The sequence below is a fragment of the Cebidichthys violaceus genome, unplaced genomic scaffold, assembly GCF_023349555.1.
Source record: "Cebidichthys violaceus isolate CVI_PGR_0920_01 unplaced genomic scaffold, fCebVio1.0.p SCAF_27, whole genome shotgun sequence".
NCBI classification, from domain to species: Eukaryota; Metazoa; Chordata; class Actinopteri; order Perciformes; family Stichaeidae; genus Cebidichthys; species Cebidichthys violaceus.
This window is the reverse complement of record NW_027176450.1, coordinates 5486947-5559035: the sequence shown is the minus strand read 5'-3', so window position 1 is coordinate 5559035 and position 72089 is coordinate 5486947. Positions and strand designations below refer to the sequence as shown.

The 72089-nt window shown below is 40.5% G+C and overlaps 2 protein-coding genes across 2 annotated transcripts; one reads left to right on the top strand and one right to left on the bottom strand.

Annotated features, from left to right (window-relative positions):
- Positions 1–47587: 47587 nt before the first annotated feature.
- Positions 47588–60765, bottom strand: st8sia1 (ST8 alpha-N-acetyl-neuraminide alpha-2,8-sialyltransferase 1). The gene is made up of 5 exons (XM_068721311.1): positions 59972–60765; positions 58872–59016; positions 54907–55016; positions 52744–52836; positions 47588–52093 (listed from the first exon to the last, which is right to left on the bottom strand). Exons 1-5 carry the CDS (start codon positions 60148–60150, stop codon positions 51613–51615), a joined length of 1008 nt encoding a protein of 335 aa, XP_068577412.1. The 5' UTR covers positions 60151–60765; the 3' UTR covers positions 47588–51612.
- A 6389-nt stretch (positions 60766–67154) lies between these two features.
- LOC137880089 (troponin I, slow skeletal muscle-like) lies at positions 67155–69200 on the top strand. Its single transcript, XM_068721193.1, has 7 exons — positions 67155–67183; positions 67350–67391; positions 67794–67835; positions 68064–68195; positions 68287–68376; positions 68468–68650; positions 68778–69200. The coding sequence occupies exons 2-7, from the start codon at positions 67371–67373 to the stop codon at positions 68877–68879; spliced, it is 570 nt and encodes a 189-aa protein (XP_068577294.1). The 5' UTR covers positions 67155–67183; positions 67350–67370; the 3' UTR covers positions 68880–69200.
- The last annotated feature ends 2889 nt before the right edge of the window (positions 69201–72089 follow it).

Here is a 72089-nt window from a genome sequence, read left to right as displayed (position 1 = left end):
ATCCCAAACTATAATCCATCTTTTCCGACAATGCTCCTCCTGGACTCAGCTGACTGTGTCCCAGAGAGCCACAAGCAAATGAAAAATGCTATGAACTCAATCCGAACCAATCATCCCAAACAGCCCAGTCGTTAGCCGCCCCAGATGTTAATACATGTTGCTCATTTGCATATGGAAATAAGGAAGATGATTCAAAAGTGAAATAAGGGGTAAGTGCTTGTTCCTATCTGAATATGCATGTCAGATGTCTATCAGAGCTGAATCCATTCTCTTTTGTGTTTTTTAATAAGTGTGGATCTCCCTTGGGAGGGGAGCTTCTAGACTTCACATGCAATCTCAAAAGATGAATGCCATTGTGTGTGTGTGTGTGTGTGTGTGTGTGTGTGTGTGTGTGTGTGTGTGTGTGTGTGTTTCTAGTATACTGTATGTACTGTATTTGTATTTACACACAAGATATTGCCTTTAGAGACAATGCGGGATGTTTCCTCGGGGGGGGGGGGGGGGGGGGGCATTTTGTTTCCAGATAACATGGAATATTCAATGAAGCCAACGCGGAATCAGATGGTAGTCAGCATTAAATTGATTTGGGAGCTGGCGGATGAACAGAATGCTCGTTTTGTTTTAGCCGCATTAGGTTTTATGCCACCAAGCACATATCCATTGATTTTACACTTCCATGTCACAGTTCCGCCATAGAAAAAGAAAGAAAGCACAAGCTCAAAAGTGATGGCTTTTTTTTTTTTTGTGAGTGTAAACGGCCTTCAGCAGGGTTATACGAGTTTAGAATTCCTAAAAGAGGCAAAAACTTCCCGCAGGAAAAATAAAAAAACAGGCAAAAATGGGCTGATGAGCAGAAGGCGTTTTGTTCTTTTTGAAAGCACCATATGCCTGAATATGGGACAGTACATCAAGCTTGTTGCACTTATTCAAATGGCACTTTATCATGACCCTGGCATTCAGAGAGTGAATGAAAGCCATCTTCCTAATAAAGACAGAGCAGTCCATTGTTTCCGACTCTCTGGAGGCATGCTGCTTCTCTGCCTTGATGAAAAGATGCTACCTTGGCAAATGACGTAAAGTGAGCTTCCTTTTTAGACTCTGCTGCCGTCACTCAATTATGCACAGCCTTTTCAAAAGAGGTCTTTGTAAAGCTTCAGCCCCAATGCAACACATTCATCCTCACTCGCTTCAAACGGTATGCAGCAATTTTTCTGTGTTAGCTGTGGTTTTCTTTTATAATCTGTCACGGTGAATCCAGGTAAATCCATCTCTTCTGTGAAGACAAAAAGCAGTGTTGACTTCTTTCTCTTTCAAGGGCATTTAGTCAGCGATCATCGGTGACTTTCAGCAAACATACTTGGGAAGTAGTAGGTGTTCCCAACATAGGAAATTCATAAGTGGATATGCTGAAGGACATGAAATGTTATACAAACATAACAGTTTAGAAAAAAAAGCCCAGCACTTTGAGTCAACATTGATTGAAAGAGTCAGCTGTTGTGTTGCGTGATCCATTTTTATTGATGCTTTATATTGATACACTGGTGTGTTTACTTCAGATGAAGACAAAGTACACTGTCCTTCCTGACAAACAGGATTGTCATTGGTTAAACTGTAATGTTTGATTTAACTACTGCTGACACCCTGCGTTATATGCATTGTAATAATACAAGTAATCAAAGGATTGTGATCTTTGTTTAAAGTCACGTCAGGTTAATCATTACTTGTTGAAATGGAAAATGACTGGTGGTCAATTTGGTGACATCAGCACTCTGACACCACAGAAAATTAGACGACAAGCAACAAAAATAAAATAGAAATATTGTATTGCAAGAAATTGCTGCAATGGACCATTGAAATATGTGTACTGTTACCATGGTGAAAGCACCACTCTGCTGCGTGGTATTGACTGACAGCTGCACATGCCTGCTGTGTGACGAAGTATCATTTAAGAAGCTGTATTTTCTGCCTCCGTCCTACTTTCTAGTAAACACAAATTGATCTGTGATTATATGCTGCCATTATTTTCCCTCATCATGCAAACAACGAATCAATCAGACAAGCACTCACATAAGAGCATCGTACAGCAGTTTGTTGTGTTCAGTGTGCATTTAGGTGTATTGGTGGTTTTATCAATAGCAAAGTGCACCATGCTTCCACCTCTAAAACACTCATTTAGACTCTCAGTCGGGAGACTGCCTCACACAGAGCACTCAGATGGACCATCAGCCCCCTACCGATGGCCACATGGTGACTTCAGACTCAGAGGAAGGCTTACAACCAAAGAAATTTTAAAAAGTTAAAGCCAGAGAGTGCATAAGTAAAGATTTCTTTATTGAATCAATATAACTAGTCTGTTTTCTGGAATATTGTGATTACAAGTAAATATTCTGTCATATTATTTTGTAATCTCAGCAAAACAAACTTTGCTAAAATTATAGTGTAACACGTTTTCTAGGGTATTACTTTACCGTTACAGTGTGTGCATCTGTTTTACAAAATTAATTGAGTTAATTTCTGATGAATTTCAAATTGTGAGCGGCAGTCATTGGCTCATTATTGAAAAGGTAAATAAAAAACTCTTGCAGCTGCTTGGAGTGAAGATAATAAATGCATGGAGGAAACCAACATGAACATTTGTGACCCACAATAAATACTGTAAATTAAAATCTATAATTAATTGCAGGCATCTAGTGTGGCTGTGTCAGTTAACAATATCACATATGGATATACATATTAACATAAATGTGCTGCAAACATAACGATTGAAATATTTTTATGAAGATTCTGCTGGCTCATGCTTGTGTCATTAATGAGCTAATGGTACATTTTCAATTGACATCATCCTACTAAGTCAGTTTGGTAGGATGATGTTATTATTGAATAATCTGCCAATTTTTTTCTGATTAACTTGTTAATAAATTAGTAAAATATAGTATTCATATTGATTACTCAACATTTTCCAACTTGCGGTAGATGTGGTCATTATAAACTTTTCCTCATTATTTTGATAAAAACATAATTCCGGTTGCATTACATTTCCCTCAAAAAGAAGCAAATGAGTAGTATATAAAAATAATTTCTGGGAGATGTGGCTGAGTGGGGCAGTAATGATCAGTTCCTGTTCAATAACTGTTTTTATGCATCTAGCAGTCTGATGGAGCATTTTATCTACTTGAAAAATTGAAGCAGTTATTTGCTAATTTATTCCTTAAGAACTCTGGATTATGCCATGCTATTGCAAAATGTTACCAACAAAATTGTAGTTGACTTCCCTAAAATTGAAATGATGTGTTGTTTTACATATCCATCATGCATATATAATGCCAGGAAATCCTCTGTGTATGCAGGTTTTTAGTAGAGTCATGAATCATTCCGTGAGCATACTACATAAATAACACACTGATTACAACTAAGCCTACATCACGAGCTTAAGCCTGGGAGGTGAATTCTTTTTAACAGTATTCTTCACTCTCAGGCTTAATTACAGATGCACAATGACTGCTATTTATTATGCAATCTATTTTTGTCAATTAGCGATAATCAACCATTATGAGGTAAGATTGTGTGGAGCCAACAGAGTATAGTGGTGTTTATCTCAATACAGAGATGAGGGAGAAACATCTCTGTGGAAAATGTGAGAAGTCAAAGAAGATGCAGCGATGGGAAAGAGTCATTGCTGGAATAACAATAGAGGGAAACGTTTAGCTGGCTTTGCTGGCTGCAGAGAGAGAGCTGATCCAGTGTGCAACATTGCCCCTTTGTTGTAACAGGGCTCCCATGTTTATTAATTTTGGCATCGTGACCAAGAGGTCAACAGAGGTGTGTTTACACAAATTCCCCATTTCCCATAATGGTATGCGGGCAAAAGACACTATCATAATACCAAGAAGCAGCCAAGTTCAAGCCCTTAGAGCTCTCCTAATCTAATAGCTAATTTGCCCGAATTAGCGTTCAAATTATATCATGTAGTGGTTTTGCAGTGCGTTTGAAACATTTTGTTTGCATAGCTGAAATGCTTTGCTTAAATGAATTGTTTATACACTCACACAACCTTTGGCTGACCTTAAACATTCAGTCTCTAACAACTGCTGATGTGACCTTTGAGCTTTTAGTTGACAAGGGCAGATCTGAAGCGGCTTCACCTGGCTACACCCTCCACGGCATAGGGTTAGCACAATAGCTATTGGTTATTTTGGACAAATGTCACCCTCCCTGCAGCCAACCGTGTCAGCCTTCCTCGTGACAGTCTGAAAATGGAGTTCACTGTGAGGCGCTCGCATTCTCTCCGATTCTCTTCCTGAACCCTGCAGTCCGAAACACCTCACACCTTGCTGCATGTATAGCTTGACGCTCTGTAAATATGGTAATTAACCAGATGCAGTCAACCCTTTACATCCATGCTATAATCCACACATCCCTCCAAATACGACTGAGGAGCATTGACACACACAAACAGACACAAAACGTGACCTCTGATAGCCACACCAACTTCACCCACCCTCTTGTAGCACCATCTTTCTTCAAATGTCATATGTGAAGTGCTCGCGTCCCGGGGACAATGAGGGGTATAGGGTTTCCTGGCAAGACTTAGCAGCATCCAAACTTAGAACTGACTCCCTAAGGATGTTGGTATGTGTGTGTGTGTTTGTCGATAGGTGGTAGATATACACTGAACAGTAAAATTAGCTTCTTGCCAACAGCCTTTGACAGTATGTTCCAGTTATATCCTTCATGTGTCATGGAGGTTAGAATACCAGACCACAACACACACAGACACTACATCTGATGTTGAAAAAATATTTTATACAGTATCTTGTCATGAGCGACATTATCTTTGCAATGATTTAATGGGGATCATATTCCATTTTACTTTTAAGTTAGAGTTTATTCTTAAAGATTTGAGTTGCTCTCATCATTCCTCCTCTTTTTGTGGCCTAACAGTGAACCCTTTATAAAAAAAAACTTTTGGAAGTCCAGTCAAAGCTATCAATAGAAATTACAGTACCAGATAAGTTACAATCTTTTTAGTGCAAAATGCGTTCTTTTTGTTTCCCCAAACACTATCATTTAGAGCAATTACTTCCAGAAAATTCATACATTTTGATAATTGATCAATCGTTTAAGACATTTTTTGAGCAAACGTGCTTAAAAAGGTTTAATAAAAGCTATGATATTAAACTAAATATCATAGGGTGGATTTTTTTTTTTTTTTTACAGTGTAGTCACTTCATAGCAGAACATATGAAAAGTATTGTATTAAGACAAAAATCCTCAATAATCCAAACCTATCCTTTAATTTGGAGTAGATGCGCTCTTATTATGGTTTATTCAAACCAATCATTCTCAATCACATACAAACATTTGGGGCGAATTTCAAATATACTTACATAAAAACATGCTAAACCAACTAATGTAAGCAGGTGCGGCAAAAAAAAAAAGGAAACATAATTAAAGATTTGCTTCACATACTTCACAAAGACACCCTGTCCGCTACATGAGAGCCAGGATTTTTTGGGCAATAACGGATCGCAAAATATTTTCAGGCCAACTTCTTCCTCTCAAATACATAAATTTCTTTAATCTTTATATCACACATACTGTATCTATCAGTGTCACTCCCACACTGTTTAAGCACCATGACTTCGAGAGCTCACCACTTAAACCCTGTAAAAAAAACTCAAAATAAACTTGAAAGCGCTCTGACTCAAGTGTCAATGGTAACAAAATGACTGAGGTGAGGCGATCTCATCCTACTGAAGTCCCTGCTGTCTACGGTGGCACTAATGACCTATGGAAGGAAATGACAAGCTCCACTCATCTTCACGAAGCGCCATCAATCACATCAACCTTTTCTGCAGAATGTCTTGGTAGTAAAAAAGTAGAGGGTAGTATGGGATATCAGAGTGGGAGAAACAAAAGGACCATTTCAGTAGGTGGAAAAACATATAATACATAGTATTTTATTTGTTCTGGTCGGGTTTGTATATCCTAACTCTTAGAGGCTACATGATCGAAGTTCTTCTGAACTTTACTGCTTCTAATGTGTATATTTATGCTCTCTGCCATCACAAAGAGCTCACAAAGAGAGAGTAACTATGAGCATTGTTTTTTGAGACGGCAAAACAAATCATATCATAACTGTGATCATGGGTTTTCTCTTCCATAGTTAATCAAACTTGATTTTGGGAGATATTTATGTCCTTTGTGTTCACCGCTCCGACTGGCACATCAAACAATTCATTCATTCTATTTGTAGACTGTTCACAGTCACAATCTAAAATGTCAGAGTGCAATAGAAAGTATTATGTTCCTAAACATGGATGAATAAATAATTTTTACCTCAGTGATAAGAATTTATATATTTTTATAGCCATAATAGTACACCCTGAGTCAGAGATCACATCTGCTTGTATGATAATTTTCCATGATGTTCTCATGGAAAATGCCTGAAATGTACTAATAATGACTGCAAGAGCTGTGCAGTTTGTGTGTTTGCATTTCTACTTGTGTGATGATGCTTAAAGCAATACAGTAACGCAAGAATCGGAAAGGGGTTAAAGGGCTAAAGAGGGTGCTTAATGCAACATGACACAGATGCCCATGCTTTTACACAAACATACACACAGCTTAGGGACACAGGTTGTGATGTACCAACTAACAGTGAACTCGAAGTGAGCCGGACTGTAGGACATCATTGACGTCATGAGCATGTGTTTGCGGTTGAAGAAGTTGACAGTTGATTACCTGAAGCCAAATGCAACTGTGCATAGTGCATCGAACAATTAGACCACACCCACGGTGGGGAAAAACAGACACATTCACAGCAAAGTAAAACCAGCATGGGTCACCACACAACGTGGCAGCATTGAGGTAGCACTGCTACCACTTAACACACAATGTACTAATAATTGCATCAGCTCTGCTTAAACTAATGCCAAAGATAGTTTTGCCAATTTTGTGAGCTTATCAAGCACATTAATTATTTCAGTGTTACCTAAGAGAAAATATATAAAGCAGAATTCTTAAAAAATTAGTCTTTTCCTCTTTAAACTGGTGAGCTCAGAAAACTATAATTTATTAACATTCCAGCCTGCAACACACATTTGACAGTGTAACGTCAGCCCTGCAGGTAAAGTGGCACTCATGTGTTAAAAGCTGCTTTTCAAAGTGATGTGGTTTTCCATAAGAAGATGTTAAAACCATATCAGCTTAAATATAGCACACTCGTATCACTAAAATTGAAGCCCAGTGGCACTCACCTGAGACCCTGCTGCCTCTTTTCCTCTTGTCTCTGTCCAGCTACTTGTACCTGCTTTCTGCACCTAAAAGATAAATATAATAATATAACCCAAAAATAGAGAGAGAGCTATAGCCGTTTCATTTTATATATAAATACATATATACATATAAGTACAGTACTTGAGTAAAAGTAGCTACATAGCTACTTTCCACCACTGAAAAAAATCATAGCTGGCTCTGATATGCGCTGAATCATATAAGCTATGTGTGTATCTAACTAGATGTCTCAAATTCAAATAATACAAGTACATACTGCCATTTCTCAAACATTTAAGTTAAAGTAATGCTACTGTTAAATTCATAATCAGTAATCTGTAGTATAAATACTAATTTGATTCAGAGTGGTTAGGCTGCTCACAGTAATTTCTAATTCATGTTCCATAATTATGATAATTTAATTGCTCTCACATTCTTATTAATTGCATGTTCTGTGCCGTGATTATTATTCTTAAATCCTCTAATCATATAAAATTGTATTTCTCCTTCTTGGGTCATTTGCACAACTGAAATACTTTATACATTTGTATTTCTCTGTATACCTATTTTTAAGTCACAAAGAGAGGGTCAGCATGTGTTTTAAAGCAGCCATGCAGTATGACATATATACAGTATATCAGCAGTGCAGTGCGACTGTGGAAAATGGTTTATACAAGTCCGACAGAAGGGACGACAGTTTATATGTGCCCTGGGGAAGCTTTCAGTGGCACTACATACACTTACCCTACATGCATGTCTGCATGTGCCTGACCATGTGACATGTGAGATGTGAGATGAAGTAGTCGATAAAGCTGTGGTACCAGTTAATTTTAGCAATATTGAGGCATAGATCAATCGGAGCACAAAACATATCGATCATCACAGAGATGATGTCGAGATGCAATTCTTATCGACGTTACAAGCGGAAAGTGAGGGTATGACCAAAATAGAAATTGCCTCATTTACTGCAAAAACAGGATCACTCTCCAGGGGATTGTCAGTATAGTCAATCAATCATGTGCAAGGTGAAAATATGCAGATATTATATGAATTAACAGAATCACAATTGAGCTCCAAAAGCTGTTAAACCAACAGAAGAATCTCCCAGAGAGTGATGGACACGATGTAGTGGCTGTGCTGTGGCCAAACAGGTCTGTGATTGATTATACTGGGACATTAATGGTCACTGTTCAATAGCCATGCTCACAATAATGAGAGGCGCTTTGGAAGACACACATATCAATATCGTCGTGTGTCAGAGTCAGCATCCAAGGGAAGGGTAGATGTGAGGGAGGATTGATTTTTGTCTTTCCTCTTCCCTTCCTAATTTTTATGAACTTCCATCTCTGTTGGTGGAACAGAGATGGAAGCTAACCCTCATTCCTTCGGCAATTTGAGACAAGAAAAAAAGCAGCGCAGAGAAGATATTCGTCAAAAATCTTGAAATCATGATGAATTGCTGTCTTCTTCCCTGTGGAGAGAAGGGGGGGGGGTCTGTGCTGAGAGAGACAGAGCACAGGGGTTGTGCAAAGAGTGCGACAGTGGCTAAAAATAGCCCTGTGTGTAGGCTATGTGTTTGTGTATGTGTGTGTTTTTGCGATGCAGAGTCTAATCAGAGCCAATCTACGCTCATTTTCTTCTATCTACACACACACACACACACACACACACACACACACATTTGATTAGCCTTATTATTATCCCCCGCCCCTGACACGGGCATGTTTGTGCTGATCACACTGACTTTCCTTTGGTGTTGCTGCCCATGCGTCTCCTCCACAGGGCATTTCACTACGCTCTCTGGAACCAGAAGAGACAAGCCCCCATGTTCTTACTGGGGGCCGAGGCTTCCACCTCAGACAGAATTAACCAACTCTCGCTCTCGTTTCTTTTTCTTTCTCCACCCCCGTGCACTTCCCTCCATCAGTTTGGCTAAACCAAAATGTAAATCATTCAGTTAAAATTTCCCCCTGTTTCAACTCATATGCTCATATACAGGTTTTTTTCTTCTTCTCTGTGTGTGTCCCTGCTGAGTGCAAGCGCAGCCAAGCCCAGGCCAGGCCTAAATCTACGCCAGGAGCAGCACTGATACAACGTTCCCCCTCGAAGACTCCAACACAGCAACGTGGCACGGCAGATGGTGTGACATTCAGCCTCTGTCAACAGTCGAGAGAAAACAGGAGTGAAGCACAAGAGGACATGAGAGATGATGATGGAAAGATAAGTGGAAGAGAATCAGGTGAGAACAGGAGCAAGCGTCATGGACATTAAAGAGAGATTTGATGTTGGCTCAGAGCGCCACCATGTGGACCACGTGGACCGCCTCTGGGCTTTGCAGAGCCAGGCAGAGACGGAGACATGTCACTGATTTTCCACACAGTCAACAGAATGGTTTTGCCATGCAGGGTAAATACACAGCCTCCCATAGTAATTTCTCCAAAATACACACATACATGCACAGTCACACACTCATAACCAAATCCCTACAGAGCTCTACCTGGCAACGGCATACAAACAGGATTTTTTTTTCCCCCTCTGTCTCACACAAAGCAACATGCATGCCGGACTCAAAACGCTGAGTGGCAATGTGTTTATTTATGCATACATACACAGAATAAAACTAAAAAAAAACTAAAAATGGAATATGATATGAGCTGTTGACAAGACTTAGCAAAGCAGAACTCAGCTAGCACTGGGAGGAGTGTGTTTTGAGCCGTACAGATTAATCAGCATAAATTAAATCAGCCACCAACCCCAGGCATGTTGAATGTTGAGCCGTGTCTCCACATCAACATTTTTTTTTTTTCAACAAATAATCCCTGTGTGGGTGGCTGGACTGGCTAAAAGCACCTATCATGTGGCTGTGACGTCCTCAGTCTGATTCCAGACTAGGACCTTTGTCACATGTGCCTTTCTCTCTCTGTGTGTCTCTAATCTACCATAAATGCAAGAATTAGAAAAAAAATAAAAGAAATACTCAGATGAATAAATTGCATAACTCACCTTCGATAACAAACTGGAAAGATTCTAAAAGGAATCACAACTGTAGCTACAAGTGCCAAATAAATGTTATGTTATAAATCTATATTTGTGTGTTTGTTTAAGATAAAAAGGCAGAAAGAGGATAAGCCAGATAGAGAGAGAAAGAGAGCATTATGTTCTTTCTTTTCAAGATATGAACCATGTGCATCAGTTCATCTTTAGTTCACTATACATAAGAAATGTTGTCTAATTCAACCCAGAGTAGATACAGCAAACCAAACGCTCCTAATTACATTTTAATTGGACTAATATAATGTCTCATATTACTATAGCCCAAAGTGAAGTCTGTTCATCGATTTAAGTCAGGGGCAGCACAGGGGTTCTCATGCCCCCCTATTGGGTGACAGAGAGAGGTGTGTGTTTCTACATTTGTGTGTGTTTTGTAATTGTAGGGCACAGGCCTCATTAGCATTTTAGCAGCGAGCCTGGCGGGAAAACAGACTCACAAGATTGGCTAATGGCAGAGATGAGATAATTTACAGACAGGAAGAGGGTGAAGGCTTCTTTTCTTCACAAACACAAGCTTACGCAATGTGTGTGATCTCTATGTCCCTACCCCCTGCCCTCCAAACACACATACCGTGCCCCGAGATTTAATAGGGACATGCCAGGTAAATGCAATTGTCAAATACAGTTTTGGTGGAATTATGGAACTACCCCATTAGCCTAGAACTGTAACCATTAACACTTAAATGCATGGGTGTTTTGTTTAAACATTCCCACATACCTCAGGTGTTTAGCAACCTGGTAATTACACAATGCAGATTAGGCTATATATTAAAATCATATTGCTTGTTTATTTTATTAACAATGTCAAACACGCAACTAAATGTTTTTGCCTTTTATTTAATTTGTATAGTAATTTATAGAGCCAGGCTTACCATTTCCCACTGTTTCCAGTCTTTATGCTAAGCTAACGGTAGCCAGCTTTAGCTTCACATCTGACAGAAATATGAGAGTGTTGTGTATGTAACTATCCCACAAGAAAGAGAAGTGTATTCCCAAAATTCCCAAAAGCAAGTAAAACTCTTCGACATGTACCTCCCTCTCTCTCCATCTTTTGAAAAACATGGGAGGGTGACTGACATCTCGGACTGCAGTGAAGGAAATACAGAAGGACACAGAACATGAGGGTACAGGCGATGAACGAGGACAAAGCAAACAGAGCAGAGCAGGAGACTGAAAACACTTTCAAGGCCGTTTCTACTGGCGAAGTGTCCTTGCTGCAGCTTAAAAATGCTTTTAGATGATAAATTAAAGCGACTGCATTTCAAAACTAAAGCCGGGAGAGATGAATGAAGCAACTGCTGGACATAATAAGAGTGAGTCACAGCTGCGCACAGCAGAGAGGGCGAAACAACCACTTATTCTTCCACCTCTACAGTACTGTATAGCTTCCACACAGGGATCGAGCTGTATTTGCACAGTATACGTGCAAAGCCAGATGGGAGGGGCAGGACAACACAGTGAGCACTAAGGTCTTTGGAGGTATCATACAGGCTTCTGTTATTGTGTATTTGGATCACCGTATTCCACCCAATAGACCCATTTAGAACTTCAACTTACAGAATTACAATGAAGTTTGACCATCCACAAAAAACATAAGCTTTAACTTTTAAAATATGTTTTTTTTTAAATAGTACACCAAATGATTGTTTGCTCTGCAAGCATGGACTCCCAAGTCAGTTTGAAGAACGTATTTCTGTTATTTTTACAAGCGCAGCAATATAATGCCATGATATATTTAATAATTTCTCTCATCTGTTACTGATTCAAAACAGGAACATACAGTTGAAATTATACAACATTGAAAGCTAAAAGCAGCCAATTCTAAATCCTTGATGTTTGTTATTAACAGTAAAATTATTCTGGTGTATTAACTGTGTATTGTATTTAACCTGCATGTGTAACAGTGACTGATAGATAGACTGAGATAATTTTATATAACTATAGAAAATACCTATAAACCAAACTAAGTGTCATAGAAAAATCATCACTTATTCATGTGAGAAAATATATTGTGAACTTTGACATGAATGATTCAGCAGCTGCTTCCCCAAAACCCAAAACAGCTACTTGATGGCGAGTTCAAGTCTAGAAAAAGCCACTAAGGTGACACAATTGAGGTTGGAGCAACTCCACAAACTGTTCAGAAACAACCGAAACTCCAGAGCGTTTGAAAAGGTCTCCTGAGGGACGCTTTAACCACCGTCTCCTTGACGGGACTGTGGCAGCTCCTTTCTATTGCTGGGAAGAGTGCAATTACACTGATGGACAGATGAGGGAAAATGGAAGGAAAGAAAGGACTGTTTGTTCTGCCTGAAAATGGAACCAGGAGTGGAAAAAGAAACGGTTTGGGTGGTTGGTTGATATAAAGTATTCGCGCTGACGGGCTAGAAATGACTTCAGGCGCTACAGAAATAGACCCTACGGGAATTTCACAAAGAGTGGGAAGGAAAAGTACCCAAATGTCAATCTCTTCGCTGTTCTGTCCATTTCTTGACAGGTAGGAGGCTCAAATTTGAAAAAGGAATTACACACCCACTGTCCCTGTGTACAGTTGTGTCCATTATAAACTGACCTTTTTGCAAATATGGAAAAATAAATGAGTTGTGACATTCAATTAAACTCACGCCTCCACCTCCAACGGTAATCACAGCCACTTTAGATAGACAAACACAGGGAGGGTTGAAGGGGTTGGTTGTTTATGAGTATCTATTTGGCCCAGAGATCCATATAATTTGCATAATTATGAACAGCAGATATGGTTGTCAAGGGAAACAGACTGGTGGGATGTGAGAGAGGAGAGAGAGAGAGCTGCAATGCTGAGGAGAAACCCTAATCTGGCCTAAATTATCTAAATAAATTGTAAATTAAATCCAAACATCAAGTCGTGAATCTGTTAACTATCGTCACATTTCATAATAAACTTCGAACAATAAACTTCCGCTGTGTTGTTGATTAAAGCTGGTGGTGAACTTGAGCCATTTATACTACAAGTCAAGTAAATTAATCTGCAATCCCTTACTGACATAACATTCCAGTGCTCACAATGTGGATGAAACAATGCTAACTATCTGGACTTAATCTGATCAAATGGCAGAGGAAACACAAAATGTAAACAGCTGAAATCCACGCAACATAACTCAGCCTGCCCTCAAGCCAGAAAACCTGCTCCTGATTACAACGGGCTGCATGCCAAGTCATAAAGAATTTAAGTAAATACTGAAGCCTGCTGCAGGACTTCATGACTTTATTGCACAAGCTGTGAATTGTCATCATCTAATGTGTTAGAGGACCACAAATTACATGACACGCAGAAAACCTTGCTTTTATACGTCCATCTAATAGATAGAATAGTGAATCATAGTTTTAAACTAATCAAAATGTGTCCGTCCTCTAGTGACTCTACTTTAACAACTGACTGGCTGGAAAAGTAATTACTGGCCAAATCAAAGCAATCACACATGTGAACAAGAGGGCAGCAAAGCTTCCCATGTCAGTTGCTTTAAACCCTAGTTTTTGCGTCATTAATTGGGGGCAAGTTTAGTTTGACAGCCTGCACAAATAATGTGGCTTACAGGTCTCCTTACACAACATCTGCTCCGTGTGTGCGCTGTGCATGTCAAAGGCCCAACAAACATTAGCATTTAGTGTAACACTTAGCCATTTGTCTAATCTTGCTGGACCGAGCAGCTCTTCACTCTCCAACAACTACAGCTCACACTTCTGTTTAACCAACCTTCTACACACATGGATGGATTACTGATCAGGCCGACTGGGCACAGGCTCAGGGGCCCAAAGTGCCAGGCCTCCCCTGACCTGACTTCACCCTCAAAATGTCATTCAAAGAGACACAAACTAACCAGGGGCCTGTTGTTCGAAACCTAGATAAGGGATTAAGCCGGGATATGTTGGTTATCCTGGCTGAATTTAGCCTGCAGTCGGTTGTTCGAAAGCTGGATAACTTTATCCTGGTCAAGTTACCATGGTGATTTATTCTCTGCAGCTAGCCTGCTCCAGACCAGGCTAAATGCCAAGCTTAGTTGATTCTGTTGTCTTATCTTTGGAGTCAGCGGCTGCGCTGATCAGAAATGAATGTGTTTTATACAGTCATTCCATGTTCTGATGAAGGCTACGCATTGGCCTTGTTTTTAAACAAACAACACGTAGGCTAAATTATTATTTAAAAAAAAGAAATAAAACAAAACATGATCAAATTAAAAAAATAAATAAAGTTAGCCTATTACGATAGTTCTTTTTCATAATTGGGGCCTATTCGTGTGTTCGTCATTGTAAATAAACACCCTTCATATTGTTTGCCAGCTCAAATCTGATTTTATTGCAGTCATTACAGTAATTACAAATGGCTGCACTTGCAAAGGTGCTTGCAATTAATTACACTACTCATTTAATCAGTCCGTCTCCAAACTTCAAGACAGCAGCGGTGCTTCATTTTATGAGAGGTGTGTCACCTTACGTCAGCATTCAGATCCGCTGTTCATTGGAGGAAAGTGTCCACACCTGTCGTCTCATCAGTGAATCTGTGATCAATCTCTGTGGTCTACTGAAGAAAGCCGTGGCCGCGCACTTACTCAAATTAGTTAGACCTGGCTTGAGAAAGCCGCCCCTCCTCAGCCTGGCTCGGCGTTTGAACAACCAATTAAGCCAGAATGAACTTATGAGACTTTGTCCAACCTGGCTTTCCCACTTATCCTGGATGTCTTTATTCTACTTTCGAACAACAGGCCCCAGGAGAAGACTCAAAATGACCACAAAGAAGAACAAAACAACACAAAGAGACAGAAAAAGAAAGACACCAAAAACTCACAGCTTCTGTGAAAAGACCAAAACAATTACAAAGTGACACAAAATGACTACAAAACCATAGAGGTGTGTAACAACTACTAAGAGACGCTATAGATATTAGCCAAAATATATAGTGTTATGATCTATGATGAGTTCTGTGTACCTGCCTTTAGCGCTTTGTATCGGGAAGCTCCTCCCATCCAATCAGTGGCACCTGATCTACCTACTTCCTCCACCAGTCCTCCTTCCAATATCTAAATACTTTTATAATAACCTCTACCCTCTGTCATTGTGTTGTGTCACAGTTTTGTTCATCTATTTGTATACTCTCTGTATTCCATTTATTTTATTTTTTATTTTGTTTATTTATTTTGCAGGGACAATGCACACCAATCAACAGTGAAACTGTAAGTGAGCCAGAGTTAGCCAGAGAGGCTGGTTTTCATCTGCTGTCCCTGGCCAGATTTTCGAAGGCTGCCTAAAAATTACAAAATTTCAAATAAAATGGAATTAAAATTCATAGATAGACAGTAACGTATAGACAAAACTAATACACATATAGGCAGAAGAAAAGTGTACGACACTAGAGCAGAGCAGAACAAACCCACCTACACTAACACTGAGACACATAACACACATCAAAAATGGAAAATAGCAACACTGAACAAGACAAATGCACATATAGGCAAAACAAGCAGGCAGGACAGACAGTACATCAATGCTTGCACACCTGATTGGCAACAAGCCATTCCTTAAGGCTGTGTTTGAATGTTTTGTATGTGTTTTGTGTGCGTACATGTGGTGGCAGAGCATTCCACGAGTGAGCTGCCTTCACAGAGAATGTAGATTTGCTAAAAGAGCTTGACCTATGTGAAATGACACAATCACCTCTTGAAGCAGATCTAGTGAGTCTGCTGCTTTGAGCGCTTTGTTTAATAAAATCACTAAGCGGAGCCATACCAAGCCATACCATGTAACATTTTAAAAACCAGACACACATCAGTGAATGTAATGAGGTTCTCCCAACTCAAGATATGGTGTTTGATGAGGATATTGCAGTGATGGTGACTTTTGGGTTTTTTATCAAGTGTTTTTAGATCTTGTTTATGGAGAATATGAATAGATGTTAACGTTGTGCTGCTGGCTTGTGCCCAGCTGGTTAAGCAGTAGGTCAGATGGGGGACAATCATTGCATTAAAATACAGTTTTGCAGCCTGCATGGTTAGACTGTTTCTTATAAATCTGAAATTCATGAGATTAAATTTTAAGACCTTTGTCACATGTTTTACCTGCTTTTTAAAAGAGAGATTAGAATCAATACAAATTCCTAAATATTTAAAATCTGACACTACCTGTAGCCTCTCACCAGCAACTTTACTTTTGCCCATCTTTCCAGAAAAAACTGTTTGAATCTCAATAACATGAACCTCCAGTCTAAACGTGAGGAACCGAGTGAGAGAAGCATGCATGTGAACAGTAGATATGCATGCATGTTCAGAGAATCACCTTTGGATAAAAAAAGGTTAAATGGTGTATCTGGTGTTGAAATGACTTTTTGAATATCCAGTTAGACACTGCCATGCTGACCGAGGACGTAGCATGTACACGCAAAGTATAATGTGTATGTTTTTGTGTACTGTGCTGTGCGTACTCTTGTCCCTGAGCTGTCTCTGTGGCGTGCGCCGTCTCTCTCACAGTTGTCGACAATTCTTCAATATTATCTTTCTGCCTGAGTGGACTGACAATTTAGAGACATACTGTAACGTTGCATTTGTGGTGACAGATTATCCAGGCTGTGGGGGGCATTCATGACTGACTTTGATGCAGATCCAGAGCGACAATTTGACACATTTCTTCTGGGGAGAGCTCACAGAACCACAAAAGTCTCAGGATAGAACAGAACCAATTTAAATCCAGCCGCTGAGAGGGAGTGTGGACAGTTTTTGACAGAAGCGGCACTGAGGGCGAAAGTACCACCGAGGGCTAAGATGTGTGCTGCTGTCTCATAAGCAGCTGCAGGCCTGCTGATGGACACAGCACGAATAAATTAACCTTTTTCTCATTTAATGGCTTCAAATCTGAAGGTGATGACGATCTGTCTTCGTCCGCGAGGTGCAGGAGGATTGTTTGTGTGCTGCTGTTCTGCCACTTTTCCATTTTTTCCTCACACATCATCATGTTAAGGCGACGAGACGGTGTGAGTCATCCTTCACCGCAGAGCAAAAATCTATGTTCTTCTTTTATTCCTTTCACTGGCAAGGCAGAGTAAGCGTGATCGATTCCACAGCTTTTGTCGCAATCTTCTTCCATACGAGTGTGCTGTGTTTTTATATCTATTTGAATAATTCGGATGTTTATTGTTGCACTTATTATGATATGTTACATAAGCGGCCTTTACTGTTAACACAGAGAGTGTAATTTGATGTTTCCATTTCCATGTACCTCATGCATGTGCCTTGAAACAAAAGTAAGCTGTGTAGACTGATACCTCTCTGTGTCTGTGTGTGTGTGTGTGTGTGTGTGTGTGTGTGTGTGTGTGTGTGTGTGTGTATGTGTTGTGTGTGTGTGTGTGTGTGTGTGTGTGTGTGTGTGTGTGTGTGTGTGTGTGTGTGTGTGTGTGAGAGACGCTGTGTCTCTATGATTGCACCTCTCCGCATGTGAGCATTGGGTGACAGATAGCTGACAGGCAGCGTGTCCAGCAGCAGGCAATGGGGTGGGGTGGAGCAGGCTCACACCGTCCTCGTCTCTCATCATATCGATCCGACTCCATTTAGCTCCTGCCAAAACTCACAGCTCTGCATTGACTCAAGCTTATTACACCTCATTTTAACCCAGCCACACAACAAAGTCAGAACAAAGTGACCGCTGGCAGGTGGAATTGGCTTGAAAGCCTCCGAAACAAGTGTTTTCATCAGAAGTTACTCAGTCATCCCTAGAGAACACTGATCTGTTTTCTGTGAGGTGGCTGTGTTGCTTTTAGGCCAAACCCCCAAGGTGACTCATTCGCTGGGAAAAAACACATTAATTTAAGTGACTATCTAAATCTGAAATGCATTAAAAAAGGACCTTTTATTACTTTTGAATGTATAGGCAGAAAACCTATAACAAATGGCTCATTTGAGAATTTGCTGCCCATTATGAAGTCATGTTTTGAACAATGTAGGAGCCCATAGTGAAAAGTGAATTTTAACAGTTTTAATGGAATTACAATTTACACAACATTTGTGTCTGTGTGCACAGTCGTACGTATTCCTTACAACAGTGTGTCCCAATTTTTTGGGACTTGTGGACCCGTAACCTTAAACAGACTTGTGGCCCTTTGTGGCCAGTTCAAATGAAAAGTCATTTGTTTGTCTCCTCTTGAATCATTTGAATGTTTTTTATAGCCACAAAGTTCACAGTATTTCACAAAAAAACCCTGAGAAAAGTTAGAAAAAAAGACATAAAAAAGATATTGTTTTCTTTCTTGTCTCTTTAAGACTCTTTAGGGGTACCATACCAGCTGGAGCACAACCAATAAAGCAATATAGATTCAAACATTCCAGCACCTTGAGCATGAGGACTGACTCATTTAATTCACGTATTTGTACAAATCAAGACTTTTTTGTAGTGCTGTGAACTATTGAATCTATACTGCCAAGCCTTGCTGTCTTTGAAAGACAAATGTTAGTGGATTGTTACCAATCTGTAGCTACTGAGCTCCATAGACGTGTAATTTGAAGCACACTGGGAAGTCAGTATGGTTCTATGAAGGAGGATGTCAGGGCCATAAAAACAGATTATGTTTTTTATTGAAGATGGTGATAGAAAGCATTTCTGCCTTATTGGATGTCGAACACAAACCATAATCCATACACCAACCCATAAAATCATAATCCCGTACATCCAGAGGTTATTTCATACACGGCTTCTCAGACAGTCACTGTATCTTCAGGCTGAACAGCTGAACGCTGAAGGGTTGGACTTGACATGCCGTTCAGGTACCAACTCAACCATCTGTTGTTTACACTCTGCTGCCTTCAACAATATCTGACAATGACACAGTTGTTCCTGCCTCTGCAGTGACAGGGACACCAAGATCCACAGAGCGCTGTCACTGATCTCCTCTACACTTTTTCTCAGCTGCACTGGTCAAAGAAATCTCTCGCTGGTTAATTGGAGATAAAATTATCGTAATTTCGGGAGCAGGACCACTCCTCAACCCTACCACTTTCTGCATAAATACCTGCCTAACCCGCTTCTCCTGTTCCGCTCTCGTATTTGATACCGGAACTAGGTCACGCAACAACGCGTCAAGCACACTCAGAGAAATGAGCTACCTAACTTTACAGTATACGAGCAACATTATCCTTCCACTCACCTATTTTTTTTAGCGTAGTTTCGCAAGAACCGTTCGCGCTCATACAGCGCTGGGGCACATGGCAGTGGACGCCAGTGCCCTCCGCCGCCTACGTCCAACAAGTTGCCCTTGCCAGGGCACCTGGCACCGAGATGCCAGTGCCCCCCACCACCTACTTCCAGCAAATACAGCAAGTTGGTCTAGCCGAGGCACCTGGTAGCAGATGCCAGTGCCCCCCGCCGTTTACTTTCAACGACCACAGCAAGTTGCCTTAGCCAAGGCACCTGGCACCAGGATGCCAGTGCCCACCGCCACCTACTTCCAGCAACCACAGCAATCGTTTACCCAACCATCAAAGGACGTCGCAACACCCATCCGTCAAGGGTCCTACTACTACTCCTACTTACCAGTGCATTCTTGATGCAGCTCACGTCATGTCATGTTGCCACTGCAACGTGATTGCTTTTTTGTTTCTCATTCCAGAAATTCAGAAGATCCACCCTATCGCAGAGACCTGTCTAACATCAGTTTTGTCATATTCAACGCCGTCGTTAAACTCATAAATCCTACCTCGATTTTGCCAATCATCGACCAGCAGAACTCAATCGTCGATCTCCCTCAACCTTTTGTTCACAGGGTCAGCTTCTAAAGAGTTTGCACTACTTCCTCGGCGCAATCAGTACATTATGACTGTCTTGTCGTTCAATTTCATTCAATGACCTGTTTTCGTTACCTCGGCCCGTTCCGTGATTACTTACCTATGTGAAATGGGATTCTTTTCTAAACTCTTGTGCGGTAACCCGAGCAGGTCCTCCAGCAGTCCCTACTATCTAACCTATTCCATAACTGAAGCTACATTCTTGCCCGCTTTTTCATCTGCCTCAGATGTTCAGAGTTCCCCGCCTCATACCATCACTTTGATTAATGATGTTCGCCCACATCGTAATGACCTGTACTCGGGTCTCGATCACGTTTCCCTTCAATAAATCTGTTAAAGGAGCCAGTTGAGGTGGTTCGGGCATCTGGTAAGGATGCCACCTGGGCGCCTCCCTAGGGAGGTGTTCCAGGCACGACCAGCTGGGAGGAGACCCCGAGGGAGGCCCAGGACCAGGTGGAGGGACTATATCTCCAAACTGGCCTGGGAGCGCCTCAGGATCCCCCAGTCAGAGCTGGCTGATGTGGCTCGGGAAAGGGAAGTTTGGGGTCCCCTGCTGGAGCTGTTGCTCCGCGACCCGATCCTGGATAAGCGGTTGAAGATGAGATGAGATGAGATGAGATGAGAAATCTGTTAAACGCTTCTAGTTGATGGTGTGGTCCTTGCTAGTGAAAGGAGCACTGATAAATATGGCTGTCATGCATAGAATGAGGCTGGTGAAATTCTTCTTCCAAAAAAAAACTTGCACAGCTGCAAGAAAAAACAAAGAATTACATATATTTAACAAGTATTTTGCATTCTAATATTATCTCCACGCTACATGTTTATACTGTCTGTCTCTGTAGTATTTGACTTCTTTACTTGCCAATATTGTAAAAATCGTATTTTGTTTCAGTTACAGAGCACTCGGGCTGTGCGGTAGTGCCAGACACCTGTTGTCCATTTCATCGTGTGCTGACAGAGGTTAATGAACGTCATTGTTAACCCATGCTACATTCATATCTGTGTCAGAAATGGGAAGCCAAATTAAATAAAGTCAGTTCAGACCTTAGACGTTCAATGTACAGTTTTATTATGTCATCTTCATGGGACAGGGTTTGTGTGACAACATGTACCAGAAATCAAACTAAGAGTTGCTTTTAGGAGTAGCACAACTGTTCACTTCGTGTGAAGAAAAAGCTATATGATTGTGTCAGGGAATTAGTTTTAGGAAAAAAATGCTTGTTTTTCTAAGTAAGAAATCCCACTATCAGGTTTAAAAATGTTTTATTTCTCCTCACCTTCATCCACCAACCAACAGCCATGACCAACAGTCTGCTCCTCTGACCCCCCAACCTGTTATGAAACAGAATCTGACGTGGGAATACGCCACTCGGTCTACAATGTAGTCATACAAGTATAGAGCAAGATTGACAAATTGTTTGTGTAAGAATGGATGAGTCACACTTATCATAGTCTATGAGTTGTATGTATCGTGCAGTAGTCAAAAATATATGGTTTACATGGCAATATAGGAGAAGAGAAATTGTGTGAATCCTGTTTGCACTTCCCTTATGTTTAGTTCTTCTGGTGTACACAAGTCTGTTTAAAAAACAACTTGATGTTTGCTAAAACACCCAAGAAGAAGCACTGAAAAGTGGATCAAATTAAAAGAGGCCAAAAGTCTGCCCATGCTCCGTGGAACAGCTAAAAGATTATTTACCTTTGAGAGTAATGTTTGCACTCTGGAGTATGTGTTTTAGTGGTATGACTGAATCAGTTCTTACTCTCTCTGGATATAGCAGGTTTGTCTGTTCACGTCCTTGACACAGTTAGCTGTCCCCGCATGCTGCAGATTCCTCCCCTGGACACAGTGTCAGTGTCTCACACACACACACACACACACACACACTTCTCTACCTGCCTATTTCCCTGAAACTACTGGGTCAACAGCCATGCACGCCTCTGCAGAGGAGCAAAGCGAAATGGGGAGATGAGGACAGAAATAGATGTGGCATGAACATCCCTCAGTTCCTTGCCTCGGACTGTTTTGACTAATGAGCCGGTGTAGCAGAGGGGTTACTTCCCAAAGGGTGCACAGGGTAATGTCAATGCCCCTTCTTCTTGCCCTATTTTTCTTTTTGTGTGCAAGTGTGTGCTCGTCTGAACGTGTGTTAATGTGTGTGGTCGACATGAAACGCTCACCCTGGGCTGGGTATGGCTAGCTTTTTCTATTTGGGTCACAATACAAATCTCTAATGGAAGGCTGAAGTGGGTCTAGGACCAATACACTGTTTTATAATAATAATCTTAATAATCATGGGGCGATGGATCCCGGAAACTACAAACAGCAGCACAATAAATTGGTAAAGATGTGACCAATTTATTGTCAAAACAAGCTTCAGCTTGAGCCCACAGGGGCTTGATCCTCAGACACTCTACTCCACTAGAGCTAGTTTAGTGGCTAACTGACCACATTGTAGTCGTACTGGGCCTAGGTGTGAATGTGTGTCACTGTGTGACTGTGCCGCCGGGTGCATTAGTGCCAAGCGAACACCTACCCTTGAAAAATTTAAGTAAAAAAAACCCCAACTTTAAACAGGAAGGACAGCTAGAATCTACCTGCACACTGCAGGATAAAAATTAAATTGTACTGCGTGTGTACTTGGGTCAGGTGTGTTGGATATGAGTGTAACATGACCACCTCAGTGTCCCTTAACGAGACATGACTTCATCTCATTCCCCCTCCATTTTAACCCCCAGACACCCTGAAAAGTTCCCGGTCAGATTCCCAGTGAGTAGACTCTTTAAAAACAGAAACACTGTACAACCAAACTAAAGTGAATATAAATAAGAGAAGAAACCCCCCACAGACCAGACCAACAATAATCTATAACATCCAAATCCTGAAAGATTTCCTGCAGTCAGAATAAAAACTGATGATGTAGTACGAGGAACATGTTTTGTGTAAAAAAATAAAACATTTTATTTTTGTTTGTTTCTTGTAGAGGGCTATTCTTGCTTGATCCCTTGTGTTTCCAACCAGAATCATCATCAAATTTATGAACTAATTTGCTAACGAAATGCTGTTTTCTTATGACAATAGTGTCTCACCTTGACGCTTACTGCAAAAAAATAAATAAAAGGCATATTCCCTTTCGTTATTCCTGGTAAAGAGGCAAACATATTTCTTGTTTAGTGCAGTTGAATTAAATGTATCGGATTAAGCTGGGTTAAAATGGTGAGAGGACTAGATGAGAATTCAACCAGAGAGATTCAGACCCTGATCCTGTCTTCCTGTTAACCACAAGATGGCTGCTTTGACAATCTTTCTGCTGCCATCTACTGTACAGGAAAAGGGCCAAACACTCAATTTAATTTTCACCCGAGGGAGCTTTTTAAGGGATTAAAATGGTCCCCCAACAGGTAAATCTATAGATTTAGACAGTAAATATAGTCCTAGTATTATAGTCATCACATTTAATCTGCCTTTGTGGACAGCATCTCTTCCAAAGACAAAGATATTTAAATCAGGGTGCTTAAGCCAGAGTGCTAAACCCTTTGCCACCTATTTTTCACTAAAAAGTTTACATGATAATCCTTTGATCTTAATGCTAATCATTCAGCATACCAATTACTCACTTACCCCCCTCCTCCACCACTCCCCATTTTCCAGTTAAGAAATCACTTTGAAGTTCCACCCATGAGAGGAAAAATGTTGAAATATTTGCACTTTAGTTAGTCACTTCTTTCAACAAAGGATCTCTGGCAGAATTCCTTCTTGTGGGAGCTTAAATTGCTGCTTCCGCTGTTTTGATTTATGCGAATAACTATTTTAATCTGATTTCTCCAGGGTATGTCCTGAAGTTCACACCGAAACACACGTCAGCACAGACAAATAGTAATCAGTATTTTTGCCTTCACGTGGGGTGTGGAGAAGGACTTGAGGATGAAGATTACCCCTTAATTCCCATCACACATACTGTAGCCTGACATTTATCCTTGATGTGTTTTCACACTCTAAGTAGGGCTCGAACTCACACCAACACAAACACATCCACTCACACACCAGATTCTTTTAACAGCTCCGATTAGAAGGAGGCTGTGTCCAAAAGTCCCGTCCGAGCCAAATCCCAGCTCTTGGCCGGTCGCCCTCTCTCTTCATGTGGAGCCAAGTGTCCAAACTTCCTCCCATGAGTCAGTATCTCTGCTGAGGTGGGGACGGACGACTGCTGAGAAGGGACTCTTTCTGGAAGGAAAATAATAAGGCCTTTCGATCTCTGTAGAGAAGTTTCCTTTTTCACTCTAGGTCAAAGCTCAGCCTGTGCTGGAGCTGGGATTCACAAAAACAACAAATCTGTATTCATTGTTTTGTGACATTCCCTAATATTTTGTTTTTCGTGAAATACATCACGTGTCTTTTTTTGTGAAAAAAGCTTTACATGAATGAATGTCAAACTGCCTACTCACAGACGTATTAGAGTGAAAAATGTTGGTAACCAGTGGTTTAATTAGTGTCCTTAATGTAATGAGTGCTATCAGGATTCGTTTTGGCCTCATGTTTTTCTAATGCAAAGATTCCTAGTTTTTGTGAACACTTTTGTTAATCTAATGAAGAAGGAAATCCTTGGATTCTTATGTAAAGAACAATGGATTTCAGTTAATATTGTAGAGAAAATTGTTCTGAGGCAGTTATTTTAGTTTAGATAGCTGTGTTAGTCCAAACCTAAGAACCTATTCATTCTTTATGAATTCATCATCGGAAGCATTGTTCTTCAAATGTGGATTTGTATGCTGTTTGCATGTTGTTGGAAGTGATGTCTCTAGGCTAGTGGAAGTGTACCAATTGAACATTTTATCAAATGTCCCTTTCCATACTATCCTAGTATGTCTATCTTGGAAGCATTACATGAATTTACATGCCAGTTACTTTCTAGGAAACCACGAGATCTGTAAAAAAAGGCAGCACAACCAAATTAAATATAACTGAAGAAGACGTTGCGGTGGAAATTCAGAGAGAATAAACTGTTTCTAATGATCAGCTGGACTCAGAAGTGAGACAAGTTAACACCTGTACAGCACTGCACCAAATACAAGGCGGTCGATGCTGTGGCAGCCCACAGGAGTGTCCATTAATCAGCCAGCAGCTGTCCTGTCCAAGTCTCTCCCCACACACACACACACACACACACACACACACACACACACACACACACACACACACACACACACACACACACACACACACACAGTGCACCTTTCGCTGTAATTGCTGACCATCACACTTGGCAGTTGGACCACAGGGTGAGCTTTTTTAGACTGACGGGCCCCAGCAGCAATAAGAGAAGGTGAAGTCGGTGCGTCACCGCAGAGCAACAACTGTGGCCATTTCCCAGAATTATCAGCCTCTGAATCAGAGGGGCTGAGATTGAAAGAATCAAGATAACCGCGCAGCGGCCTTTCCCCTGCTGAGTTTTCTCCCTTAAAAAGACATGAAACTTTTAGTGTTCTGCGTTATAGGCTACTCTACAGTTTCTCCATTAAAACCCCTCGTATCAGATGTAGATTAGCTAAACGTCGTACAGTAAATCACAACTTAAACGGGAACTGCTTTTGAGCTTCAGTTGTCTCACTTGCAACCCGAGACGTTTGGTTCTTCCAGCCTGCCGCCACAAGACTGTAAAAAGTACCAGCATGCAAATTTCTTGGCAAAATTACATGATCTAAAAATGGACCACCAATAATCAACACCTCCCCCTCTGGCATCAACTGAGTGACCTGCATGGGCACTCCAGGTTTGCTGGACACTACTGCCACCCCGTGGCAACTTTAAATACTGTACTATATTCATAATACTATGTATAGCCATAATACTCTGGATATACACCACCATGGAGGGAGGGCTTAGTGTGTGTCTGACATTTGAAGATTCATTTTGTTGCATTTCATCTTCCTTTAAAGTGTGTGTAGTAGTGTAACGTCACGCTTCTGAGGGTTCAGCCACCAGCTTGTTGCGGGGAATGTCTGTTCTAGTCGGTGATTCTGTACATCATTCATATGGAGCTGCAGGTTCTCTTTTATTAAGACCTGCCGCAGATCTTTCCACATAATCCAGTTGAACAAACTTCTGCAACATGTTATGCTGTGTGAGACCATGGCAGAATTATGAGGCTTAGTACCAATCGTAAAAGTTGCAGAGCAAAATTGAGCACATACCATTCAACGGTGCCATGTTAAATCTGCATATTGCACTCACCTTGTATAATAAAATGCATTTTTTCTTCCTTAAGCACTTTTATATCGTTTTCCATTTTATGCCATTAAAACTGTATACAATTTGTGTACCAGAGTAATATGGCTTAATGTTTCTCTTTGGGAATATAATGAAGGTAATTAGAAAATAATGCAAACAGTCAATTGTTTCTCATACAACAAATAATATTTATTGAACATCGTTATCCTTTAAACTAAACTCAGGATTCATCACTTAATAGTTTCAGTTATTAAACGGCGAGTATTTCACCAGGACACACACACACACACACACACACACACACACACACACACACACACACACACACACACACACACACACACACACACACACACTTTGGACTAATCTTCTCGGAAACAGTCAAGATAACCAATGGGCATTAAATGTCACCTTGCGTCAGTCACGTGAAGACCGACCTCCTCGGTCTCCCGCTCCTCTCACAGCAGAGCCATGTGTCCCGGCGGGTTGACCTGGAAAACGCTTAGACAACAGTAACTGTGGAAAGCACTTTCAGCCGCAACATTGCAATCACAGTGTACTACGGTTGCCGTCAATGACAATGCAGTGCAACAATACCTGCCCGGGTTTTTACCTGGATTTCACAATCCCGTGGCCAGGCGCAAGAGCTTGAGGGTGCGTTTGATTCGTTCCTCAGGGCGGCGCCACGCAGGGCTCAGGAGCGCTCCCTACTGGGGGGGCGGGCACCATCCAGTGCACCGCTGTGAGACAAATAAAAGCCCAACCATGAAATTATGCGACATAGCAATCCAATCACATGGGCTTATTAAAGAACACATCAGAACAAGTACAATCACTAGCATTTACAATGAAATGTCACACCTTGTTCTTTGCCCTTATGGTAAAGTCACAGCTGGAAAGGCGGCCAGAGCAGTTTACACAAGGCCGCGCAGACCGGTTCATTCCGGTTGCCAATACAGGTCAAACACTTCCTCAAAGTCCCTCTGTTGAAAGGCAAGGCAGTCGTCGTGATCGGGGTCCTGTGGAGCATGCACCGTGGGTGAAACTGGAACACTGTGGACGTCGTCTGTAGTCATGTCTTCGTACACATTACCCATCAGGTACTGCGTGGTGTTTTCCGGCGCCATTGCCCCCGATGGTCGGCGACGCGTACAGGCCGCAGCGGGACTTTCCTCATCCGCGGACTCCCTTTTGTCCTTCTTCTCGATGCCTCCCAACAGTTTGGCGAGTTTAGCCAGCTGCGGTCGCCTCTGTTCCCGGCGGAGGTACTTTCGGATGGTCCTCACCGCGCGGGCTCGACACTGCTTCAAGGCCTCGTCCTCCTCCGTGAAGACGCGGGACAGTTTCCACCTCAACTTCGATCCGGGTTTCATGGTTTTACGCAGACAGTCGGTTTGAATGTACTTCGATCTGGTGTCCATTGCTTCTAGACACATCTCCGACCAAAAAAATAACAGCAGAGGAAAAATGTCGACTGAGTGACTTGACGGCTTTCGTTTATCCTCTCTGGAGAGCGGGTAAAAATGGTCTTCTTCGGAGTTAAAAAAATAAAAACAGGTGAAGATAGACTCCTCTAACAAACTGTCCTCTTTATGAATATCAAAAGCAAGAAACTATAAAACGTATTCACTAACATCCGGAGCTTAGACTTTAGGTCTCACCCAACGATCCTCTCTGTCAACTACGCTGTAACGGAGGGCACACGTTGCAATTTATGCGATAAAACACCCACAATCCTTTGCTCCCCGAAACTAACAGCACAGCTGCATTGTGGTGCTGCCACCTAGTGGTGTGGAATGAGACATGCGAAACCCGGACTGATACGGACACCGAGAGTGCTCAAAACTGAATAAAATAAAGGAGACTTCATTAAATAAAAAAACATATGAATAAATGGAGACAAATATATAATATGAGAATGACATTATCTAGTAGTTTAATTCAAAACGTTCTCTTTTCAATCCATTTGGTCACATAACTGGCTCTGCCTTGTTTGTCTTGTTTAACTGAAAGGGATGTAACCTGCACTAAACTTCTTTTATGCATTTTTATTTCATACCGTCTTTATTCATTTTGAGCACTTTGGGTCTGCATACTTCTACAATATATTGTTACTGCTATTTATACCAAACAAGGTCAATACCACATAAATGAGACATCTATCTATCTATCTATCTATCTATCTATCTATCTATCTATCTATCTATCTATCTATCTTTAGAAAGACTATTACAAAATACCAATTGAATGCTGGAATGTCATACAGGTATTATAGGTCGAATAATTTTACTTCCCAGAATTACAAGATTAATTTACCATTTAGCCCATGAAAGGAATACAACTCATCATATTTTAAATGTCAATGACATTTTAATTTATTCTCTATGTGGTCTCTGTTTTGTATTAACTCAAGAACATAATACAGAACATAATATCAATCCATCCACACCAGCACAAAACAATACAATCTCTACATCTCACAAGAATATTACAGTGATATGATTGAAGAGGCACCCCAATGAGATCCCAGCAAGTGTAGTTATGTACAGCAATATTAAAGTGATTTTTCAACAGTTGCCAGAAATGATATGCGTGTGTTCCACTGGATGACAGACTCCAACATGAAATGCATGTTGCACGCAATGATTAAATATTTGATGTACCACCAGAGGGCAGCATGTAAAAGACAGAGTGGACATGCTGGTAAAAGTATGTCATATACTCTCATGTGAATATCTGTTTCCTTCATGTCTTTGAAAAAATTATATCCTTCACTCATCCAGTGTGTGTGTGTGTGTGTGTGTGTGTGTGTGTGTGTGTGTGTGTGTGTCTGTGTCTGTGTCTGTGTGTGTCTGTGTCTGTGTCTGTGTATGGATTGTTGTTGTTCTGTCCCAAGCAAATTTTACCAGCCGTGATTTCTTTGGAAAAGCTGTTTTCAGCTGAGCTTTTAACATTACCAGCTGATTTTTTTAGAACAAACATCCAGTGTCTTAAGTATGCACATGATGGCAACTTGACATAATACCAAAAGATAGCACTCCAGGCAAAAGTTAGTACTCCGAACAGCTAATCCTATAACTGGACTTGGAAACAGAAACAGCGTGTATTGCAGGGCAGAGCTAGTTATCCCCAGTATTATAGTACAGTATTATGAATAAAAATGAAATTAAGTGTGTTAGCATAGGACAAGGAATAAACAATGAGTTTGGCAAATGTAACGTAAGTTTGCCTGAAGTTGCTGTGGTGTAAACAGGCCTGCTGGGCCTTGCGGTTGCTGAGGTTATGATTTGACCTATCCTTGTTCAGTGAAGGGGTTTCGTAAACGGTCAACTGCTGATGATATCTTGAGCAAGATGCTGAATATTTTTCACTCTTGTTCCAAAGCCAACCCTGTGCTCAGAAGAGGGCAAACAGCCCAAAGATGAATATCTCCCGTGGGGATTTACAGAGGATCAGAGTATATTTCTCTGAGCTCCCCCAACGCAACACTGCCTGTGCTCAGTCGCATTTCTGGTCTGGACATCGCTTGGTGTTTTTCACAGTGCCTCACACTTGATTCCTCTGTCTAGACAGAGGAGGAGTCGCCTTTCTTCCCCAGTCTCTGACCCCAAACTGTAACCTACTGCTTCCACTAGCTCAGATTATAGAAAACAACAAAGTGTGTTATCATAATTATGCAGACGACACACAAATCTACATAACTATATCACCAGGGGACTATAATCCCATACTTTGGCTGAGTAAATGCATTGAACAAATCAACAACTGGATGTGCCAGAATGTTCTTCAATTAAACAAAGATAAAACGGAAACGATTTAAAGTCAGCGCTCAGCTTCAATCACTGATGTTAAAAACCACAAACCAAGCCAGTAATCTAGGTGTAGTTATGGATTCAGACCTCAACCTGAACAGCCATATCAAGACAATTACAAAATCAGCCTACTATCACCTGAAGAATATATCAAGGATTAGAGGACTTATGTCTCAACTTGTCCATTTATCTTCAGTAGACTGGACTACTGTAACGGTGTGTTTACAGGTCTCTGTAAAAAGTAAATCAGAAAGCTGCAGCTGATTCAGAACGCTGCAGCTCGAGTCCTCACTAACACCAAGAAAGTGGATCACATCACTCCAGTTCTGAGGTCTTTGCACTGGCTTCCTGTCCAACAACGAATTGACTTCAAAATCCTGCTGTTGGATTATAAAGCACTGAATGGTTTAGGGCCCAAATACATCTCTGATCTGCTGCTACCTTATGGACCATGCCGACCCCTTAGGTCGTCTGGGGCCGGTCTACTTTCTGTTCCCAGAGTCAGAACTAAACATGGAGAAGCAGCGTTCAGTTCTTCTGCTCCACATATCTGGAACAAAGTCCCAGAAAGCTGCAGGTCTGCTGAGACCCTCAGCTCCTTTAAATCAAGACAGAAGATGTTTGCTGTTGCCTTCGATTGAACCAGATTTAAGGATATTAATCAATTTCTACATTTTACTACTACTGTATTTTATTTCTTAAACTGCACTGCAACTATTATTCTGTTTTTAGCTTTTAAGTGTTTTAATGACTATTTGTAATGTTTTTAAATCTCCTTTTCTTTTGCATTATGTTTTGATGCTTTTAATGTTTTTATGTGAAGCACTTTGAATTGCCTTGTTGTTGAAATGTGCCATACAAATAAAATTGCCTTGCCTTGCCTTCTAAATCTTATCTCCTTCCAGTCAATTCAAATAGACCACATGGGCCATCTCCAAATTACCCTCCATTCTTTGGAAATCATCCCGGGGCTTCCTGCTTTCCCCCCTGTCGGCTATGTTATACATTATGTATTGGATAGAGGGGGAAATGGCAAGCAACCAGGGAGAGAGCTAGATGACAGAGATAACAGATGATGCCTTTTTTCTTTCTCTCTATTAACCTTTTTTTTTGTTACTTTTTTTTTTAGCTCTCATTTGTCATATGGCGACATACAAGACATGAGACATGACACTGGGGAAAGACAAGGATACTGAAGTGAGTCTCTCATTGTTTGCCTCTCAACTGTGTGATCCAAGCATGAACTAATCTATTTGTATTTCTTTTCAGTATTTGTAAAACAAAACATATTTTGTGATTTTATTCTCACAACAGACAGGCCTTATAACATTTGAATGAAAAACAGAAAGCTCTTTAAAAGGCCTCTCACTCCTACTTTCCCTTCCTTGGATGTCTCTAACAAGCCTCGACTGCTTCTCCCACTCAGCCCGCTTAAAAATATGAGCGCTGTGAAGATGGTGCACCTAACAGAGTAGCTCTACAAGCATTTAACAACTCCCTCCATTCACTAATTGAAACATTCCTGTGCACTGCTGACCTCCCACAAGTCTCCCTTATTATTCCTCCATAATTTCAACACTAGGGAGGGAGTTACCAGAGACGGCCAATCACCTATCACTATCACCTGAAGAATTTATCAAGGATTAGAGGACTTATGTCTCAACAGGATTTGGAAAAACTTGTCCATGCATTTATCTTCAGTAGACTCGATTACTGTAACGGTGTGTTTACAGGTGACTGTTTTTAATGTTTCAATGAATGTTCTTAATTGTTTTTAAATCTCCTTTTCTTTTGCATTATGTTTTGATGCTTTTAATGGTTTTATGTGAAGCACTTTGAATTGCCTTGTTGTTGAAATGTGCTATACAAATAAAATTGCCTTGCCTTGCTGTTCAGCCACTTTGTTGTCAGGTTTTGTAAAAAAAACATCTGAAACCAATCTGGAGTTTTACATCTCGCCCCACCTCCGCCTCACCTGCTTTTGTTTTCTCACCTGCTGCTATCTCTATGATTTCACCATTATCTTAACACGGTTGCATAAGAACCTCAGAACCCCGGCACACTTGTACTCGTGAACAGATTTAATTTCACAGAGACATAATGAGCGCTGCATTTTCTCTGGATTTTGCATTGATCATTCGCACTGGGGCATGAATTAGTGCTGAGGTTGTCTGTAGGTCTGTGGTCTAGATCAGCAGCAGTGTACTGAGAGGTTGAGCTGTGATGGGACTTTAATGTGTCTTCCACAATGTGCAATCAATTAGGACGAATGTAAAAACATTTGCTGCATTTGCACAAAATTAATTGCATTGCTCGAGGTTTATGCAGCGGCTTTCAAAATGCCTGTAATGATATTAAATACAACACATTAAACTCAAGTTCTTAACAAGATGATTGTGATTAAGTTACTTTAGACCACAGGGGAAAGAAAATCATATTGTTCCCACAAAATACATCCCTGATATACCGTCCGCATATCAAGTTATTCTGGCTAAACGATTACCTATCCGGCTGACATTTTTACTGGTCTGGCTCTGGATTGGTCCACAAACTCCCACAATACTTTAACGTCTTCACTACCCACTGATTTACTTTTACTTTGTCTCATTGCTATTTTGTGTTGGACAGTGAGTGTAAACTTTGACATCTCTGAGCCTGTGTGCTGGCAGTGGTTGTATATGGGATGGGTGGGGATAAAAGCTGTAACTGTCCAGTCATGACAGAAGCTAATGTCTGCATGCAGCTGCAGTGTTGGGTGTTATTTGTCAGTGAGGTTATCAGTGTAAATGGCTCTCTCATAATAATCATTGTTAATATAAATATTACTCAATGTCAGTTTAAGACACTTATTCATGGTGCAAAAGATATTATGTCTATCTCCTGTACTTAACAACAAGCCGACTGCCATCATAGGATTAACAAAAAATTGCCACCTACTGTCCTCTGTCTTGATGTGATTGTATCCTGTTGCCAGTGCAATCAGTACTACTATGCAGGAAATACTTGGTTAGTTTGAGTTAATTTCATTAAATACAACTTAATTTTTGGAAAATGCATCATGTCAACAAAATGTAAATTGCAACCTGCCATAACTGTTTTTTGGCCACTTGGGAGCTGCATAAACAAGCTGTGAAAACCACATGGACAACATTTTAATATGATATGGAAGACATGTTAGCAAACAGTTGCCGGTTTACTCATCTAACATACATGGAGCGACAATAAGATTAATTTAAAGTCGTGTTTCACAATAATAAAACACAAGCGCATTGGGCGAAACAAGTGGCAAAACATTTACAGTTCAGAACTGGAATATAAGGACAACCTTTGAGACAAATACTACAATTTCTGAAATCCACATGGGAAATAAAGCTGACAAATTAGGATATGCAACATCAACACTGGAAGAAGCAAACCAATCTTTTCCATTTACTGCAGATACTGACACACAAAAATTGACAGAGAGCTGTAGATATAAACGAGCTGATTCACCTGGGAACTAGAAAATGTGGCTGATGAGAAAATGTGAAGACATGTATTGTCTTTACAGTTCTGTTTTTGTTTTTTTAAGGAAGTGGTTTCAATCTTCCTCTTTCTGGAAAGCCTCTTTGACAGGGTGCATATATGGAGCTTTTTTGGACAGTGTTTGTAGGTCTTAGTGTGTGTGTGTGTGTGTGTGTGTGTGTGTGTGTGTGTGTGTGTGTGTGTGTGTTTGCATGGGCAGGTTTGTATGCAGGCTAGGACAGAGCTGTTTGTGAGTGATATTCACAGGAGCTGGGCACAGTTCAAGTTTTCTCCGCAGTGCAGTGGCTCTGTTGAGAGAGAGGGAGAGAGAGGGAGAAGGACAGACAAGCTGAAGGAGAGAGATGACGCTTGCCTAAATCGCCCAACTGCACACCCTAAAAACACATCACTCACTGCATAAAGACACACACACACACACACTCAAATCACCAGCAGCTTTATCAAGCATATGTATCATTTGATGTGACTTTGCATGTGTGTACAAGACGCTGAGCTGTGTCCGCTGACTGTTGACGCTCCCGAATTCAACTGGACATTTTGACACTTTCTTGATATAGATGCAGTCCCACCCAATAAAAATGCCACAAAATAAATCTGATCTTCCTGTTTCTCGTTTACAAGCAGATTCATTTTGTTGATTTGATTTCTTTCCGTCGGCAAGCCCCTATCATGCTCCGTGCAAATCTCACTTTCTTTTCCCAGAGGACAGATGTCCTCACTCGTCTCAGGTAGCCCACAGCTGTCCTGTTCATCTACAGACCAGAGAGATCATCTGAATATCATAATGAATGATTTATAGGATATGCTATAGCCTGGAAGTCTGAGCATTTTTCATCCCTAGTCACGGCAAGTGACTGAATGATCTGTGGTGAGTTTTTCATTCCAGTGGAAGCTCTAATGGTATTAAACCGTGGCTGGGAGAGAGATAGTTGTCTGGGGCAGTTGGTTTCTGCATGAGGCAGAAAATGATTTAAAACAAGTTACATCATCATGGCACATAAACTGACAATTGATTTTCATGATTGTGATTGAAGATAAGATTAAATATAATGTCATCAAGTTAAATTCCCGGGCAGTGTTTGATTGATCGCTGCATCATTTGCTTAGTGTGGCCCAAGATGACTGTGTATGGTTTCAATAAACAAATGTGTGGAGCCAGACCTGTCGTTAGCTCTGACACAGCTTTGGCTCTGCGAGACTGAATAAACAGAGAGGACTGGATAAACATTTGGAAGTGGTGACATAACACAGTCACCTGAAGCTAAGCAGCGTTTACTCGTCCAGATGCTTCTCAGGTTTTGCTTCTTGTTTGTTTAGAGGAACTATGAATCCTTAAGACTTCCGTGATTCCGGATTAAGTGTAATTGTAATAACATTTAGCACCATCAACAGCTCCTTAGCGCAAATTAACAAATGTTAGCACGCTAACACTCTATACTAAAGGTTGAACGTGCTAAACGCTGCTAAACATCAGCATGTTAGCATTGTCAATGTGAACATAGCATGCAGATGTTAGCATTTCGCTCAAAGCCCCATTATACAGCCATAAAGAGCTGCTATGATAACATATTATTTACCATTGAATTGTATCATTAAATATTTTCTATAAGTGTTTTTAAGTTCTGAACAGTAGATGCATGTTTTATGTATTTGCAAGGCATACAAGCCAAGGGGTTGCATAGAGATTGCTTACTGTTCATCATGCTGAAAATTGGATTTGCAGATTTACAGTCTAAAGAAAGACTTTATCCCCTAGTCTTTGTGCTATGCTTGATTAAATGAATACACATGGGCCTTCTGACATCATAAACCATAAATATAGCACATTGTTTTGAGAAGAGAGACCTTTCATTTCATATTTGCTACAGTTTCACTGAAGATCTGTCTCTTGAATGAGATATGTTTGAAATGTTATGACCAAATGGAAGAAATCAACGTATACCGTCTTTTTTTCTGTATTTGTCGCAATCTAATCATTTTGTTTTTAAATCATATTTTCTTTGAAACAATTAGTCAATTAAAGTATTCAAATAGTGAATCTAATGTCCAATTATTGGCAAATATTTTGATATACAAGCTTTAATAGACTTATCTAGACAATTATCTTCTCTCTTAATCAAGCATTTAATCTTCTCCTTTATGATTTTGTCTGAACAGACTAGTGTTATCATTATTATAACTACAGTTTATTGTGCCAGAACCAACCAACCAGTATCTAATGAAAAAGGCCTGTTGTCTCAGGTTTGGTACTTGTTGCCATGCCAACAGAAAAATATCTCTATCTTTCATTGTAGAAGCAGAGGAACATCATCAGCACCCTTTATGTGTGATTTATTCCACCACATCTTGGGTGTGTGTGTGTGTGTGTGTGTGTGTGTGTGTGTGTGTGTGTTCACACATTACAGTTTTGTTCCATTCACCCCATCATGTCTCTTTTTGGCCGTAGCACTGCCCACCTGCTGCACCAAATGCATGCTGGGATCTCTCAACCACACAGATTGAGCAGATGATCAGCTCCGACAGTGAGTTTCTGTCTTTATCTGCAAACATGCCAAAATGGGCTTCATGGGTTTGGAGGAAGCTTCTAATTCTGCAAATAGGAAATCATGGGTAATAGTGCACTATTGTACATTCTGTTCCTGTGTCTGTGGCAGACTCAAATCAGGCGCCTCTGTGTATGTGTGTGTGTGTGTGTGTGTGTGTGTGTGTGTGTGTGTGTGTGTGTGTGTGTGTGTGTGTGTGTGTGTGTGTGTGTTTTGCTGGTGTGAGACGAATGCAGTCTCCCTCAGTGTTCACCTTACTCTGCTGTGACCCTGGCTCTAGCGGGATGTGTCTAATGAGAGCTATAAATATCCTGGAACAGACCTGGCTGGCATTCGCAGGACAAAAAACCTCTGCACACATGCACACAAATACACACACATAAAGGCATGCACTTATTCCCATCACTCCTCCCACAGAGGATGACAAGAAAGAGAAGGGGAGAGAGGGAGAAACAAATAAATAATGAACAAAGCTCTTCAGCATAGTCAGACGCAGATCCCCCCGCCTGCTTTCCCACTCGTCTTTCCACCCACTTGCCATTATTCTCCAAACTGTGTCCTTCCAGCTCCAACATTATGAGTCACGGCTGCTTGTGTGGGAGTCAAAATATTCCCTTCAATACCGGCGATAGCATCAACAACTGTAAATTAAAGATGGGGAGGAAGGAGGCTTGGTAGAAAAAAGATGGTGCTGACAGATTAATCAATCAAGGCTGTTCATATATAGTGTGTGCACGCATGCTATTCCAACACGATACACACTTCCAATAGAAGAGCATCATTTTCTTTATTGACGGCAACTACGCTTGTTATTATACGCGCAATACAATATTTGCGAGTAAAAAGCCAGTACTTCATCAACATCTGGGAACATGTAAACAAAAGTGAAACCAAATTCAGTCGGCCACCACGGCTATGTTTACACAAGCACAGCAAGAGTAATCGGCCAAGAGCTTTTTTTTTTGGTAAACTTCTCTGCTGGCTGAGACAAAGCAGCCAGGTGGACAGAGGACAGAAGGGGAGAGGACTAAGTATTGATAGGAGAGTAGCTCCATGCAACACACCCCTGGATGCCACTAAATGTTACACACTGGACCTTTAACAATGACTCACTCCAAATCCACAAAACCACCAGAAGAAAATCTGAAATGATTGCTTTCGAGTCGGACACTGGTTGGAACTGACTAATGCTATGCTGTGACTGGCCAGTCTGCGTTTGAGTGGCGGGAATTAGTGGAGGGTCAATTCTCTTTCTTCCTCTCTCTCTGAGAGTGCTGCACATTGATTTGCCAGTAAAGATCTGTATGCCAGCAGCTGCATTTCGTCATCTTCCATCCAATTACCAATGCTTTTAACCGCATTGATTTTTTTTTTCTGTCTGCTGAAGGTCATACAGTTCCACAGTCGAATTAGCAATTCTCATTCCCAGATGAGAATCTGTCCAGGTTTTGCCCACAGCTGGCACCAAGCCAGGTAGTTTACTCAGATACAGATGTCTCTTACTTGCTGAGGTTGCGATAAAAGCACAAACTGTCCAGACATTTGGAGCTCCGTCGTCAAAATGGACTGAGCCCAATAGAGTAATAATAATAATAATAATACTTTCATTTTATATAGCGCTTTTCTAAGTACCCAAAGACGCTTTACATAGGGCAGAGACAAACAGAACAAACAAAACAAGACAAGTAACAAAAAGTGTCAAAAAAGAATAGAAAGAAAGAAGAAGTGATAATTATCTGTGGGTTTGTCACTATTTTTCACATGCACAACAAAGACATTTGATACATCGTTCACATGAGAATACGGATTATAGCAGATTATAGCATCTTTAACTGGTTAATTTGTATTTGTGCAAAGTTTCCTTTTTAGCCCCCGCTTGGTTTGAAATATTACCCCAGAATCACAATCTGCTAAATCAGCTCCTGAAGCCTTCTAAAACCACAATTAAACCTCAATTAAACCACTCCTAAAGAAGGCTCATTTAGACTCCACAACAATGAAAAATTATAGGCCAATATCAAACATCCCATTTTTAAGTAAAATAAATGAAAAAGCAGTTTTTCAACAACTGAACAACTTCTTGGCCGTAAATAACCGTTTTGATGTCTTCCAGTCAGGCTTTCGACAGCACCACAGTCCTGAAACTGCTCTTGTTAAGGTTTTCAACGACATCCACTTAAACACAAACAATGGCAGAATTTCAGTCTTAGTATTACTAGATCTCACTGCTGCATTCGACATGGTCGACCATGACATACTACTAGAAAGACTAAAAATCTGGGTGGGACTCTCTGGCACAGCACTTAACTAGTATGAATCCTACTTGAAAGACAGAGAATATTTTGTGTCTGTAGCTAATTACACATCAGAGCTGATTAAAATGACATGTGGTGTTCCCCAAGGTTCAATACTGGGGCCTCTTCTGTTCAACATCTACATGCTTCCACTAGCTCAGATTATGGAAAACAACAAAGTGTGTTATCATAATTATGCAGACGACACACAAATCTACATAACTATATCACCAGGGGTCTATAATCCCATACTGGGGCTGGGTAAATGCATTGAACAAATCAACAACTGGATGTGCCAGAATGTTCTTCAATTAAACAAAGATAAAACAGAAGTAATTGTTTTTGGTACCAAGGACGAACGATTTAAAGTCAGCGCTCAGCTTCAATCACTGATGTTAAAAACCACAAACCAAGCCAGAAATCTAGGTGTAGTTATGGATTCAGACCTCAACCTGAACAGCCATATCAAGACAATTACAAAATCAGCCTACTATCACCTGAAGAATATATCAAGGATTAGAGGACTTATGTCTCAACTTGTCCATTTATCTTCAGTAGACTGGACTACTGTAACGGTGTGTTTACAGGTCTCTGTAAAAAGTCAGTCAGAAAGCTGCAGCTGATTCAGAACGCTGCAGCTCGAGTCCTCACTAACACCAAGAAAGTGGATCACATCACTCCAGTTCTGAGGTCTTTGCACTGGCTTCCTGTCCAACAACGAATTGACTTCAAAATCCTGCTGTTGGATTATAAAGCACTGAATGGTTTAGGGCCCAAATACATCTCTGATCTGCTGCTACCTTATGGACCATGCCGACCCCTTAGGTCGTCTGGGGCCGGTCTACTTTCTGTTCCCAGAGTCAGAACTAAACATGGAGAAGCAGCGTTCAGTTCTTCTGCTCCACATATCTGGAACAAAGTCCCAGAAAGCTGCAGGTCTGCTGAGACCCTCAGCTCCTTTAAATCAGCTCCTTTAAATCAAGACAGAAGATGTTTGCTGTTGCCTTTGATTGAACCAGATTTAAGGATATTAATCAATTTCTACATTTTACTACTACTGTATTTTATTTCTTAAACTGCACTGCAACTATTATTCTGTTTTTAGCTTCTAAGTGTTTTAACGACTATTTTTAATGTTTTTAAATCTCCTTTTCTTTTGCATTATGTTTTGATGCTTTTAATGTTTTTATGTGAAGCACTTTGAATTGCCTTGTTGTTGAAATGTGCCATACAAATAAAATTGCCTTGCCTTGCCTTCTAAATCTTATCTCCTTCCAGTCAATTCAAATAGACCACATGGGCCATCTCCAAATTACCCTCCATTCTTTGGAAATCATCCCGGGGCTTCCTGCTTTCCCCCCTGTCGGCTATGTTATACATTATGTATTGGATAGAGGGGGAAATGGCAAGCAACCAGGGAGAGAGCTAGGAGACAGAGATAACAGATGATGCCTTTTTTCTTTCTCTCTATTAACCTTTTTTTTTGTTACTTTTTTTTTTAGCTCTCATTTGTCATATGGCGACATACAAGACATGAGACATGACACTGGGGAAAGACAAGGATACTGAAATGAGTCTCTCATTGTTTGCCTCTCAACTGTGTGATCCAAGCATGAACTAATCTATTTGTATTTCTTTTCAGTATTTGTAAAACAAAACATATTTTGTGATTTTATTCTCACAACAGACAGGCCTTATAACATTTGAATGAAAAACAGAAAGCTCTTTAAAAGGCCTCTCACTCCTACTTTCCCTTCCTTGGATGTCTCTAACAAGCCTCGACTGCTTCTCCCACTCAGCCCGCTTAAAAATATGAGCGCTGTGAAGATGGTGCACCTAACAGAGTAGCTCTACAAGCATTTAACAACTCCCTCCATTCACTAATTGAAACATTCCTGTGCACTGCTGACCTCCCACAAGTCTCCCTTATTATTCCTCCATAATTTCAACACTAGGGAGGGAGTTACCAGAGACGGCCAATCCCACAGTTTTTAAGAGTGCAGCCCCATACCCTAATTGGCCCAGTGGGTTCTGCTGCTGAATGTAATGAGAGCTGACATTGGGCACCGGTGGGGAAACATTTTTGCGTTTGCATTTACCAACGGCCTCTCCTTGGGTTTGTTTCCCCTCTCCATGCCTGCAGTGCATTTACAGGATGCCAGAGAGCCCAGGCAAGGCCATGTGTCTGACAGTGAGGGTACATGTGTGCGCATATGAAAAGGGGCGAGAGTACTGCCCCATATCAACAGAGAAAATTAAATATAGTTGAGGAAGCATGAAAAATGGAAAGAAAGAAAAGTTATTAAAAGGAAACCATTTATTTGATTCTTTCCAATGTTCCTTGGCTAGTACAGACTGTACACTATTAGGTGCATTTTCTAACAACAGCAACATGTGCATTCTATAAATGTGTTCATATAAATGCACTGTGACATCATCTTTTTTACATTCAAAATAAATGTGTTGAGTGATAGTTGAATTGCCATTACGTCCCTTTGCAGCAGCATTTATCACACCGCTATGCTACTGTCAAATGCATTTCCGACATGCACCTCATAAAACATGTGCGGATGCTTGTTTGCCGGCGGTCTCATAGATCTATCATATAAATTTACATCAAGGGTCAGAATGAAGAACTCAGTTGTTGTTGTCCTGTTTTAGAAATCTACATTTTTGAAGACACAAAAAGCATTTGATGCCCCATTGCAGATCTTGACAAAGCTTGTGAGATTGGTTTAGATTGGTTAGGGATACTTTTACACACACTGAGGACATTGAGACTGCACAGAAACACTGCTTTCATTTGTTTCTCTTATCTTCTGTTAATATCGCTTGTATTCAAGAGGGGGAGGAAAATCATGTGCATAATTGTAGATGAATACAGTATAAATATAGAATGGACGTATATAGTAGTTCATCTATATATATGAACTTGGAAGACTACTTGGAATTAATCGATTAATACCATTAAATACAAACATCTGGCAGCTGAGACACTATGCTTAATGGCATAGACACCATGGATGAAGACAGACCTTTTCCTGTTCATGCACCTATTAATGTACGTTACAAAACAGGTCACATGTACCACAACCACATACTGAAAACGTCTGTTGGTTAAACCTTTTAAACCCTAGGCCTATTTTTAGGCCTCAGCTCGAAAAAAGATAACCCATACGAAAATGAGTGTAGCGTTGCAACTGTAAGGGCTATTTTAATACTTTTTTTTTTAAATAACCCTAACCCTTTTGAGATGTGTTGATTCATGTACATATCAGTATATATGTTACTGGTTAAGAGAATATTAAGATGGCACACAGCACAACATTGAAAATTCTAACTCTCGCTGGAAAAAAAACAGCAATTTCAGGATATTTTTTTTTTTAGAAATTATGGAAATCCAAGATTTAAATTTGTCCCACATCTTAGAACTATATATTAAGGGTCTCTATACACATTTATACATAGATACAGTGAAGCAGTCATAAGCTAGAGAGGATAAAGTGAACAAAATTCAAGCAAATATTTCAATATTTGCATAAAAAATATTTTTTTAACTAAAGCCCTCCTTCGAACCGTAGAAGCCAATAGAATTGCATGGAATTGAAAGTTAGATGATTGACAGCACTATTAGCCAATCAGACTCAAAAACGTCCCATCTGATGTCAGATCTGAAATCTAATTTGCTGAGCTTCCATCCCTCCCAAGAAGCCGAGGAGTGTCGGAGAGACACGAATCGAACGGATTCACACGGAGCACATGCAGCTGGACACACAGAGACGTGGAAGTACGGAAATATTTAATGTTTTCGCTGCGATTCGACCAAAAGTGAGTACAATATTCGATAAAGCTGTGTGACTTTTTTGTATTCGAAGCTGAATATCTCTGCGATGGTTTACCGGGGAGAGAAATGGAGCATATGTCCGTAATCTGTGTCAAACGGACATGCTTTTTCATGCTGCATATTTGTAGCTAGCACGTTGCTAACGGACAGTAGCAGCTGTTTCCTCCGGTCTTTTCCAGTCATATTGAGTTATGATTTATGATATTTTGTTATTTGTTTGCTTGGCTGATGGGAGATGTGTTTGTCTCATGTAGAAGTGACCTAGTTCATGTTGTTCCCAGGTCGCTGAGGTTTCTCTAGAACTATAACATCATTATATTCGTTCTTCGTGGGTTCTGTGACAGTTACTTTTAACACAAAACTCTCTACGTTTTTATGTACAAGGTCCCCCAATTGGGGGACCCTCGGGCTTAAAGTATTTTAGAGACACCGTCATACCACTACAGAAGGAACAAGAGGAGAACTGCTGGATGGGGAGATTTTCTCTCACTGTTTGGAGTCTGGATTTGATCAGAAGGAAGAGGAATTTAAGGGAAATCCACACCATTGTTTAAAAGGTCAAATCTCTTTGGCTGCAGAAATGGAGTATGTGGGTGCCGGAAACACAATAGTATCCAACTGTATGCTAGTGGCCACCATAAAGTGGCATTACACTATTGATCAATTTCAGAGAGAGTCCTTCAGACTGCAGAGCTGCTGATGCTTAATAGCGCCGCAGCACATCAACAGGCCCAATCCATATTAGGCTACATAATGTTCTGATTTGGTGATGATGGAGAGTATCAAATAGTGCTTGATTAGTGCTTTAACTTTAAATAAATGTTTATGATTTTTGACTATGCTAGCGACGGCAAAGTCAGATGGTCAAATACGAGTCAAATATCTCACCAACCATTGGATGGATTGCCATGAAATTTAGTACTGGCATTTATGTTCCCCTCAGGATGAATTGTAATTGTTTCCTCTAGCGCCATCATCAGGTCAATATTTAACCAATTTGGTACCAAATACCTGCAAAACTAATGACATTTAGCCACAGCTGTCCTTTGTGCTAATTAACACGTTTGTTTTCTAACGTACCAAACTATGATGATAAACATGGTAATTATTATACCTGCTAGACATCAGCATGTTTGCATCGTCACTGTGAGCATGTTACCATGCTAGTGTTAGCATTAAGCTCAGAGTACAGCCACACAGAGTCACTGGCATGGCTGTATTTGAAAGATAAATTAGAAAAGACACTAGATACAAAAGTATACAGGATATAAAAACACAACATTCAGGTGTTGTTATAGGTCAGACTGAGACTGCATAGTTTCTCTGCAAAGAAGGTTGTAGGTCACCGTGACTTGGTATGAGGGTGATTTAATGGAGAAACAAAGTGGGTGCAGGTGTATGTTCTTAAAAGTACTTTAAGGTTTTCTTTTCATGATAAAATCACCTAAATAATAAAGCATATTATAGGATGTCACAAAAGAATGATAAGGATTTAATGCACTGGCAGTGTTTAACAGTGTTAGTAATTAGACGTGAAAAAATAAAAGTCGTTGAAAATCTGCTGCTGGCATCACTGGCAGGTCAAAAGCCTGAATTCTTGTTGAATGTATACGTAGATGCCTCAGTTGTCTTGCTTATAAAAGCCTGAATGAATCCTGCAATTTATTTCAACGCAAGATGGATCTAAAGAGAAGGAGAATCGCCCAGTAAGAGCACCAGTGATGCTGCGGTAAGCAAATAAAAACAAGGCAAAGCCAGACAGTTGCTGAGTCTTTCATTATAGACTTAAAGGAGGTGATCTGGCCATCAAAAATAGTGTTTACAGTTGGTTTATTTCCAAGTCACCACTCACGACAGAGCAGAACACGAGCACACTGGAGCTCCATCTTTGTTATTTACCAAATCTGTGACCAGGGTCCCGTTCCTCGTATGTGGTTCAACTAAGTCGATCAAATGTCCTATTTGCCAGTTTAAATTAACCCGATGATTGAAGTCAGGCTATGTTGGTTTCTCAAAGGCTGATCCACGCTCAAACAATCTCGTTAATTTGAACCAGCCGTCAGTTATCAGGATAATTGCGCGTGCCCGTCCTACTTCAGAAGGGGGAAGCGTCGATCACCGAAACCATGATTTTCTAACAGTAGAATGGCAAATAAACTCAAAGAAAGAGCCTCTTTCTTCTCCGCTGATGAGCAGGAGATGATCATGAACGCATATGAGGAATTCAAGACCATAATCATGGCAAAATCTAACACCGCCACCGCTGCGAGGGCTAGACAAGAAGCATGGCGAAATACCGCAGACAAGTTAAATGCGCAAGTGTTGGGAAAATGTATAGGCTAATTTTAAGTGCCTCATCACCCCAATCAATCAGATTATATTTCTTTAAATGTGCCTGCTGGCAGTAGGCTTAATGGAATGCATCATTGAATGAGTAATAATGATTTCAACTCTTTCAGAATAAGTAGATAAAAACAAGCCTAATTGATACGAATTAATAGATACTTATGAGGATATATGTTCTGTATGTGCTTATGTATCATGTACTATGTGTATATACATGTATGTGTAGATTACCATATAGAAGTAGGAGTTTGAATATGTGTGTGTGAATCTGTGTATGGGCGGATCCGTATGTATGTATGTATTATTCATAATCAGAAATTCAATCAAGCAGTGAAAATAAATTGTGTGTGATTCTCTCTATTCTTATCATGAGTCCACCTTAATCATTTTCTACAATAATGATATGCTATGGTATACTAATAAAACTGTCATATAATTATGAGTGCTTTCAACCCAGCCATCAAGAGGACATGGGAGCAAGTAAAAACTAAGCACAAAAACTTTATTCAGAATGGTGAGTCAATACAATATGTGCCATGGTAATGTAATGAACACATCCATAAGTTTCTTAAGCGGCAAATAAACTTTACGAACAGCACGGCATGCAGCGGCTTTCCTGATGTTCTCCGCATCGCCGACGCTGTACAAAAATGTACCACTCGCAAAAAAGTGCAAGGCTATGCATACAGTCTGTGAGACAGTCGATGCTCGGCTGCGGCGTGTAGTGTTTACAATGTATGGCTCGAGAAGGTCTTGTAAATAAATGATTCCTTTTTGGCAGAATCGATAGCGCTCGTATAGGAAGTCATCATGATGTGATAACGGATCTTGGCGATCTCGAAGAACTCTCTCCCTATAAAATGCTAATCTAACTAATATCGCTCCTTCATCAATAGGATCTCTGGGGAAGGGAGCTGACATTTTTTCTGGGGGAGTGGCAAGCTTATCCAGCTAACTTAAGTTAGCCTGCACTGGAGCAGGTTCAATTTTATGGATGTGTTGCTATGGTGATTTTGCCAAACTTGCTTCGTGGAACCGAAAAGCCTGACTTATCTTATCCTGAAAATTATCCGGCTAACTCAGTTAGCCAGGTACGAGGAACGGGGCCCAGGATTAACCAAGAAACAAAAATAATTGAAGTCAATATGAGATTCACAATTAATGTCTATCTTAGATTTCAGTGTAACTTAACAAAACCAACATATCCTATCGCATGTTAAATGTAAATGTCACACTGCACACAAAAGCTTATATTCAGGTTCATGTAATGTGAATTAGTAGATTCTTGAGCTAAAAAAAAGACAATAACACTCATCTATGTCCAGAGTTGCTATCATATGCTTTAATAGAGCAGAGGCGATGTGCATGCAATAGAGACGGAGAGTTTCTTAATCCCACTCAAGGTGTCATTTGCTTCTTTCTATGGGTAGGTTGCCGTAGTGCCATAAATAGACATAAGACATAGACTTGGCAAGTGGAGAAAAAGTGAGGCATGTCTGTTTTCAGACTGCCACACTCATATTTCCAAACAGACAATTATACATAGTTGTAAGAGCATGAAGCTCCTATTTTGACAATTCTTAAGGTTTTATTTGAAAATGTCAAATATCTGACAATGACTGCTGGTATTTTAGAGCTTATGATTACCATGTTAATCGTCTCAGTTTGGCATCAAACTATGACGCACCACATAGTTAGGTTTTGGGAAAACATCGTACATAAACTAAATAAAGTGCCGAAAACACATCATAAATTTAACTTCAAAATAATTCAACAACACTTTGGGTTAAACGTCCGGTGTTTGTTTGACCCAATCCATTCAATAAGTTTGCGGGTATATTTCAGACTGAACCAAAGTGGTGGATCTACTGTGTGGACTGACAGACCGACCAACACTGCAATCCGTAATGCCATGCTGCAAGCCTCCCTAAACATGGTAATTATATGGCATTCAGTTTTAGTTAAACTAGTCCCTATACACACCCAATCATGTTGCACAAGTTAATCTGCACCTTTCACTACACTGTCAAACTGCATATGCACCTGTCTAATCCTGGTAAAAAGAAAACATATTCTCTAAAGGTGGAACTGCCCATTTACATGTAATGCAGGATTTATTGCACGTAGCAGCCTACAAACACACTCGTTAATTGAATGTCTTTCATCCTTATGATATATATGATATATATGATCCATCTCACCACTTCAGATAGACAAAGGAGGGCCTTCATCATAAAACACAGCTGTGTTCAAAAACAGCTGAACGGTGCAGTGGGACAGTGTCCTGGGAAACAGCTGTGTAGCTTCTGCTGACAAATCTTTCAAAAATGTGTGGCTCAGAAAACAGACAGGGCTGTGGCCAGCAGAGGGTTTCACTGACACAATTCCCGAGGAGCAGAAATATTCATAACCACTAAACAAACAATGTGGGCTGCAAAATTTCTGTGCACTCCCGCAAAGGGAAAGGGAAATTACAGCCTAGAAAAAGATATGCACGTCATGAAAAAAATACAGTTGTCTTCTGTTTCACATTCATATTGGGCTATAAAACAAGAATTATTGCCTAAAAATGAGCAGAGCCGTGACCATGTGGCTCTCCAACATCACGTGAAAGGAAACTACACAGCTGAGATGAATTTTTTGTCATTTTCCTTCTTTTATTGGATACCAGTGTTTGCCTTTGATACGGATATGGATGATTTCATTCGTTTTTTTCTTATTTATCCTTCACAGTTTTAATCCAGGTGACACATACAGTTGGTTTAGTCGATTTTGAAGTGTAGTTCTGATTTATTTTAACATGCTCAGGCAGGGTTGTTCACATCAGATGACGTGAATGAGCAGGGGAAGTGACAGTCAGGGTTGCGCAAACAAAGACGTTTTTTTTTTAATGTAACAAATTCAGGCAGTCAAGGTAAATAAAGCACATTTACAACTGTTTAAAATAACCAAGCTTGGCATAACATCAAATATTTAAATATGTAGAAAAGTTGAGCCCTCTGGTCCGGTATTAATAAAAAATGAGTCAAACAGCCTTTACCACTTATTATTTGTATTTGTTTTAACCTAATTTACTGCATTAAAAAAAAAAAAAAAGTGTCAATTATCGATTAGAAAATCATCTAATTTCTCCTATACCTAACCTAAAATCTTTTCTTTTTTTTAAAGCTATGTGAAGAATTTGAATGAACGACTTTGGCGCCCCCAGTGGTAGAATTAAAAAACACAGGAATGCACGCCACTGTCATATTAATCACATTAAAATCCCTCATATAGCAGCTTTAACTCTGAACATTCAGTAGTTTCATCAGATTCAAACAAACACCAAAATGTATTTGCATTTACTATTTGACCCACTTCATATTAAGGTTGTCATTTGTGACACAGCATGTCCTCACACATGAAGACGTGACAGAAAAAACAGACGATCATATCTCTACATGTGAGACCATTTGCTGTGTTAAACCTGCACTAAGACATCAGCATGAACTTGCTGTTTTCCCACCAAACAGTAGAAGACATTATCATGAGGGGAAATAAAGATACAGAACTAATCATTGGCGGGAACACAGTGGCAGGTTTCATAAATCACGTATGCCTTGCTTAAGGACACTGTGGCCGATAACGTGGCCCCTACGGGGATCAAACATGTGGCCTTTCCATGACCAGACTCATGACACCAAATTGGTCACCCTGCTGCAGTCACATAAATGTGCTCAAGAAAATAGACAGTGCTGCCATTGTGTACGAGCCATCCTCTATTTCCTTCAGTCATGTTCAGCTTCTTTTTCTTCCGATGACCTCATGTTAATGCTTGCAGCTTTGAAGAAGAACAAGAACGTTATTATTTTCATGTCTGCTATGCTAAATATGAAGGAACAGCAAGGAAACAGCTAGCTTTCTCTTTATATGTTCTGAACTTATTAATTATCTTACTTACAAATGATTAATGATTACTTCATTAAGGATTGATCAAGGCTCGCAGTGTGGCTATGAGCTCGGTGGTTTCACTGAAGCCAGAATTCCTGCCCCAAATAAAATCAGTGAATCTGCTGATTTCTTCCCCTCGAGCCTACATGAAAAATATTTAGTTATATACAAATTTTTTTAGTTCAGTAAATTTCTGCGATAATCTCGCTTTTAATGTAAATTCCAAGCTAAACTCACAAATGATAACTAGTGAGCTTTTGAAGGTGTTGGTAGGCTAGCTGTTTCCCCGTTTCTAGTCTTTATGCTAAGCTAAGCTAACTGGCAGATGCTGCATATTTGCCATTCAGACAGAGCGTATCAATCTTCCCATCCAACTCTTACCAAGAAAGCGAATAAGTGCATTTCTCATAATGTGGCAAAATCTGTATTCATTTTCTGAAATTTGATATTGACAATATATGATAAAACACAAGCATGATTATGTAACTGCAGAGCACATGTTGCCGTGTTCAACCAGTCGATATGAAACCTGGGATTGGAACGTAAAAAAGAAAAACATCATTGATGACATGCTTCTCTGGCTGGTGATATTGGTCTTGCATGTTCTCCCACGCTCGATCAATAAGAGAAACTGTTCCAAATAAATGATGGTCACTTCAGAGATTTAAATATTAACTTACAAGTTGCACAGATACTATGTAAGCTGTGCAGGTTGTAGAGCACAGCATCAAAGCTTCAGATGTTTTCTGTTGGCAACAACTGCAGTTTATTTGGACCAGAAGTACATTTTGGAAAAAGTATACTTTTAAAGAACGCTTTGTGATCTAAAACGAATTGGCAGACCAATATTTACATGACAGATTAATCTCCCTTTTGATAAGAAACATCAGCTTCTTTTATCACTCTGATAGGATGGAATGAGGACTTGAATCAGAACGTAATGGAAATAGATTTAAAAAACTGTGTACTAAAAGCACATACACGTTTAAAAAACCATGCTTACTCAAAATTCACACTGTCACATATCACTCATTCACAATACTGGGAAAGAGAGGAAATAATAAAAAGGTGCAAATAAGAAACGACACAATAAGTAAAACGAAAGGGTCAAAGTGTTCATCAGGCTCGAGTCTCGGAGAGCCACATGGGCATTTGGACTTGAAATGATTTGATTTAGTTTCTCTTCATTAACTTGGTCCAGCAGTATAGCTCTCTTTAAGATAATTTCACACAATGTCAGGGGTCACTATCACATATCGATTGATCCGCAGAGTCAAGAGCATGGTCAGCGTTAGAAATATCCCTCGTTTGAATCCTCCTTTTTTGCCTTAATACGTCTCAAAAGGCACTGGACCTTATTCAGTTTAACAGACAATGAGTAAAATAACAGCATAAAGCACTAAACTATCCACATGTTCTGTACCTTAAGTCCAAGGAGTATTTTTCAAGGATTGTGGTACACTCCATGCACTTTCCATGCAGAGTGATCCTTATCGACAATATGGCACGGTCACATTTATCACTCTTAAATAACATGTTACAAAAAAGAAACAATTTTAAAATCAAGTTTTCTATCTGCAAGGCCGGCAAGTATAGAAAACGGAACAACTTCCGTGTCTGTCGTGTTGGCTTCTACATGAGCGAGTTGTTTTTTCTTGTGTGCACAAAAAAAAGTCAACCAGTAAAATTCCACTTTGTGACATCCAGTCTTTTTTTTCCTGCCACTTCCTCTCTTTATATCAGTGTCGTGCCATTTTAGAGCACAAGGACAGTGCTGGAGTGGGTATCAAAGAGACCACTGTTCCCTTGGCTCGGCACTTGGCAATTTTAGTACAGATACAAAGAGATGACTTGGGAGCCTTCTTGGGAGTGAATCGTACCAAATAGTCAGTCGGTGATGATGTCCACTTTGAAATGAGGTACATATGTGTGAGGTTTGTTCGCAAAAGAAAATGTCATTTGTGATTACATATGTTGAAAAAGTGTTGTGGCTTTTCTTCGTGGCCACTGATTGACTGAGAAAAAATTCACATTAATCCTGAAAATCACATTTGGCAAACCAAAACAATGTGGACACCAGGGTGTCATTTTCCCTTTTCAGTGAAGGGTTTAAATGCAACTTGGATAAACATTCTGGTGTACATAGGACTTAAGACTCCATTTCTAATGGCTCCTGCTTTGAACTAAAGCTCTATTTGGAACCACAGAATGCCAATCAAACGCTTGGTTGAAGAAAAGCAGAGAGAAAAAAATCCTTTCATACACATACCAGACCCGCTTTCATTCCTCTCCCCCCCTGACAGTCTTTTTTCTTTTCCTCCATTAAATTTCGGTCCTATTCAAGCGACTAGGTACCAGGATACCATTATCTCCCCCTTGTTCCTTTTCGCCAGTCTTTCAGTGCCTTTTATTATTCCCCCTGGTCCTACACTCCTTCTGTCTGTTTGACAAGACCCAGAGGGGGGTTTGGTCCAGCTGCCCCATATGTCACTCAGATACAGTCATCAGCATACAAAAAAACATCCCCCGCCCACCCAACCCCACACATTTTCAGTTCCAGCTGAGGCCTACCGCAAACAAACACACACACACGCACACGCACACGCACACACACACACACACACACACACGCACACACACACACACACACACACACACACACTTTCAGAGATGAGGGAAAGAGACATGGCAAAGTTTTGGTACTGTGTGTGTGTTTGGCTGTAAGTGTGTATCCTGTCCCTGATGCAGCTGGTCTGGGTGGAGGACATTCTCATGTTAATTAGGGCTTAGCTGGCGGGACAGCAGGAGTGTGTATGGACACAGATGCAGTACCGAGGTTCCTCAAGGCAAGTATCCACACCCATCTTTTTGTCATAACGACAACTTCACAACTGAAATGTTTTCATCTGCTTCCTGCAGCCCACTTAACTTCAACTGGCCGCTCTCGCTTCACTCATCAGGAAGCTCTAACTCCCTCCTTTCGGAGAAGGGCAGTGTCCCACTCTCATGTGCAACGTGCCGCTTTTGTGCAGGTGCCAAAGCTGGACAAACTCCTCAGGCATGGCATGGAACCACTTGTAGGGCAGGATGTTGTCGTAGTAATGGTGGCTGACCGGCTGCTCGTCCAGGCCGACGGAAAACGGCCAGAAGCCGTAGGCCGTCACCTCCTCGCACAGCCCCAGGGCCAGGCTGACCAGGAAGAGCCCTGTGGAGAGGCGTCTGGCGTGCACGCCGCGGGCCTTCCAGAATTTTCCCACCGTGCGCAGGAATTCAGGGTTGGCAAAGAGCATGGTGAGGTTGGAGGAGGTGTCCGCCAGGGCATAATATGCCCGCAGTGACGGGTCGGTGCCCGTCTTCATGGAGAACGCTGGCATGTAGATGTAGCTGGAGCCATAGACCTTCATACTGTCCACAAAAACTTTTCTCGACCACAGGAGGTTCTGAAATCTGAGAGACAGAGTGATAAAGAGGGAGAGCGGGAGTTATTGTGAATGTGGTCACTCGTGACCCGAGGACTGGTTGACTCATCTGTAGAGCTGTCTGCTCCCTTTCTTCCCGTCTAAAGAGGAAATGAGTTTCCTGTGTTCTACCACTACAGAAACACAATGGGGGATTCAGGCACTTACCCACTAACTAAAGACTAAGTTAAAAATGACATGATTTGCGGAAACAGATGTTTTACAGTTTAGAGTGAACAGTCGGAGAGGGAATTATTATTTTCTTTCACTCTTTTAATGCTATTTGTGTGTGTATTTTTATAATGCCTTGTGTTTCTTTTATGTATTTCATGTCTCATGTAAGGCACTTTGAATTGTCTTGTTGTTGAAATATGCTTGTCTTGGATAATGCATATTTTAATTTCCATTCATTCCTTCTTGAAAAGCTATTTGTAAACTCGGCTTCTTAAGTGCCATATGAAGTTTGAATTGTTGTTTTTAAAAAATTGATGACTCACTGTACATCTGACATCACCATACTAATGTCACAACGTGAGCCGTTAGGACGCTCACACCTATGCCGTGCTTACATGTCCTCTCTTCTGAAAGTGATCAATATCTCTTTATAAGTGACGCATATTTTATTGATTGATTGATCACCTTTTCTCTATGATGCTGGGGTTGGCTGTGACCAGGTGAGTTCTGGTTCCCACATCCTCCACGTATTCCTTTGACAGTGGTGGGAGGTTGCACCTAAATGAACAAAACACACATGGTTTATTGAACATTTCGCACACACACTCTGTACTGAAAATGGTTAGTGGTTCAAGCACTTACAGTATAAACAATTAAACAAGGTATTTAAGCCATTACCTTCTGATTATCTGATTACTAATGATTAGACGACGGCAGAGGAGACGTTAAAAGTGGAATAACATTGCTAAGAAGCGGTTGCCATGTTTTTAATCTTCAATAACTGGAGTGATAATGTCCCTTTGTAATAAAACCCAGTGATGGATACTTATATTTATCGAATAAACACATTTCAACAACTATCACTTACTTTCTCTCTCTCTAACCAACAAACAGCACTTCAGCTTCCGCAATAATACTAATTTAGAGAAAATAAAGGACCCCTAGAAAGGATTCTTTGTTTCTGTGTATGCTGATGCCATTGTGACCTTACTGTAAAGTTTCCTTCCTCAGGGTTAATCAGCCTTGCTTTGCTTCCAAACTTTTGATAAGCTTCAGCTTAAAGTTTAGGTTCACCGATCTCAGTAACCGTTCTGCTATCTGTTGGGTCACTCCCAGATGCTGACAGGTTACTCTCTCTTTCGAGTTTCATTTGTCTGACTCTGGCCATCTCCAGTCAGTTCAGATCTGGTCGCCTGAACCACTACTGTTGATTAATGAGTTGGTGTGGCCTAAAATTGCTACGTCACAAGGCAGAAATCTGTATAAATGATGACAAGACATTTTCGTATCTCTACCAGGCAGAACGTACGGTGACGTGGACTGGCTGGTAAAAAGTCAAATGAAAAATAGAATTGTGTGTTACCAGATGGGTTGGTACTCACAAGTCATTGCAATTATTGAAAATATGTGTTTTTCTTCTGGACATCCAGGCAGTTTTAATCGACTAATTTTGCTCCTCTGATGTGCTGACAGTTGAGTATTGGTGCAGAGGGTCTGGAGGTGGAGAGTGCAATATGCTGCTGAAGGCAGATGGGGTCTTTTCTTAAGTTAAATTCACATTTAATCACATATTTTAAGTCGTTTAGTTGCAGTGTCTTTGTCAGAGTTCTTTGCAACAACATCACCACTGCCAAACTGCGAGCCTGTTTAAGCCTTTACATAGTTGCTAAACAGTGAGATCATTCAATGTGCTCAATGTGTGCACAAACATATAAAGATAAAAAGAACCCAGAAAAGGCTTTGATCTGCAGATATTCTGGATTGCAACAAGTTTCAAGCTTCCTGGTGCAACATTGCATTCGAGTGCTTCCCTCCTAACTGAGAGTAAGTTCCCATAATGAAATTATTTGATTCACAAGCACCTGTGTACTTTTTTGGATAACATTTTTGGGTTTTGCATCACAGATAAATTTAACAAGCAGCGTCAGTTTGACCAGTCTCAGAACAGACTGTTGGTTATGCAAAGTAACCGTATGCCAGATAAGGCTGTCATGTGACGTGCAGTTTGAGGATGCTTCACTATTGCCAGAACAATCAACGATCTGGCTCGAGGTGTTTCGATGGATTTCTGCCGTGTCAGAAATTTTGGTCGCCCCTCGCTGTGGAGTAGTTGTCAGGTTCTCAGGGAGGATTAGAGCTCATTCAGAGGTGGTTTCTTCTTCATTCAAAACCCTTACAAATGCATCTCTTTGATTACGTGTGTGAAACAGAAAAGCCCCTTTATGTCATATTCAAATTATGCAAATTATTCTCCTTATTTGATTGCACCACATTGCCCATCACCTCACATTTTTTTTAAATCTAGCATGGAGTGTGCTCTCCTGTTATTTTGCCCCACCATCTGGTTTTATTCTGCTTTATGCCTCATCTCCTCTTCCTCCCTCCTCTTAAGTCTGTTCCTATTTTGCTTACTCACACCTAACCTCTTTTCTCTCCTCCCTCGCTGTGGCCCATTTTTCTGTCTCTGCCTTTCCCTCTTGGCTACAAGCGACACCAGCTCTCATTATCACCGATGGCGTTTGGCTACTCTCTTGGGCCTGGCCGATTCACATTTGAGGGAGCAGTGAAGCAGTCATATACAATTCACACGCGGGCACTCACAGCCCCGCAGAGTCCCTTGTTTCTCACCGAAGGATGAAATCGGCCTGGTCAATGTCCCGTCCACATCTGCTGTGCCGGAGAATGCCCCCGTTGCCCACCACTGCACATTTCTTCAGCGGCAGCTGCAGAGGGTTGTCCTGGTCAGAGGGAGACATGCAGCTCTTGTTAGCGCACACACAAAAGCACCTGGAACATGAGCACGCAAAGCCACCGACACACATGCACAAAAGCAAATATTCCAGGTGGATTTTGTTACGTCATCTCTTTTGTTCATGTTGTAACTGCTCTTATTGTTTCCTATTTTTACCATGTAAAGTGCCTTTGCGTACCAAATACAAATAAAATGTATTAGTATTATTTTCTCTCAACCGGCACCCTAAAATTGATGCAGGTGCACGAGTCACCCGGTGCACAGGACCTTGGCCTCCTGCTAACTTCCCTTCACAGCCTCATGTGCTGATGGACAAACCAGCATGGAGATAGGAAGTGGACAAAACCAAGTCGAGGTCATACAGTTTATGAATCAGATTACGTTCCTGGCTTTGGTCCAAGAGTAAAGTCTATATTGTATGGTGAAATTATTTAATGAAAAATACAGAGGAAACATCAACAAATCTTTAAAGAAAAAGGATATACTGCCAAGTAAAAAAACTCTTTTCTCATCCCTGTAAACAAAAAAATGGACGTGGAAAAGGGCCAAAAACAACTCAATAAATGTGTACTTTGAGATTAACGTTCCCACATTATTTTTCATAGAAAACAAATGTCAACTATGGATACAAACAAACACACTTTCTAAAAATTGTTATCTCTTCTGCTACCCTTCCATTATAACCAAATCTGTGTTCTGGAAAAAGTCTTTTCTTTTGTCTATGTACAGTGTTTGTGCCTGGTCCCCAAAGTGGTTTAAATTATTTTGAACTGGACATTATTTGACAATTACAAATTTAAAAGAGGGAAATTTTAAAATTCTTTTAATACAAATTAACTACCATAAGTGGCAGCAATGGGTGTTTCAACCATTTATACATTTACGTTTAGTTTGTTTATCCATTCAGCCCTTTTCAATACATACTAGCTACTTATTTGAACTGTTTATCCATACGTTTTAGCTAGTTGAAATGTTTATTCATCATGTTTAGCTAACTGTTTAGACTTCTCTATTAGCTGACTATAGCCAATATGTGGATTCATACTTAATGGCAGACTTGTACCCACGGTCTACATCCGGTGAGTCAGACTAGGGTACAAGTAACCCCTGGGATGGGAATCACTGCCCTATCATCATTTAGAGTAAATCCTTGTATAGGATCTTATTAAAGCTGCTACAGAGAACACTGAAATAACACGCTTCATGAAGCAAGGGCCAAAAATGTCCTTTCTCTTTGCCTTGGCTGCATTTAAGTGAGAGGCATGGATTAAGCGAGATGGCGGAAACAATTGTGCTCATTATTACCCCTGGAGTGCACACATTTAAGAATACACACACACAAAACACACACATCTTTTCTTGCCTCAGGGGCTCTTTCAGACCGTGACAGGGGGTTGAGTCAGAGGACAATACCCTGCTAACAGCACATCTAGCAGGGGAGGGGAACCAGCAAGTTGGGCATAACATTTGAGAGGGGGACACTTATTACAGTAGCACATGGTCCAGCAATTTCTGGAAAGTTATTGACATATTTTAGTTTTGGTTGTTCATTGTAATGTATGGCTGATTGATAGCTATCATGTATTGATTATTCCAACCATTAATGCATTTGTCCATAAAATGTCAGAAATTGATTAAAACAATACCTCTCACAATTCTTGTTTTGGTCTGACGGAACAAGCCAGAAGTCAAAATGTATTCATGTTATCATGTCAAAATTCACAGATTTTTCAGGGAAATTGTCAAACATTTTTAGATGCTAGAAGAAGAAATCATAGGAATCTACTGTACAGTCCAGTGAACTGCATGTGTGGATGCCCTGTTTGAGCCATTGAACCAACTAGCAATTAACTGTCAAAAGCCCTAATTGCCACATTCCCTGGCAGATGCCCAGATACTGTGGCTGTTGGCAGCTTAGTGTAGTGTGGCTGTCTGTCTGTGTTCTAACCTGCAATCACAGCACTTGTAATTTTGAGAAGTCAGAGAATGCATGTGTGCGAGAGCTTGTGCTTTGTCCATCCCACCTAACTATTAGTTACCTTCCTTCTGGGCAACACACACACACACACACACACACACACACACACACACACACACACACACACACACACACACACACACACACACACACACACACACACACACACACACAACTGGCCACAATACAGGTCAGAGAGAAAGCGCAGCGACGCTACTAAATTTAGACCATGCAAGCGTTAGATGGAGACTCACACAAGCCCAAAGTTGTGAAATGTAGAGTGTCACCATAACTTTGGGTGATGCACTGGAGTCGGACACGGAGCAAAATAACCACCAGCTTCAACCACAACGTACATATTAGCTAACATCACTTAAGAAAGTTAATAAAATGGGTATAATATAACTTTTTATGATTCATTTTAAATTGTCAGTTCACCCAACTCACAATAAAACACCTAATCATCCTCATTTTCTCTAGGGAGGTCTAGCCATGTTCTGATTCATTCTCTGAGGATCATAGATTCTACCACCGCCATAATAATGTAGATTAATAAACCAGTACATTGCTTCTGGGATGACACATTGCTGTTGGTTTTTTACTAGATTTAAAGTGTGTGAGTGCTGGCAGATATCGCCACAGTGGATGCAACATCTCAAAACCCCTTAAAAGACGTGTAAATTATGAATCTCCTCGACTGACTGATCAGTGAATCAATGCATTGCATTAGCTCTAATTGAAATGAACCAATGTATTCTGAATTGAGAGCATAAACCTACGGTATATTAGCAATAAAAACCTGCAATATAACAAACAGTTACATTACATTCTGGGTCTAAAAACCCACCACACACACACACACACACACACACACACACACACACACACACACACTTTATATTCTCCTTTTTTTCCACCTCCCCCATCCCTCATGAATGAACATGCACAGCTCGCGCCTGCAAATTAGGGTCACATATTCATCGCATTTACCAGCCAGGATATTAGACTGCAAATCTGTGGCATCAGTAATAGGGATCCAATCTTCATTATTAGTGAGGTGCATTGCCCCTGGATACAAAAACCACAGCAACAGCACCTACACCAGAGGTTCTCTTTTTTTTTTTTTTTACCCCTCATCCACATGCACACGCATGCACAACGCCATGTAAAAATAGCCCATACATAATGTACAATAGTAAAGCCTCTAAATGGGAAGGAAAGAGGAAACAACTTGGGAGGGAGACACTTGAAGAACATCCTCCTCCAGTTTGTACCCATGCTTTAAACATCTCGATCATAGATTAGACCGAAGTGGAAAAACAACAGGACAAAACGTATCCTGTTGAGCACCATGAACACAGAGCAGGAGCTCTGATTTTATGTAAAAAAACATTTCAAATGCGTCCTCGTTGACACCTTTCCAGCTGTAACATATCATGTAACTACAGAAACAGAAAAAAGTGAAAGATGCATATCGCGGTGATTAATGAAAAAGTGAAAGAGTAAGATGGAGTATCTTTCATTCTGGCTGTGAACTGATACTGTGTCTTAACAATGACTCACACGGCAGAACACTATACCAGTAATCCTCTCTCCTTCAGAGGGTTTGCCACTGCCCCCCCCCCCCCTCTATTATGGACGAACAAGGACCCATGTTGAAACCCACAGTCCCCACAACAGTGTTGTATTGCGCTAAGTGGGAGAGAAATCAATTTCCATTAGCCCAGACTGAATTGAATCTGGTCTTAGTTCTTTTTCAAGAACACATCTGCCCGTCTCAGAGTAATGTGTCTTGTGGCAAAGACGTCTGTGGCCCTTTGAGGGGAAAACAAACTCTTTTTTTTCTTCTTTCTATTAACATACCTTCACAAGGAGCGGGTAAGTCTCGTTGTTGACAGTGTGCGAGTGGTAAAACTCGCCATCGTACCACAGGACCTTGCCCATCGGCGAGTTCTCCTTGGTCACTGCAAACATCCTCCGCGGATCGCAGCACTTTGTCAGCAACTTCCTGCGTAGAGAGGATGTGGGGAATAATAAATCTGGTGTGTGGAGATCTCCGGACAGTTTAACTCGAATTGGATTCAACAAGACAGCGCTGACTCTGTAACCAGAGTACGGTCCAGTGCTGTATATCAGAGGAAAATCATCACATATTTTAGGTTATATATGTCTGGAGTAGGATAGCGAGATTCAGTAACAGGCTCATGAAATATGTTAAATATCTCATGACCAAACGGGGGTCTTTACAGCTGTCAGGCTTTAAAACCACATCTCCAAGTAAGCATCACATCCTCCCTGTCCGCTGCTCTGCAGGTGTCACCGTCTCTCATTATCCTAATCGGCTTTGCCCTGGAGAATATTCTCATATTCTCCACTGAATAAGAATTTAAACGTGGCCCGTTCCTCTGGTTTGCTTTCAAAATCACTGTCTAAATGAAAGACCCACACAGTGTTTGTGGTACTAGATAGAGAGTGTTTATGATATGTTTGTATCTCTTGTTGGTATTACTGTAATGTTCCTGTAGGATATTACACAAAGCTTTAACAGATACAAAGCTCTAAGAATGTTTTAGTAGAATAACAGTTGTTATTTAAGATTGGGGTATTTTATGAAAGACTGATATAAACGTACAATTAGATATACAGTCTCATCATATTGAAATTATGCTCATATGTTCAGGGTCTTCCAAAACAGACAAAGGTCAGGCCAAAGACACTCAGCGATAAGAATGATTCCCTAGAAACCCTATGTTTGCTGCTAAATATAACTTATTACAGATTTGCATTATTTACTTTTAGTGTGCTCTAAAGTGGATGAAAGGTTAAAAAAAAAAAACATAAACAAAAAGGGAAGTATATTCAATTTTCTTAGAGCCCGCCCAGGGACAGCTGGGGGCACAGGGCCATAGTTTGGTAAACACTGCTTTAAACCAATGGACAGATATCGGAGACCTGAGACGAACCTGCATAAATCGATGCCCGTCTGGTTCTTCTGCCATACTTGCCCCTGCCTCAGCACCTCTTCCACTATTTCTTTATCGCGTGGGAGTCTGTAGACGGGGAACACGTAGAACCAGCAGAGCACCAGCACGCACATAGCGGCCCACACCGACAGCTTGCCCCGGTAGCATCGCACCAACATCTTCCCCACCTCCTCTTGTCTATTGCACGGATCAAAACAACCGGTGCATGCAAATCGAGACCGGTGCAGTAGAACGCAGACTCAAAGCTGGTTCAGAGCTGGTTCAAAGCTGGTCTCTCCGTCCCGCTGCAAATCCCCGTCTCATTCCCCCAGACGGGGTGGAGTATGAATGGAGCTCGCAAGGTAGGCTGTTACCCGGTTGTTGGGGGGGTCAAGCTTGGGTCTGGAAAACCGGATTACGTTGGTGAGGCTCTGATGGAGAGAAGCAGGAGCGTCTAACCCTGCAGCAGCTCACACTCGGTTGCGGGGCTGTGGTGCAGTGTATCGGGCTCTGCAGGAATCCGCCGCACTGATCTCGGTGCATCTCCACCATCATTACAGCCTTGGTTGTAAGGAATCATGCGGACCCCCCTCCCCGCCCGGTGTCCCTCTGTATCCCAATCCAAAAGGGCCCCCCCCTACCCCGATCCGGTCCACGTTGATCCTCTTTCTTCTGCCCTCCGGTCCTGTCCTCAGGGCCTCCGCTGTCCTCGTCCTTGCTGCAGGGTCTGCAGTGCAAGTGAACCGGGCCAGTCCAATTCAGTCTCCCCCACCTCCCCCTCTTTCTCCTGTCGACACCCCCCTCCGCCGAGACAAAGTGCTTCTTGTGCGCTTGGAGGGGCTTCAAGTTGTCCAGAAATGGCCCGGGTGACAACTGAAGTTGACCTTCAAAATAAAAGCACGCAAACAGAGAACACCTAAAACAGTAACACATGTATCCTCCTCGTGTAGAATAGCTAGCGTAAGCCGATGCTAACACTAAATCTCTCTCAACATAGTTAAAAACGTGTCTCCTGCTGACTTGTTGGTATTTCCTGCTGATTCATTTTGATGTGAGAGGGCTGCAAAATGGTCCCAGATGTGCACAGGATGCTATATTATGCTAAAGGTCTGAGGCTAAAGCTACATTTTAACATCCACACCGGCTGATAATAAATAAGGAGCATGGGAGACTGTATGCCCTAAAATGGTCCATTGGGTTGAGGAGGTAAATGTGCCATCTTGAATAGTTACTGAAGACACTGAAGTTCAAATTCTACAGCTTTTACAAATACTTGTTCAACAACAATTGATTTAAATATATCTTTATAAACTGTCCACGGCAAAAGGGACACTTGACACTGCTTTAACCATATGGCATAGCCTCTTATAACATTTTAGAAACCTCAGTAATCATAATTAAAATAGGCTTTTTTGGGGGTTTGACTCTCAAACAATTACACACTGTTAATTTCCCATTCGTTCATCCATTGCAGATAAACAGTTACTTCAATTTGCTATAACTAAACTTGTTCGCATGGGTATTATTTTGAAAGTCCTGCTTCATTGTCCTGTTTTCATTCCCGGTAGCTTGACACTGGCGGCAGCAAGTGAATGTGCAAATGAAAGCGTCCCGCTGAGACGTGTGATTTGAAGCGCTGCCGCCCCCTGCTGGACTTTGTCTGCACTGAAGGAAAAAGGCTTTAAGACGATTGATTGAGACGCTGTAAAATACACCTCTGCTCCCCTTCTGTGGACAAAGTCTGTACTGTATTGTAGTTGCCTTATGTTCCATAAAAAAAAATCACGTGTGGTTAGAGGCATTTAAAGTACTTTTTTTTGTTGCTTTTAATGTCTCAAAGGAGAAAGGTGTCATGGGTTAAAGGAATTGCCAATTTTGTATTTGTCTGCACATTAAAAAAATACAATACTCAAATAAAAGACATAACAAAAGCATTCACTTCACATTCAAAAGCAGCCACTTATATCCCTTAAATGCTCAGATATACTGTACATCAATGTAAAGCTTGTGCAGAAGAGGTAGGAAGCTAAAAGCATGTAGAAAGACCTAAAAACACAAGGCTGAATTCAAGATCAACATAATTACACTAAATGAAAGCACCTTTCATACGGGTTAATGCAGTTAAAAGATATTCACAAGCGACTATCAATAAAACAAAAATAGAACAGAACAAGCGTGGAAGTGGTAACAACAGAAAAAAGTGAAAAACAATTCAGCAATTTAACAATTTGAGACCAATGCACGTGATAAAATACAATGATAAAAATCTAATAGAATAGAATTAAAAGCTATAATAACAGTAATAGAAGTAAAACAGCTTGACATAAAAAACTAGATTAATAAAATAACAATAAAATAAATAAAAAATAACATATACAACATAAATACAATGAATACATTTACTTCTAAAATAAGTAAACATAAATAAAAATAAATAAATAAAATACACACTTGAAAAACACTGCACAAAAAAAAGCAGTATTATTTAGAATCATCCGTAAGGCGCCTACAACCAAGTAAACAACAACAAGAACCATCCTGCAGTTATCTCACTGCCCACCTACCCCTTTCATCTGGATAGACAAGTAGGTGAAAGTGCGGGTAGCTGAGAAATCTCGACTACTCAGGGTTCCCGCTTCCCCGTGTTGGGAAACTGCGAGGGCAGCGTCAAGGTTAGAACAGCGGGCAGAGGGATGTCATGGCAGGCCACTTGGCTGAAGTCATGCGTCAGCTGCTGCTGAGTGTTATGAAAAGTCAGTGTCCCTGAAACATTTAAGGTTTAGTCTTCAGTACAATACACAGTGATGTCGAAGGGGCTGTGTCATGACAGTGGGCTCAGATGGACAGACAACTGACTGAACATATAACACTTTCAAAGAGCACGTGAGGAGGTGAAATCCTTGAAGATCACCCATCAACATCCTGCCTCAGAGAATAATGCAGCTGTAGCAAATGTTCCCTTTTTCTTTCTTTCCACCCCAAAGGTTCAAAATGAGTCAAATTGTTCAGATTTACGACCACATAAGGAGAACAATGGGGCTGTCACCTACCTATTTATGAAAGCAACGATAGTAGAAACTGCATAACAAGCCCTTCCCTGCTACCAAGGCCTCCCTGTGTTTTACTTTGTGTGTGTCTGTGTGGAGGCAGAGCGGAGTTGGGTTGCAGCAGAAATAGAGCTTCCACCTGCTGAGGATCACAAAAAAATAAATAATGACAGAACATTTGTTGTCCTCCGCGTCTTGCCCCTTTTATTGGCCCTCATTGCTCACTGAGGCATTGTCTCTTCTTCAGCTCCAGTTACTCCTCTGGTATTAGTGGCAGGAACTCACGCCGCTCAGTGTTTTACACGGTAGCATTTAACAGGAACTTTGATTGCAAATGTTAAATAGATTGTATATCTGCAAGTGTGCTCTGGGAAACTAGGGAAATTCATTTAGATGCTCAGAGGCTTGTAGTGTAACAATTTAATATCACTGTTTGTATAATACATGCACCTGTTATGAAATTGTTTCTTAGGGGGCATGTCTACCGTTCTTATCGCATTATCAGCAGGTCATTTTTATTCACAAAGAAAAAATTGATGAATTTTGTTAGGGTGTCAACTGTCTCACAGACAAAGGAAGGCTGCATGTCTCTTACTGCTGCGTCTTTTGTCAGCAGAGCAGGGCCAAAAAATAAGCTGGTCCAAGTTAAAATCAAATCAAAAGATATTTGATAACAAACAGAAGCTAAACAATCACAAACCGAATTACACTATTAATAACAAAACAAACATATAAATTTCATGAAAGTGAGGCCCCGTCCGGGCCACGAGACATCTGCATCATGGTCAGGAAGAGATCTGAATCTCTCCTCAGATCTACAGTCCTTTTGTCCCCCCAAAGTTACATTCCTCAGCCTATCGATCAGCTCCACGATTGGCTGAAATCTGATAAGCACCCCCTTGGATCCTGACCCATTGTCCTGGGCAGACACCTCTGTCAACTACTTTCTTCCCCCGCAGGTTCACACCTCACATTCCTCAAACCCCCCTCACAGACACTCAATATACATACAATTCCTCACAATTTCATGATTTTAATTTCAATATACAGACCTATTATACGTGTGCAATACTGTGTCTGTATATTTTGAAGCCTGATGCATTGACAAAGAAGATATTTTGGGATATGAATAATTAATAAAATGAAATAGTGATACCTAATATGAGTATTAATATAGTCTGTATTAAATATGTTTCTCTCTTTTCAAATGTATGAACATTTATATCACATATTTGTTTTAGATTGGTGGTATCTATTTTATAATTACATATTTTTTACACGTAATTTACAACCATATATTAGATCTGTGTATGGGGGGGGACATGACGAAAGGAATGAGATATTTAATATACTGCAGACAAATCTTCTCCTTCCTTTTCACCCTGGTCTCTAATTGCCGAGAAGCCTTCACAACTCACAAATAACAAAGGCTCAGCGTAGACTTTTGACTCTTTCGAAGATGTCCTTGTTGCTATGCCCTGTTTACCAAAAACACCTTAGCACTTGCATCAGCTTTATTCCAGTGTAAGCCAGTGGAAAGAAGAGCAACTTGATGCTTCGGGGTGAAGTGATTTGCAAGACGTGTCAGAGCTCAGGCCAAGATTAGCTCTGAAATCTTCATAAAGTCAGGCCAAGAAATTGTTGACAGCAGATGTAAATACAAACACACAGGACAAAGAGTCAAAGTCAACTGCAGTGACTTAGTTTGGCATGTTAGCATGCTAATATTTACAGCTAAGGCTGATGTAATGACATTAGTTTTTGCAGATTTTCAACCTTTTCACATTTTTCCTTTGGTGCTGTATCTGTAGCAAGTGTTTCCATGCTACATAATTTTGACAGACGTGAGTATGAAATATTCTCACATGATGAACGTCTTCACCCTGTACAGGAAGATTTTCTGTATTTTAAATTTAGTTTTTTTTCCTGTAAGTATATTCACAGTTAACATATGGTCATTCCTAAGGCAATAAAGACCTAAGTCAGAGGTTTATTAATTATTATTCAAACTGTTTGAATGCGGAATGATATTGTCAAATAAAACAATGTAGTTGGAATCAGAGAGACAAAAACATATATAAAACATTAACATTTATTCAAATGCATGTCTGTTTATTTGTCACTGCCTGTGTCTCATCTTCTTTCCTTTTCTGTTTTCCATCTTCTCAATGAGACCGTTGAGATAATAAATTATATATCTTCACAATAGCAGCTATATTCAAACCTGCTATTCCACCTACATCTCATCCGACAAACATAGAACAACCTCTCGATATTTTGCGATGCTGTTTAATTACACCAACAAGTATTTTCATCATAATAACAATGATTAGAAAAAGATCAAATGTCAATGGAAGTAATTCCTGCTATTTAACCTCGACTACATTTGCCCCTCGGATAAATCAGTGGTAACGACAAGAGCTGGCGATCTCTGCATGGCTGCCATACAGTTACACATATGTATTAACCTTTGTACAGGAGGACATGTTTGACTAAATACCCAGAAACAGTCAGAAAAAGAACAATATTTAGTTTGACTGAATTGTTTCTTTAAATCTAATGTTGTGCGTCGATAGTTAAAAGCAGCCTGTGATGAGAGAGGGGCCTGACCTATTCTTAGAATATATTTGTTATTTTGCTATGCCTGTTATCTGGCTGTGTATTGTACTCATAAAATGCTACTTAGTTTGAACTATTTCCGATGTATGAGTCATTATTCTTCTTACTTCTAAGTCATGAATGTGATTAAATGCCATGTTTTGTTTAAAGCACAGTTTATACTTTATATATATATATATATATATACTTTTCTTTCTTGCCAAGAGTTGGATGATAAGATAGCATTCTCAAGTACAAAGCCATAATGAGCAGCCAGCTAATTTATCTTAACATTACCCTTAAAGACTAGAAAGAGAGGGAAACAGCTCCGTCCAAAGGTAACAAAATCAATGTCACTAATTAACATGTTTTATCTTGTTTGTTTAATCGGTACAAAAAAAATGACTAGTTGCCTATAAACACTGGTCCTGCCCAAGAAATATTCCTGCACATAACCTCCCATAAAATTATGAATTGACTATTTTTACACTTCAGTTTTTGTACTCACATCTTCATTAGTTGGCTTTAATAAGGTGTAAGGTGCTAGTATGGATATATTTTTACTTTTGGACACAGTCAGGTTATCTGTTTCCCCCGGCTTCCAGTCTTTATGCAAGGCTAAGATAACCAGCTTCTGGCTCCAGCTATATGTTCATCAACTCTTGGCAAGAAAGGAAATAAGTTTCAAACATTTCCTTTACTCCTAAATGTGAAAGATACAGCCTGTCAATATTCATGATTATTTTGCACAACAGGCGTAAATATCTAAACAATACCATTACGGTTGTGCTCATGACTTATTATTACCCTCCCCTGGTGTTGTTGCAGTGTCAGGGGAGGTGATATTTCATGCTTGGTCTCGTGCCAGCACATTCTTGGGACCAGACGTTACATCTGCTGTCCACACGGCTCACATAAAAAGCTGCCCATTGTCTCCAGCGGCCACTGTTTGACTCGCTACATCTTTATAGACACCCATTTGCAGGTAAAACAACCATTGCTTTATAGTGAGTTTTAAGTCTTTATGTCTTTCAGTGAACTCCTTACATTTTGTGTGGTTTAAATTAGAATTTTGTAAAATGATTTGTAATTTTTTTTGTTCTTGTTTACATACATTAAAGTCTGACAGAGTTTGTCCGGTAGAGCTGTTATTATAGACAGTGTTTTGACAGTTTTATTTGTCAAGTACTTTATCTAATTGCTAGATCTTTGTAAAATATATGTCAGCTTAATGAGAATATTTGAATTGCCAGATCTTCTACTTGTAACTACAGCTGTCACGGTTCTGTCTGTTTTGTTTGATCGAGAGCTTTTTAACAAATCTGTCGAGGTGTCAGTAGTCACAGTGAAAAAAAAAAACGAGATGATGCTGAATATAGTAGAGGGAATTGTTCTCGCCATGTCCTTGCTTTAATCCTCTTGTCAAAGGGTGAGGACTGTTTGCTATGTGGCGCCTTGATGAGTCAAATTACATTGTGATTCACCGGGGCGACATATTACCCGTAAACTGTACTAATATCTGTTTCTCTCATGTGTTGTTTGTTTTTGTGATAACAGTTGAAGTGAGGTAAGAAAATTAAACCTCTATCCCTGAATGCTACTGTCATTGTTCATATTTATTTCATTGATTGCTTTGCTTACTATTGCAATAGATAAAAGAGGCTTCATGTTCTCATATAAACCTATTAGCATATAGCATCATCACACTCATTTGTCCCCGTTTTGGGTTTCAGCATCCCGACAGACCCACAGCGATGAATCCCAAAGGGGATAAGGTGAGCAGGCTATATTCCACAGTGTTAATCCTCCATGTATGGAGAGGGGACACGTTGTCCTGTTGCACACGGCAAAGTGGTTATCTGGCCCGAGTTGTTATCAGCATCAATGAGAGCTTTCCTCTTGACCTCATCCTAATAATAAAGCATTATCTTTTCACATGCGACTGCAGTAAGTGGTGGTGTATTTCACTTTCCATATACGGGTTTTTACTGTATATGGAACAGTTGATAGACTTGGCATGTATCATCACTGCTGGTGAGCTAGCAGCAGCATCTGTGATTCCAAAATAGAAGCCCTCAAAAACTACATTTTCTACAGTATATATTATAGTGCAAGATGTACTTGTAATTTTGTTCATTCTTGGTATATGTCTCTATTTCAAATATTTTTCTCCACAGCCGAAGTCGAAGATTACAGCTTCTCGTAAGCTCTCTCTCAAGGTGAGTTATGATAAACTCTTTTGTTTGACGTACACCAACCTGGCAACCGCAGAAGTACGCCTGTTTGGGAATCCCTGCTATATATCTACAAGATATTGTGATACTGTATACACTTTACCACCTTTTGACATATAATGTTGCAAATATACTATGGCAACTTGGATTCTGTTCAGTACTTTTACATGAATAGACCAACGTTTTAAATTGGTATCTGTTTTGTCCTATCAGATGCTTCTCCTCACAAGAGCCTGTGAGGATTTGGAGAGGGAGAGGCAGGAGAGGGAGGAGGAGAAAGTGCGTTATATAGGAGAACATTTGCCCCCTTTGCAACTGTCTGGTTTATCACTGGATGAACTACAAGTAAGGGTCATACACCATAAAAAAGAACAGCTTTTTCTACAGCAGAAAATGTATGTCCATGTTTGAGTGATATGTTTAAAACCCTCTTCAGAAAATATGCAAGCAGCTTCATTCAAAAATTGATGTTGTGGACGAGGAGCGATATGACTGCGAATCTAAAGTGGGCAAACACAACAAAGATGTAAGTGAACACTCTCCTTATTCAGTGCTTCAGTATTAGCACATTCATATCTTTAAAAAAAGTTAATTTCATTTTCTTTCATATTTTTTAGATCCATGAGCTGAAGCTGAAGATACAGGACCTTGGAGGCAAGTTCAAAAAGCCTGCCCTGAGGAAGGTGAGGGTGTCGGCAGATGAGATGATGAGAGCTCTCCTGGGCTCCAAACACAAGGGCTCGATGGACCTCAGATGCAACCTCAAGTCTGTAAAGAAAGAGGACGTCAAACAGGACAAGGTACTGGTCTCCAGACTACCAAACATTAAGCCTGCAGGTTTTCCCAGTATGTCGGAAAAAAACAGAAACTTGTCTCAGGGAGATGATGTGTTTTAAGTTAGTTTTTTTTTCTTCTGTTGAACCCCAGGTGCTCACTTCTGAAGTGGGTGACTGGCGTAAGAACGTGGAGGCCATGTCAGGAATGGAGGGCCGCAAGAAGATGTTTGATACAGCCGGAGGAGCGCAGTGATTGTGAGGAGTCCTGCAAACGATGAAGCTGGTTGACTAAGAAAAGGGAAAAGGAAAGTAGTCTAGAGAGAAGTATGGAATAGTTATAAGAAGGCTAAGGGACTTGAAAGCTGTAGGAATCAATAGTCATAAGCATGTATAACCACTAGTGCATTTGCTGTGCCTCCATTTGCTAGATGGCCATTTTCTGTGCAATGACTCAAAGCACTTAAAGAAAAAGTGAAGAATGAGTAGAAACCCATTGTTTTGTTGTTTTTTACAAAAGTACATTATTGTTGTTTTGTTATGCCATCTTTAGACAATTAAAATGGATTTGAGTAAAGTTTTAGTTTTTAATGTTCCACATCCATACTTGACTTTATCATGTTTAATTTTACTGGCACCTGTCGGTTTATGTGCAGCACCTAAGATGATGGAAAGCAGCTTAACTCATTATGGATTAAAAAAGAAGACGATAAGTCAAGAGAAGGGGGCGCAACAGATGTCACCTACCTAAATTCAACCTCATGATGTTTAAATAAAGATCTTGCAGACAGCCATAAAAGAAGACAAAGAATATATAAAGTAAAACTCTAATTTAAATGACAATCGCAAGTCCTAAATAATGAGGGAGACGGTTACATTTTTGAGATTGTTACACATTTTGAACAAAGAAAAATGGTGTCCATTCTAATAACTGTAAAAACTGTGTTTCAACCATCATCAGCATTATGTTTTGCTCATTTGTCAGACAAATAATGACAAAAAACGTTTGCAGTTTAAAAGAATTACTACTGCTTCAGTACTTCTTGATAAGTTCCATTTTTAGATGATATAAATAAACCACAGGAGACATGACTTGACTCTCAGACTCTGGAACTTAGCCATGATGCTGTCGTCCATCACTCCTATCCATGGAAAGTGAAACCCTCTGGCATTGTGTTCTCACACATTGCATGCATGCATGTGCTTCTTCTGTCTGTGTGAGTCGACTGGCTGTTGTCACCCAGCCATTGTTATTTGAAGTATGACAGCAACACCAACAATAGCTTCAGTTGGTGTATTGTATGCTTTTATGGGCTGATTATGGACAGCTGATACACATATCTCACACATGCCAGACACCACATATAAATGTCCGATGATTGTGTGAAACCTGGAAGGTGAAAAGTCACATCCTTTCTCCGTGTGTGTCCCATTATCAACCGCCACTGTATGTGTGTGTGTGTGTGTGTGTGTGTGTGTGTGTGTGTGTGTTTAGTTATGTTAAAAAGCTGACATATGACCTCTTGCACTCAGGCTTAGCAAGCTGATAATGAAAAGCAACCCAGGTCTCGATGCACACTCACTATCTATAAATAGGCACTGATGAGGGCGACCTTCACATACTACAAATGTTCCAGATGTGTTATCCAGAGTTCTTTCTCGTCAACACCACATGGTGACTGTGAAATGCAAAAGGTCAGGATGCTGGAGTCTGCCACGGAACTTGTTAAGATGACAAACACATGCAAGTGTGGCTTGATGTGCCAAAACTCAAACCAAAGAGTCCGTCAGTCATGTGTTTATGTGCTTCATTGTCAGTGCCACTGACAGTACAGTACATCTACAGCTATTATTACTAAAAGAAGTTAGCTGAAACAACTGTGTAGAGCTATTTTCTAGACTTTTAACAAAAAAACCTTGGGTGTCCGAAAAGAAAGCAAGTTTAAAACAATTGAGTGAGTTCCAGTGTGTGTGCTTAACTGGCTAGCTATCTTCTGGCATTCTGCACTGCACTCATACGGTGATTACCGCTGATAGCGCTGTCCCAGATAACGCTGTCCCAACCTATGGCGTCGTTACTGAAGCTTAACGGCCACCATCCGGTTACCCTTCAGGTTAACACTGTCAGAACTGTTGCCGTTGTTCGCATTGTTAGCACCGTTAGCTACTAGCCACTGTCGCCATGTTGAGTAGCGTGTGGAGGCCATCCTTTAATTGTGCTCTGAATTTCTAATTTAGCACCTTTAACTGTGTCACACTTGATATTAAAAACAGTGGCAGAGGAAAAACCTGGATTCTATGAATAGAACATGTTTGTAGGAAGAAAGTTCAGTCAATTACCGCTTGCTTGAGAGCAAAACAGATCCTGGAAGTTGCTCAAAGTCTTCTTTGATCCATGATTTTGAGGTATGTAAATAAAATCCACTCGAATAAACCTAACAAAACTCGTTCCCTCTATTCCTTCATGTTTAAAAACTGTGACTCTGCTGTCTTGGAGGAGACAAGAAACCATCATTTCCACAAGTTGTAAGATGGAAGAAGTGGAGCCTGACAATAAATAATTACCGCATTGGCTGTAAGCAGCGCCAGTTCATTTCACTCATGGAATAACCCAAAGGAAAAGAAAAATGTGAGTTAGTTTGCAAAGAAAACAGATTACAATGTTCGCAACGTATTTGTGTGTGTTTGTGTGCCTTGATGAGGAAGCGTGATTGATGTCATTAATCTTTGGTATACAACACGACCAGTGTATTTATTGCTGCAGGGACTGGGGGGGTTGACAGTATTGGAATATATTTGACAGTAACAGAGAGTGGGCTTGGTGATTAAACGGGCTGCTCTGAGACTGGGAGCTCAAGGCTCAGTTCGTGCAGCAGCTAATGTTGTCATGTATCTTGTCAAAATGTCCTTCAGCAAGAGTCAGAATTAGTCTAAGTGATACTGAGCCAATATCACAAACATGGTACACAAGAATGTAACATTCCTTTTTGTATGCACTCTCTCACCCCCACTCCCCCCAAAACATTGCTACTGCACTAAACTTGTTTTTAATTGTGAAACTAAACCACTTTAAAAGGCCTGTCAACATCTTGGAGGCAGACAGAATATGACAAACAACTAAGAAGAGCAGGGCAGGCCGGTCATGAACAAGCAGAAGATTTTAAAAGCTCAAGTAACTAATTTTAAAGAGTTAAAAAGAGAGGTTAAAGTAGGTAGACACGTGGCTGGAGCACTGTGACAGGCAAGCAACATGGATGTTCTGGCCACAGGAAGTGGGGAAGTACACTGTAAAATTGACAGTGTTAATATAACACTTGAAAAGTCAATTTTAACACTAAGTCAGTGAACATATGGTCCTTATTTACAGTGTTAAAGTTACACTGAACATAGTGTTACAATTTCAGAGTCAATTCAACTACACTACACTGAGAAGTGTTTGTCAAATTTTACACTATGATTTTAATAA

Bases quoted from the DNA above. Each gene is read 5' to 3' on its own strand.
- st8sia1 (XM_068721311.1), bottom strand. From the start codon at position 60,150: ATGTTGGTGCGATGCTACCGGGGCAAGCTGTCGGTGTGGGCCGCTATG. The intron at 55,017-58,871 runs GTATGTTAATAG...CCCTCTGACCAG, and splicing joins CTTACCCGCTCCTTGTGAAG to GACAACCCTCTGCAGCTGCC. The intron at 52,837-54,906 runs GTGAGAAACAAG...TTGTTCATTTAG, and splicing joins CAGGCCGATTTCATCCTTCG to GTGCAACCTCCCACCACTGT.
- LOC137880089 (XM_068721193.1), top strand. From the start codon at position 67,371: ATGAATCCCAAAGGGGATAAG. The intron at 67,392-67,793 runs GTGAGCAGGCTA...TTTTCTCCACAG, and splicing joins TGAATCCCAAAGGGGATAAG to CCGAAGTCGAAGATTACAGC. The intron at 68,196-68,286 runs GTAAGGGTCATA...AACCCTCTTCAG, and splicing joins TATCACTGGATGAACTACAA to AAAATATGCAAGCAGCTTCA.